Genomic DNA, 72,089 nt, shown 5'->3' on the forward strand with positions numbered 1-72,089 from the left:
ATCCCAGAAATGTTCCATACCCACAAAAAGCTTCTCTCAAAATGTTTGGCACAAATTTGCTTCCACCCATTTTAGTGAGCATTTCTCCTTTTCAAGAATATCCATCCACCTGACAGGTGTGGCATATCAATGAGCTGATTAAACAGCATGATCATTACACAGGTGCCCCTTGTGCTGGGGACAATAAAAGGCCACTCTAAAATTGTAGTTGTGTCACACAACAAAATGACATGGATATCTCAAGTTTATGGAGCGTGCATTTGGCATGCTGACTGTAGGAATGTCCACCAGGGCTGTTGCCAAAGAATTGAATGTTCATGTCTCTACCATAAGCCGCCTCCAATGTTTTAGTGAATTTGGCAATACGTCCAACCGGCCTCACAGCCACAGACCACATGCAACCACTCCAGCCCAAGACCTCTACATCCGGCTTCTTCACCTGCGGGATCGTCTAAGACCAGCCACCTGGACAGCTGATGAAACTGTGGGTTTGCACAACAGAATCATTTCTGAAAACTGTCAGAAACCCTCTCAGGGAAGTTAATCTGTGTGCTCATCGTCCTTAACAGGATCTTGACTTGACTGCAGTTTGGTGTTGTAACCAATTTTAGTTGACAAATGCTCACCTTTTATGGCCACTGGCACACTGGAGAAGTGTGCTCTTCACAGATGAATCCCGGTTTCAACTCTACCGGGCAGATGGCAGACAGAGTGTATGGCATCAATTGGGCAAGCGGTTTTCTGATGTCAACATTGTGAACAGATTGCACCATAGTGGAGGTGGGGTTATGGTATGGGCAGGTATAAGCTATGGACAACAAACACAATTGCATTTTATCGATGGCTATTTGAATGCCAAGAGATACCGTGATGAGATCCATTGCCCATTGTCGTGCCATTCATCCGCTGCCATCACCTGATATTAAAGTATGATAATGCACAGCCCCATGTCGTGAGGATCTGTACACAATTCCTGGAAGCTGAACATTTTTTTTCATGGCCTGCATACTCACCAGACATGTCACCCATTGAGCATATTTGGAATGCTCTGGATCAACGTGTACAACAGGATGTTCCAGTTCCCGCAAATATCCAGCAACTTTGCACAGCCATTGAAGAGGAGTGGGACGACGCTCCAAAAGGCCACAATCAACAGCCTGAACAACTCTATGCAAAGACTATGTGTCACGCTGAATGAGCCAAATGGTCACTCCAGATACTGACTGGTTTTCTGATCGCCCTTTTTTAAGGTAGTCATGTGTAATACATACAGTATATTAGGGCCTAATGAATTTCTCCCAATTGACTGATTTCCTTATATGAACTGAACTCAGTAAACTCTTTGAAATGATTGCGTTCATATTTTTGTTCATAACACAGTTCCTAGAGTTCCCCAGCCGTAGCCTGCCTAGGCTATATGCCTGTGATCAAAATAACAGTTAGGCATAAGGTAGTTTTTTTCAAACAAGTATTATTGGCTCTGGCAGTATTATTGTAAACACTAGACAGACACGTTTTAACTATACATGTCAGAAGAAGGAAGTGGGAGGCCCCTAAATGGCAGGTAATCCAAAGAAAGATGAGGAGTAGGCAGCCGGTACGTTAAAATAAAAACGTTTAGTTAACTATTAACAGAATATATTTACAAAGGAATAGATGTCGGAGCAGTCAGCAGAGAACATCAAGATGCACAACTGCACCGTGTTTTGACTAGTCTTCCTCAAGAAGTGGAGATCCATAGCGCCCACTAGCGGTTACCCAAGTTAGCTAGCTTTATAAAAGCCGGATTAGATCTAGCTTCAATCGTAGTATACCACTCTAGTTTGAGTGCCATAGCGCAGAATAATTGAAATTACGAACCTAGCACCAAGTTGTTATGACAGTAAACATTGGCTCAAAAACTGAAGTTGTTGCCAATAACACAGTTACTTATTAACCCTCGAGATAAACAGTATAGCCAACTCTGCTAGGCTGAGTAAAACGATCGGAGTGAGGCGTTCTCTAATTTGTGTCTGAAAGTAACTAGCAAGCTACCCAACATTAGCAAGTTTAGCTTGGGCGCTTGACTGCCATTGAGGTCAGAAAGCTCGAATCAACCCTACTCCTCCGCCAGAGCATCCAGTGTGCGCTCTGAACGCTCCGAGAGCATATGGACAAACATTGGAGTTTGCAGCCAAATGCACAAACAGATTTGAGGCCAGGCTACTTGTGGTGTTCACAGGTCCTAGAAGACTGGTTTCTTAAGTAGTAGTAGGTGTAAGCAGCAGTGGTGTAAAGTAACCAAGTAAACATACTTTTAAGTACTACTTAAGTCGTTGTGTGCTTTACCATTTATATTTTTGTTTACTTTTACTCCACAACATTCCTAAAGAAAATATATACTTTTTACTACCATACATTTTCCATCAGGTTGACATTTGTCATGAGTATTGTCCTGGAGGCAGAACTGAGAAATGTCCCCTTAGATAGGCCAGTTGCAATGTCAACAATTGGCTATATTGTAAATATTCAGGAAAACAAAAAAAATGTGCTTTTTGGTCTTAATTTAAGGTTAGGGTTAGCAGTGTGGATAAGGTTAGGTTTTCAGATTTTATGACTGTGGCTGTGACAGATAGTGACCACTCTGCAGAGCTGCCTCCACAACAAGATTCATGATGAAAAACACTAACCTGCACTTTTTCTCTGACACCCAAAAGTAATTGTTACATTTCAAATGCTCAGGCAGAACAGCAATATGGTCCAATTTATGCACCTATCAATATAATGCTTTGTCACCCCTACTGCCTCTGATCTGGTAGACTCACTGAACACAAATACTGCGTTTGTAAATGTGGAGTGTTGGAGTTTGCCCCTGGCCTGGCTGTCCTTAAAAAAGAAGTAAACAAGAACATTGTGCTATCTGGTTTTGCTTAATGCAAAGAATTTGATGTATAGCATTTTTACTCAAGTATGAAAATGGAGTACTTTTTCCACCACTGTACTTAAGTACATTTTAAACCAGATACTTTTACTCAAGTAGTATTTATGTATTTTTTCCCATTAAGGTTTCTTTACTTTTATTTAAGTAAGGCAACGGAGTACTTTTTCCACCACTGGTAAGCAGTGTGGTTATTGCTCTATGCAGCCCCTCAATAGGCAGCTGAGCTTCAATCATATTGCTTCCACCTATACAGCTCTTTGAGATCTGCGTGAAGACAAAAAGGCATTTTTCACACTGGCAGTTTCAAAGGGTTCCAAAATGGAAGTGGGCATATAACAGTACAGGTCAGGCTCTGATGTCAAAGTTAGTAATAGAATATGAACAGAACAGCCCATCTGCTTTGACTCAGGCAGCAAAAATAAAAGGCACCAATTATTTTTTCCTTTTCTCCGACCACCCCACTGGAAGTTTCTCACCTTTACCCACAATGCTCAGGGGAACAATCATCTCTTTACATGGTTGTTGATGTGTTTAACAATTGCTACCAAACCATTGTGCTGCTGTACAAACCAAGTGAAAAACATACCATAGCTAGAATTCCAATAACAATTGATAAAAAACACCAAGACACCTTATCAATAGTAACAGCCACACCATTGAAAAGATGTGCATGTTTAATCACATTGAAGAACTGCCAAATGATTCAGGAGGTTACAGATTATTATTATTTCTTTACATAAAAACTTTCAGGAGCTACCAGGAACACCACATATCATTAAGACATCAAACTCCAGAATCGCCATATCAGACCAGCCCTTCCCAAGTCTCTCATTGACTCACAAAAAAAACTGTAAAAAAAAAAAGTTAGGATTAGACCCAATCATGTCCACAATGAAAAAAAGAAAAGAAGGCTAGCACTTATTGTTCTCTCAACCACCAACGTGTTCTATGTGGCTTGGCTTCTTGTGCCCCCCTCCCCAAAGAAGTCTGTCATGTTCAAAGGAAATGTACAAGTTATCAGGAGGCTGAAGTTCACCTTTAGTTCAGAACAAAGTCTGGAGGTGGCCTGGCGATTAGACGCTATGCTCACAGTCTAATAACGTATAATGGGATCTGGGGTGTTTTAGTATCTGCAGGCAAGTGGATCCTTCTGGGTTAAGGGGCACACACAGTCATATATGTATTGGCAACATACAATCAATAGCAAGATCAAACTCTACATATGTCCTCAATGCCAGATTCTTCTTATAATAGCCCGACGTGATTTTTGTCAACCTGTAACAATTGTTCGTTCACGTCTTGATGGCAGAACTAGATACAACCTCTGAGCGAAGTGCCAATTTTCAGTCTTGTTCCTATGTACTGCTTTTCAGTCCATCTCATGTCACAAGATCCACTTAATTACCCGAAGATCTAGAATGCATTCTAAAGAGATCTCCCCATGATTAACAGAGGAGATCAAGACTGTTGAATTCTATAAAAGAGATCTCCCCTTGATTACCAGAGCACGATCAAGACTGTTGTATTTTAAAGAAATCCTTTTGTCATCTTCAAAAAGTAATCTTGAAGCGTGGATCGACTGGCTGCTCGGTTGGGAAAGGGCAGAGATACTTTTCTGCGCAAAGATTCACACATGAAATGGAGAGCATCATCATCATGGCACTTAAAAAATACCTGTAGACTCATACACACAGATCAGTAGTCAAAAGGGTCGATGCAAGGTGAAAACATAGCTACAATGAAGTACAATTAGAACATAAAATATCACCATGATGAATTTGGTTCATATCTAACTGGTAAGATGTTTAATCTTCTGACCTGTTCTTGGAAGATTCCTATGCATGACACATGGGGGAGGCAAAACACATTCAGACCAGCATGAATGTGTGACGAGTCAGACAAACACTACTCATAGTTGATAGTGAAAGAGGAACTCCAATAAATGAGGGAAGTAATGACCGCAAACAACAAAATCAAATATTTTCTTCTACCGATTTCCTCCTCCAGTGAGCGTGTCTCCAGCAAAGGCCATCCGTCATTTTGGGATTTGCCCATTGCTCAGGGATGCCAAAAGTACACTGGGTCTGAAAAAGGTGCATAAAACATCTATTGCACAAAAGTTTTGGTTGCAGAACAACCTAAAACTAGCATTTCAATTTCTCTCGTCTCTCTGTCCAGTCTACTGACCCCAATAGGGACCGCTTCAAAGCACCATAATTTTGCTTGCTTAGAATTTTTTCTTCATATTGATCTCATTATTAAATATCACTGTACTTTTTAAATAAGTCAATATCTAATGTTGGTGTGTGTGTCTGTGCAGTTTGTCTCTGTGCCATTGGGTGCTTGTATGCGTTTAGACATGTTTTATATTTCCTGCAAAATAACTGACAATCTCTTCTCCACTGGCCTTGCAGTCTGTTCCAGTGCAGGAGGAGCCAACAGGCAGTAGGAACAGTTAACTACTGTTAATGCACTTCCTAAAACAGAAAGCAAAGAAAGAGAATCTAAAAAAAAAAGGACACCAAGAAAAAAAATCAAATGAATGCGTGTCCTTTCTAACAGAGACAAATGAACAAGCAAAGTAACAGCATAGAAAAGATGAGATCTGTGAAAGCCAGTTGCAGGAATAGGGCACTTCTTGGAGTCAGTTCTCTGTTCTGCGATGATGCGCATTTGCGTTTTTAGGTTCTGCCGCTGGTCGGTCAGTAAGTCACACATGGGCCGCTTGGCATCCCCTCCCCTCCACCATTTTGTAGGCCTGCTCTAAATAGCAGATGATGGCAGCTTAGTTAGCTGGGAGTGTCAGTGTTCACTGTTAATCTGTAGAAAGTAGAGCCTGGCTAGTGGTTCCTCACAGTTCTGGGTCCATTGGTCCTTTGTCCCCTCCAAGTCTCACCCACAGAGTCACTGCACACCGCCAGAGTGCTGTCCAGCATCGGGTCACCTCTATATGCTCCTATGGGAAGTTCAAGCCTCCTTCAAACCACCACGGCGCACACACACACACACACACAGTGATCGACAGACAAGGTAAAACGGGCATGTGGTCAGCATAAACTAACCCCCTCAATTCGCAGGTGCTCATTTGTGTCCATTTGCCCACTGCCCCACACTCTAGGAACACAAGGTCTTATTTCTCACTTATGGAAGTGTACGTGTTCACTATATTTCTCTCTTTTGGAGTCACTGTGTGTGAGTGGACCAGAGTGGGGTCATGAACGGACGTCATAGCTACATTGGGTGGGGTGGGAGTTCTCCCCTCTGTGCTGTAACTAGGTTGGGGCATGGGGACTGTGTGTGTTTAGGGGTGGAGGGGCGGGTGGTACTGGGAGGAAGCAAGCCTGGGGCTGGAGGGTGGATGGTTGGGGGGCTCAACTGGCTGAGGCATGGGACATGAGGTCCTCCAGAGCCTTGTCCTGGTCGTTGTTGTGCAGCAGCAGCACCTCCTTGATGGTGTCCTTCTCAAAGCCCATCTCACAGAACCGCGTCATCAGCGATAGGAACTCCAAGGCCTGAGGAAATCATGAAAAATATGCATTGTAATTGGGAATTCTTGTTACGGACTATTTATGTACAATTTAACTGAAAAATCAAATAAACAAAGATTGTTAACAACATTTCAGAAGAATGTTGGAGGAGAGCAGTAGATGCTTGGTGTATCCAAGTTCAGGGAAAACTGGAAGTGAATCCAACCTTAGGCCAATCGACATTTGTGTTCAAACATCACAGATAAGAGTTGATAGCTGGCTATTAGCATCTTTGTTTCTGCATGTTGAGTGCATCTGTATAAACATGCACATCTCTGTGTGTGTGAGAGAGTGAGTGAGTGATTGAGTGAGTGAGACTGTAGGTGGACTCACCTTCTCTTCAGAGTTCTGGAACATATCTAAGCACTCCTCTATGGCACTAGGATCAAATCCCCGCTCACAAAGACGCGCGTGAGTAAACAGGTACTCCAGCACCTGGGTCACAGGATGACAGATATTGTTGCTCTTTAGGTGTGGTCTTCCTGTGTAAGCCCAGACTTTATCTGCTAGCTAAGGGACTGAATCGACATTTACAGAATGGTTACCTAAAGGAAAATGGGGGAGGGTCTTGTATTTTGTAATTGATGAAATTTCTGTTTTAGAATTAGTTGCTTATTAGGCTATATAGATGTGTGCCTGATGCCACCCCTCATCTCTGATTCGCCGCTGGGTGCGCAATACAAGTGCGCCTATAGGCTATTTAGTGTGGTCTCAATGAAATTATCCATAGCCTATAGGCTACGAAGTGCATGCTCAGAGAAGCACAGAAGAAAGTTATAATATTTCTAAGATACAGTGCCTTCAGAAAGTATTCACACCCCTTGACTTATTTCACATTGTGGTTTTACAGCCTAAATATCTAAATAGATTTTTCCCTCTCACCCATCTACACACACAATATCCCGTAATGACAAAGTGAAAACATATTGAGAAATGTTTGCTAAATGAGTGAAAATGAAATACAGAAATGTCATTTAAATAAGTATTCAAACCCCTTTGCTATGATGCTCCAAATTGAGCTCAGGTGCATCTAATTTCATTTGATGATCCTTGAGACGTCACTACAACTTGATAGGAATCCACCTGTGGCCAATTCAATTCTTTGGACATGATTTAGAAAAAAACACCTGTCTATTTAAGGTCCCACATTTGACAGTGCATGTCAGAGCAGAAACTATACCAAGTCCATACATATTCGAGATATAATTGTGATGAGGCATATTTGAGGAAGGGTATAAAACAATTGAGTGTTGAAAGTTTTAGTGGTCTCCATTTGGAAATGGGAAAAAATATGGAACTACCCAGACTCTGCCAAGAGCTGGCCTTCCGACCAAACTGAGAAACCGTGCAAGGAGGAGCTTGGTCAGCGAGGTGACCAAAAACTCAATGACCACTCTGACAGAACAACAGAGTTCCTTGGCTGAGATGTGAGAACCTGCCAGAAGAACGATAGTCTCCACAGCACTTCACCAATCTGGGCTTTATGGGAGTGGCCACTCCTGAGAAAAAGTCATGTGACAGCACGTCTGGAGTTTGCAAAAAGGCACATGGAAGACTCTGAGCATAAGGCAAAAGATTGTGGTCTGATGAGACCAACATTTTACTCTTTGGCCTAAATGTAAAGCGCTATGTCTGGACAAAACCAGGCACAGCTCATCACCCATCTAACACCATCCCTATTATGAAGCATGGTGGTGGCAGCATCATGCTATTGCAGGCTTTCCCATACTCTGTCCTCGGGACAACAAGGGGTACACTTTTTCTTTTTTATCCCAGGCATTTCTCTCACCCACGTACTAGAAATCTTATGACTCACTTTTGAGACATGCTACTATTTAGCAATTTCTTCAGTGTACTTGAAAGTGCATATGGGGGTTATACATTTCAAATTCTTTGGAAGACTATTCCGAAAAAACAGCAGAGTATAAAAAGTTGAATTCCCCATACCATTATTAAAATGTAAAAATAACGTCAGTTACACTCTTTTTAGTGGAATAGTTACGGTTATCCCAAACCAAGTTAAAGTAGTTATAGGTACCATACCGTGGACAATCTTAAGTACAAGACAATTTCATTTGAGAGACTCTCTCCTCCACTTTGAGCAATCTGAGGCATTCAAAGTGGGAATGGTCAAGAGTATGTGCTGAAAGTTTAAGAATAATCCTGACTAATTTGATCGGAGATGTCTGCAGTTTATTTTTAATTATCTTGGGGGCTCTATTGTACCAGAAAGAGCATGCATAGTTTTAGTGGCACTGAACAAGATCCACTGCCAATGCCACCATTACATTCTTATCCAGATATTTCGAGGTTCTTGCCAAAAACCTAATGTTATGGTTCACTTTGGAGATAACCATTTGACAGGGGAGAGCATGGCACAAGAAGTTATTTAGCACACATCCAAGATAATTAACTGCCTATTTTGCTGTGACAATGGTCACCTACTACCCCTTCTTCCCTTAAAAATCAGGGGATTCCCTCAGTTTCACCTTGGACCCATACAAGATGGGTCCACTAAGTGACAGCTTATGGTAATATAGCCATTTACTGACATTCAGAAGTTAAGCACTCAGGGCTTCCTCAACCATATTTTTGTCAGACAGTGCAGAATCATCTGCATAGGGGAAAAGGTCACATGTTCAAGCAGTTTTCAGATCATTTATATTCAACAGAACTGGATCCAGCACACTCCCTTCCGGCACACTGCAGTTCAAGATTTTTGGGTTTAGACAGGGTCCCATCCATATCCACCATCTGTTTTCTTCCTATCAGAAACATAGATCTACAATAACCATACCACAAAATTTCCCTCCAGATGTGGTCAGTCAGATACATTGCATTCAGACAGAATTCAGACCCCTTGACTTTTTCCACATTGTTACATTACAGCCTTATATTTTAGAATATGTTTTTATTCCCCTCAATCGAAACACAATACCCCATAATGACAAAGCAAAAACAGGTTTTTAGAAATTTTTGCAAATGTATTAAAAGGTCAAACTTAAATCACATTTGCATAAGCATTCAGACCTTTTACTCTGTACTTTGTTGAAGAACCTTTGGCAGCGATTACAGCCGAGTCTTCTTGGGTATGACGCTACAAGTTTTGGACACCTGTATTTGGGGAGTTTCTCCCATTCTTCTCTGCAGATCCTCTCAATCTCTGTCAGGTTGGATGGGAAAAGTCGCTGCACACCTATTTTCAGGTCTCTGCAGAGATGTTTGATCGGGTTCAAGTCCGAGTTCTGGCTGGGCCACTCAAGGACATTCAGATACTTGTCCCGAAGCCACTCCTGCGTTGTCTTGGCTGTGTGCTTAGGGTCGTTGTACTGTTGGAACCATCGCCCCAATCCGAGGTCCTGGGCCCCCTGGAGCAGGTTTTCATTAAGAATCTCTGTACGTTGCTCTGTTCATCTTTCCCTCAATCCTGACTAGTCTCCCAGTCCCCACAGCATGACGCTGCCACCATCATGCTTCACCGTAGGGATGGTGCTTGGTTTCCTCCAGACGTGACACTTGGCATTCAGGCCAAAGAGTTCAATCTTGGTTTCATCAGACCAGAGAATCTTGTTGATCATGGTCTGAGAGTCTTTACCTGCCTTTTGGCAAACTCCAAGTGGTCTGTCATATGCATTTTACTGAGGAGTGGCTTCCTTCTAGCCACTCTACCATAAAGGCCTGATTGGAGTGCTGCAGCGATGATTGTGGAGATTCTCCTTCTGGAACATTCTCCAGAGGAGCTCTGTCAAAGTGACCATCGGGTTATTGGTCACCTCCCTGACCAAGGCCCTTCTCCCCCAATTGCTCAGTTTGGCTGGGCGGCCAGCTCTTGGAAGAGACTTGGTGATTCCAAACTTCTTCCATTTAAGAATGATGGAGGCACTGTGTTCTTGGGGACCTTCAATGCAGTTGAACATTTTTTCTACCCTTCCCCAGGTCTGTGCCGCAACACAATCCTGTCTCGGAGCTCTACGGACAAATCCTTTGGGTCTGAAAGGGTCTGAATAATTATGTAAATAAGGTTTAATAAAAACAAAACATTTTCAAATATTTCTAAAAAACCTGTTTTCACTTTGTCGTTATGTGGTATTGTGTGTAGCATGAGATTATATATATTTTTTATATATATTTCAGAATAAGTTTGTAATGTAGAAAAATGTGGATAAAGTCAAGGTGTCTGAATACTTTCCGAATGCACTGTATAGTAGGCAAGTGTCGGTGGAATGAGATTTCCTGAAGCCAGATTGGAGCTCATATAGTAGGTATTGTAAGGAAATATGACTCAATCTGCTCAATCTTTTCCTTGAACTTTGATAAAATACACAGGATTGAGACCGATCATAGAAACTAAATCAGCCCAACTTACTCCCTTTTTTTATACAGAAGAATGACCCTTGCAAGTTCTAGCTCACTGGGAAAAATCCAGAGTTCAATAGACAGATTTACAAAATGTGAGTTACTCAGGGGGTAAGATAATTACTGTAGCATCCCTTAAATCTGTCAGGAATGTTGTCAAGGCTAGTTGCTTTGGAATAGTCAAGTTCTTTCCGCTTCTCACAGCTGACAGATGCTTTTTCAATTGAAGAGGTTGAATCCCCTGCAGTGAGTAAAACTGCTGGACTTGACTCTCCCCATAACCAGATTGACTAAGTAACTTGCTTAGTAATGTAATAGCTATACCCAAGACGACTCAAAGCGGTTATCACCTCCAGAGATGCTTCTTCAAAGTATTGACTCAGAGATGTGAATACTTATGTAAATTAGATTTCTGTATTTCATTTTCAATACACTTGCAAAGAAATCCCAAAACACATTTGCACTGTCATTATGGGGTAATGTGTGTGAATCATTTTAAGCCATTTGGAATTTAGGCTGTAACAACAAAATGTGGAATAAGTCAAGGAGTATGAATACTTTCTAAAAGGCACTGTACGTACATAAAAAAGGTAGGTATGTAGTGACTAGGCAACACGATAGATAATAATGGGTGTTATTGTTTGAATTATTTGCTCAAACACGTTTTTTTTGGTGCTATTTTATTACAGCCGGAAAGTATTTCGCTACACCCGCAATAACATCTGTTAAATATGTGACCAATAAAAAATGGATTTGATTCGCATCCGTTATCCTCAAGTCTAAGAAGCAGTAAATCTGTTGCATGTGCGCTATGCTTCCTGTTAAGTTTTGTTTTTGCATCTTTTACTTCCGGTCTTGAACATCAGGTCCAAACAGCTGAAAATACAATATTTTTGGTTAAGGAAACTATTTCACACTGGTTTAGACTGTACAATTATTTTCTACACTATACTTACTGTTTTTGTCACAAACCGAAATTAGGCAAACTATTAGAATTTTAGCAACCAGGAAATGGCGGAGCGATTTCTGCATAGTGCATCTTTAATCCATTTTGAATTCAGGCTGTAACAAAATGTGGAATAAATCAAGGGATAGGAATACTTTCTGAAGGCACTGTATGTGACTGAAACGTGCTTGTCCCACCTAGCCATCATAACTCCAGGTAAAAAATAATACATTTAAACAACCTCCCAAACGTAATTTTTTAAAATATATTTTCACATCACGATCCCCCAGGTACTGTAAAAAAAAAATTTAAAGTGCACATTCTCCTTCCTTCACTAAATTACCTCAACATGTTTGACCACAAATAACAATAATTGTAGTGACCCTGTGTTTATAAAACACGGATATCGACTTTGCCTTTTCAGCATACTTTTGTGGCACAGTCGCAGGGCTACGGGCCAGAAAGTTGAGGGTTCGCCAATCACCAGACAAGCTCGCTCTCCCTGCCTGTTATTAAACTACGATCAGTTTTTTTTCAACACCACAATCAAATAGATTATGTTAATCTCTACAGACAGAAAATACATCCCTCCCTACCTTGTATCCAGTATTGAAGGTTTGGCTAGAAAATTGTAACAGAGGTCCCTTTTCATTCATCAAATGGCATGACAGGTGCACAGTTTGGCTGCTAGAATTATATTTTGGACGAATGTGCACAGATAGCCTACAGCAGACCTTTGAAATAGCCTAATCAGATACAAATATTGTGACTGGTTGTGTTTATGACACATAAAAAGGTATACATTTTAAACATGAAAAATAAATATTTAGGCTATATTGAGGCGTTAGGTTCTAGGTGTGCGAGGAATAGCCACTTGGATCGCAGGACACAGAACAGGGAGTGAGTTGAGCTTTCCTGAATAATTGGGTATGCTGAGAACATATGTGGCCACATTATTATAGGTTGACTTGGGAGAATAATCAGCTGCAACACACAGCAGATCTCAGTATCAGAATTTTAAAAATTAACTGCCAGACTGGCCTGCTAATGTGCCATTCCGATATTAAAATGCAATTTAAATTTCCGTTTACAGCCAAGAGTATAATGTTGTACTCACTTGAAGACAACAACGCAAATATTCACTGCATTGTGGTGTTGTAGGCTAGTCTACATAATTTTTTGGGGGGAAATAAAAGTATCAATGGGGGAGCTTTTTGAACTGTCTGTCTCATGTTTTCACTTTATATTTGTAAGTCGCTCTGGATAAGAGCGTCTGCTAAATGACTTAAATGTAATGTAAATGTAATATTGAAAATTGGTGCAGCTTTTAATGATTTTGTATGTAGTATGATTTCTAGTTAGCCTATTGCAGACTGGACAAACGATTCACCTACACTATTGCCACTATGAATGGTGGATAGAGGGCAGGATAAACCATTAGACTGGTAGACTACATTGAACTGTGGTGTAGTTAGCGTGCAGAAAAGTCAACCCTGCAAAAGGGGGAAGGTAAACCATGAAATAAAAGCACTATCCTCCATGCCTCAAATTATAAAGAAACTCAACCCCCCCCGAGTGATGCTTGAAGATGGGTATCCAAATAAAGCTAGCAGGAAAACTACCATAAACATCCACTGCATATCACTACATCGTTAGCTAATGTTTATTCACCATGAACAAGCCCCTAACATGTCTGTTGTGTCTGATGCCATCATAGTGTTGAGGGTGGCATTAAACCAAGGTGGTGGATGGTGTCGAGACAAAAAATGCTACGTAAATTCAAATAGATTTATTCACAACCACCATCCCCATTTTGTTGCCTGGTGGACTTCTAAAGCCACATGTTGTGAACACACACAATCACATAACGCAGGCACCTGATGATTTCAGAGTCAACCATGGGGGCAATGGGCAGTGAGTGAGTGACTTCAGAATCAAATAGAACATTTCTTTATAATAGATCTCTATGGAGAAATGGGCTTAGGCTGCTGTGGCCTGGAGGAGGGAGATCGGAGGGGCGCACCTGCTCCACGTTCTGGCCTCGCCTCTGCATGGCCCGCAGGACCCCTTCGTAAGAGTAGCCCATGGACACTATGGTCTCCACACATTGCCGTTCACTGGGGGACAGGCTGAGCAGTGCCGCGCTGCACGGGAGAGGGGGAGGACCTGCATTTATCTATGGAGGGAGAGAGTTTTTGTAGAGTCATATCTGTAGAAGGGTAAAAACATATATATATACATCTTCCTCTTGTTCATAAAACCTCAAAGCCTTTGAGAAGTTTCAGAGAATTAAGCAAAACATTCAGTAATTGAAACTAAGCAAGGCATGTGTGTGCGTGTGCAAAGCTCACCTGCTTTGGTGCCCCATTTTGGGTTTGTTGGGTATGACTGGGTGGCTCCTCTCTCTTCTGCTGGGGTGCTGGCGGGCTGCCGTTGGGTAGGCTATGTGGTACAGGGGCCAGACTGTAGGAGTTAAAGGTTGAGTCCCCGGGGTCTGACAGCTTGGGGAAGGTCAGCGAGCGGATGTTGCAGGGACGGTCAGGGTCCATTGTCTGTCCCCGAGCCAGATCCCCGGCCCTGTCCATGTCCTGTAGCACCACAAGCCCGTTGGGTTTGTGGGCAAAGACCGTTTTGGCTGGAAGGCTGGTGGCGGGGAGCTGGGGTGGAGGGGTGCTGTCTCGAGATGCTGGCCTGAGTTGGGGTGCCTCAGGCGGGGATGGAGTCTGTGGCTGGGGCTGGCTCTGGAGGATGTTGCGCAGCTCCTCCCTATCGTCCAGTGTCTTGAGCTCCAGCTTGTCGAAGGGGTCCTCCTCGCGCTCAAAGTCAGCCAGGTTAAGGTACTGTGGGGTCGGGATGCTGGGAGCAGTCTGCCTGGCTGGGGCAGGCAGAGGGGTGAGAATAGCATTGTGGCGCAAGCTGGCCATCAGCGGGTTCATTGCGGGTGGGAGAGCGTCCTGCTCCTCGGCAGGGCATGGTCTCTTCCCCCCGCAGGCCGATCCCCCGTCAGGGTCCTGGGCAGGGGGCGAGTGCTCCCTGCTCTCTAGCTCCGCCCTGGCCACCTCTGCAGCCCGAGCCTCAGCCAGCTCCGCCCCCCAGCGCACGCTCCGCCTCTCCAGGGAGAAATCATACTGCAGTGCCCAGAGAAGAGGGAAGAGAGAACCGCCGGGACTAGTTAGTGAGCAGCAGCAGACATGGGATTAAAGGAATGGAGATTAATCAATCCAGTTGAATCTGGTCAAGTCATGAGCAGTGGTGTAAAGTCCTTAAGTAGTACTTTAAAGTATCTTTACTGAAGTAGTTCTTGGGGTATCTGTGCTTTACTATTTTTGTACTATTAATGTACTTTTTTTACTCCATAGATTTTCCCTGACACACTTATCAAGAGAACATCCCTGGTCATCTACTGCCTCTGATCTGGCGGACTCACCAAACACTTAGTTTGTAAATTATGTCTGAGTGTTGGAGTGTGCCCCTGGCTATCTGTCAAATTTGTGCCGTCTGGTTTGTGACAAGTGTGAAAATGTCTTCATGTTTAAACTGCCATTTGTTTATCGGTTTTCCGTTAAAACAATAGAATTCACAATGCAGCTGCACTGCTGTCAGCAATGGTTTGGGTCTCACAGTGCATCCCTTTCAGATGGTTAAGCATTGCAACAGTACTACCATTACCGTACCTCAATTCCACCTCACAAAGTTCGCATTTCTTTCTCATTTAAACTTCCCAAAAGTATTGCTGCGTGATCTCAAAAGTCAGTCAATTGATAAATAATACTCTTAGAAATGTTTCTTTAATTTACAATCTGTAGAAACTATGAGAAAAGAAAGGTTCAGAACTTTTGTGAAACACGACAGCATAATTGAAAAATATATGGCAAAAGTAAAACTGGATGGGGTTCAGAGATAGATGGGAGGGGTTGAAGGTAGCTGAAGGATGGGACTAAAAACAAACAAAACGATGACTATTGTAAAAGATACTATATACATTTTATGGACACAGTATGTACAGTTGAAGTCTGAAGTTTACATACACTTAGGTCTTAGGTTGGAGTCACTAAAACTCATTTTACAACCACTCCACAAATTTCTTGTTAACAAACTAGAGTTTTGGCAAGTCAGTTAGGACATCTACTTTGTGCATGACACAAGTCATTTTTCCAAAAATTGTTTACAGATTATTTCACTTATAATTCACTGTATCACAATTCCAGGGGGTCAGAAGTGTACATACACTAAGTTGACAGTGCCTTTAAACAGCTTGGAAAATTCCAGAAAATGATGTCATGGCTTTAGAAGCTTCTGATAGGCTAATTGACGTCATTTGAATCAATTGGAGGTGTACTTGTGGATGGATTTCAAGGCATACCTTCAGACTCGATGCCTCTTTGCTTGACATCATGGGAAAATCAAAAGAAATCAGCCAAGACCTCCACAAATCTGGTTCACCCTTGGGAGCAATTTCCAAACACCTGAAGGTACTACGTTCGTCTGTACAAACAATAGTATGCAAGTATTTACCCTATGGGACCACACAGCCATCATACCGCTCAGGATGGAGATGCGTTCTGTCTCCTAGAGATGAACGTACTTTAGTGCGAAAAGTGAAAATCAATCCCAGAACAGCAGCAAAGGACCTTGTGAAGATGCTGGAGGAAATAGGTACAAAAGTATCTATATCCACAGTAAAATGAGTCCTATATCGACATAACCTGAAAGACCGCTGAGCAAGAAAGAAGCCACTGCTCCAAGTCTGCCACACAAAATCCAGACTACGGATTGCAAACTGCACATGGGGACAAAGATTGTACTTTTTGGAGAAATGTCCTCTGGTCTGATGAAACAAAAATAGAACAGTTTGGCCATAATGACCATCATTATGTTTGGAGGAAAAGGGGGAAGCTTGCAAGCCGAAGAACACCATCCCAACTGGGAAGCACAGTTATGTTGTGGGGGTGCTTTGCTGCATGAGGGACTGGTGCACTTCACAAAATAAATGGCATCATGAGGAAGGAAAATTATGTGGTATTATTGAAGCAACATCTCAAGCCATCAGACAGGAAGTTAAAGCTTGGTCGCAAATGGGTCTTCCAAATGGACAATGACCCCAAGCATACTTCCAAAGTTGTGGCAAAATGGCTTAAGGACAAAGTCAAGGTATTGGAGTGGACATCAAAGCCCTGACCTCAATCCTATAGAACATCTGTGTGCATTACTGAAAAAGTGTGTGTGTGCAAGGAGGCCTACAAACCGGACTCAATTACACCAGCTCTGTCAGGAGGAATGGGCCAAAATTCACCCAACTTATTCTGGTAAGCTTGTGGAAGGCTACTCAAAACATTTGACCCAAGTTAAACAATTTAAAGCCAATGCTACCAAATACTAATTGAGTGCATGTAAACTTCTGACCCACTGGGAATGTGATGAAAGAAATAAAAGCTGAAATATATCATTCTGACATTTCACATTCTTAAACTAAAGTGGTGATCCTAATTGACCTAAGACAGAGAATTCTTACTAGGATAAATGTCAGGAATAGTGAAAAACAGAGTTTAAATGTATTTGGCTAAAGTGTAAATAAACTACCGACTTCAACTGTATAAGCTGGAAGTTGAAGCCTTAGTGTTATTGTCCATTAGTTTACTCTAGGGTTGGGTTAGGAGGAAAATAAGGAAAAAAATGAGGATTGGAAATGATGCAGACAACTACATTGATAGAAGCCACAATCTACATGCAATATTAAAGCTGATTCACCCTCTTGTCTTTCTCTACCATTTTTCAACTGTTAACAACAATGACATACAGTGGGGCAAAAAAGTATTTAGTCAGCCACCAATTGTGCAAGTTCTCCCACTTAAAAAGATGAGAGAGGCCTGTAATTTTCATCATAGGTACACTTCAACTTTGACAGACAAAATGAGAAAAAAAAAACAGAAAATCACATTGCAGGATTTTTAATGAATTTGCAAATTATGGTGGAAAATAAGTATTTGGTCACCTACAAACAAGCAAGATTTCTGGCTCTCAAAGACCTGTAACGTCTTCTTTAAGAGGCTCCTCTGTCATCCACTCGTTACCTGTATTAATGGCAACTGTTTGAACTTGTTGTCAGTATAAAAGACACCTGTCCACAACCTCAAACAGTCACACTCCACACTCCACTATGGCCAAGACCAAAGAGCTGTCAAAGGACACCAGAAACAAAATTGTAGACCTGCACCAGGCTGGGAAGACTGAATCTGCAATAGGGGTAAGCAGCTTGGTTTGAAGAAATCAACTGTGGGAGCAATTATTAGGAAATGGAAGACATCCAAAACTACTGATAATCTCCCTCGATCTGGGGCTCCACACAAGATCTCACCCCGTGGGGTCAAAATGATCACAAGAACGGTGAGCAAAAATCCCAGAACCACACGGGGGGGGGGAACCTAGTGAATGACCTGCAGAGAGCTGGGACCAAAGTAACAAAGCCTACCATCAGTAACACACTACGCCATCAGGGACTCAAATCCTGCAGTGCCAGACGTGTCCCCCTGCTTAAGCCAGTACATGTCCAGGCCCGTCTGAAGTTTGCTAGAGAGCATTCAGATGATCAAGAAGAAGATTGGGAAAATGTCATATGGTCAGATGAAACCAAAATATACCTTTTTGGTAAAAACTCAACTTGTTGTGTTTGGAGGACAAAGAATGCTGAATTGCATCCAAAGATCACCATACCTACTGTGAAGCATGGGGGTGGAAACATCATGCTTTGGGGCTGTTTTTCTGCAAAGGGACTAGGACGACTGATCCGTGTAAAGGAAAGAATGAATGGGGCCATGTATCGTGAGATTTTGAGTTAAAACCTCCTTCCATCAGCAAGGGCATTGAAGATGAAACGTGGCTGGGTCTTTCAGCATGACAATGATCCCAAACACACCGCCCGGGCAACGAAGGAGTGGCTTTGTAAGAAGCATTTCAAGGTCCTGGAGTGGCCTAGCCAGTCTCCAGATCTCAACCGCATAGAAAATCTTTGGAGGGCGTTCAAAGTCTGTGTTGCCCAGCAACAGCCCCAAAACGTCGCCGCTCACCTCTGCATGGAGGAATGGGCAAAAATACCAGCAACAGTGTGTGAAAACCTTGTGAAGACTTACAGAAAACATTTGACCTATGTTATATACCCTTTGTTGGCAATGACAAAGTATTGAGATAAGTATTTGGTAAATAACAAAAGTTTATTTTCCAAAATAATTTGCAAATAAATTGATTAAAAATCCTACAATGTGATTTTCTGGATTTTTTCCCCCTCATTTTGTCTGTCATAGTTGAAGTGTACCTATGATGAAAATTACAGGCTTCTCATCTTTTTAAGTGGGAGAACTTGCACAATTGGTGGCTGACTAAATACTTTTTTGCCCCACTCTAAGTGGTGGAGCATCAACTCCAAAATAACTGATTCCTCTACTCCTTGCACGTTGACTACCAATGTCGACTCCCATCTCTGAGTGTCAAGATTCCTAAGATTAAGTGTTTTTGAAAACGGAGGAGACTAATTAGTTGTGGTACTTCTGAGAACAAAAACACTTGCATCTTTCATAGCGAACTAGCAAGGGACGGAGAGAAAGGGGAGGGGCACCGAATAGGCAGGTCGGCCACCAGGCAGACAGTCAGAACTGTGCACTAGGCCGATCTGCAATGAAAGCTGCATCTCGCAATAGAATGCTGTATCTCACAATTTCTTGGCTTGCAATGTCTCGGAACTTCAGTAAAGCAGGTTAGCATCAATGAATAGGCTACAATATTTTGATGAGTGAGATGGAAGTCTTCGCTCTCACACACAGTATCTGGGCATGTGCATGGGTTTTCATCACGCTGTTCAGTGCGGTACCGAGGGCACCAAAACAGCGGAGAAGTTGAGCCTCGCGCTTCACTGCTCTTTCTTGTAACGGAAATTATCCTACTAGGTCTATGCCGTTTGTTTTCTGCATCTACATCATATGGCTGGGTCTATCTTTCAATGACCCAACTTTCCCCAGGCCTTTATAGCCTTTCGTCTAGTTAGGCTATAACACAGAAAATAATGTTTTGTGAACTACACTGTGATTGTATTTAAAATATTTGTAAAAATATTGTGTAAAAAAATATATATCGCGTCATTTTTTTTAAATATTGAGTAATTTAAGTGTTTTGGTTACGTATTTTTCTTAACTTTAAGGATCCCAGACTAATATAAAGAGGGTGTGATTCCAAGCATCCCAGTCATTGAAACCCTTGACGAAACAGCATCAAAGTCAGAAGACTTACCTGCAGATTGGCGAGCAGAGTGTCACAGTCAGGCAGGCAGATGCCAACCGGAAGCCCCACTTTGGCAGGGCAGCGGAACTTATCGTTGATTTTGAAGGGAACATCATCAAGGTAGCTAATGGGTCCTGGAAAAACAGTTTGAGAAGGCGGCCTGAATGAAAATTACACCAAAATGAGCAGACGGATGGAGAAAATGAAGAGGCAGAAAGAGACACACACTCACCATTGTTGTGGGTATCAGACTTCCTCGCAGCCATTTAGAGTCTAAAACACACACAGGGCCCATGAGTGGACGCAGTGAAACAAAAACAAGATATCAAACACCACATCTACCATTACAACTGTATCCCTGCCTGTCCATACCTGACCAGAGTTGCATCATGCTAAGGTTACAGGTTTTGGATACATAAAAAATAAGCACATCTCATCACATTTGAACATTACTAAATGACATAAATGCAGACATTTATCTAGAGCAATGCATTCAACTAAAGTTAGGCAACATCAGGTACCACCACATATCACAGTCATCTTTTTATTTTCTTTATTAAAACTGTAGATGTTTCAACCGTCATGTTGCCTACATCAGAATGACTATAAGGTGGCGTGCTTCTGGTGAGCCCACCCTCTCCCAAAAAGCTCAAAGACAGCTAAGCAAGCCCCCCTCTGTGCAGACAGTGGCATGTCCCTGTGTGCACAGGGCCAAATAAGGCTGGGCAATTTAGCTAAAATAACACATACTGTCAAATATGTGAAAAATAGTGTGATGACATATTTAATGGTATTTTGTGTTTTTTAAAGATGCAATGTGTAACTTTTTGGGAAACCCAACCAAATTCACATAGAAATGTGAGTTATAGATGGGATTCTGACTGAAAGCAAGTCTAAGAAGCTTAATCAAGCTAGACGTCTTCATTACTTTGTCATTCTCTCTTGCACCAAAAGTTTAAGTGGTGATAGTGGACAGAATGTGGTCGGATCATCACATAATCGGCATATATATTACTCTTACAGAATTTCCACGTGGACGAGGATATTGGAAATTTAAATCAAAGTCTACTGGATGATAACTTAGTTATATATTATTCTGTCCTAGTTATAAACAACGTTTTCCCGACATAACATAGGTACAGCAGATCCCCTTATTGTATGGGACACTTAAAATGTATCTTTAGAGGCCATGCAATTTAGTACTCATCTAGAAAACAAAAGCAATTTAGATCAAAGAGTCCATATTAACAAAGGAAATTGAAGGACTAACAGTACAGTTAGAAATAAAACCTGCACCATAGAGGCACAGAATAAGTTAGAGGAAAAACTAAAAGACATGGAGGAACTTATTCAAGAAAGATACAGTGTAATATATTAATCAAATAAAGTAAACTGGATGGAATATGGGGGAAAATGCACCAAATTCTCTCATTCTTAAACATATAAATGCTACCAATTTTTTTTATTGAAACCTGTTACAAATGGAGTCACGCATGAGTCACCAAATTATATTTTGAAAGAGGAAGTACTTTAAGAATATGTTTTCGTTTCAGTCTCCATCTCCACTAACCGAAGCGAATTGAATGGATTTTTTTTCTCCCAATTAATAATTTAAAATGAACATCTGTACAGAAAGACTCATGTGAAGGTCAAATTACAGAGGAGGAACTTATTGATGCAATTAAAGCCCGCATGCCCGACTAGCATCACCACACTGGATGGCTCCGACCTTGAATATGTGGACACCTATAAGTACCTAGGTGTCTGGCTAGACTGTAAACTCTCCTTCCAGACCCATATCAAACATCTCCAATCGAAAATCAAATCAAGAATCGGCTTTCTATTCCGCAACAAAGCCTCCTTCACTCACGCTGCCAAGCTTACCCTAGTAAAACTGACTATCCTACCGATCCTCGACTTCGGCGACGTCATCTACAAAATTGCTTCCAACACTCTACTCAGCAAACTGGATGCAGTTTATCACAGTGCCATCCGTTTTGTCACTAAAGCACCTTATACTACCCACCACTGCGACTTGTATGCTCTAGTCGGCTGGCTCTCGCTACATATTCGTCGCCAGACCCACTGGCTTCAGGTCATCTACAAGGCCATGCTAGGCAAAGCTCCGCCTTCTCAGCTCACTGGTCACGTTGGCAAAACCCATCCGTAGCACGCGCTCCAGCAGGTGTATCTCATTGATCATCCCTAAAGCCAACACCTCATTTGGCCGCCTTTCGTTCCAGTTCTCTGCTGCCTGTGACTGGAACGAATTGCAAAAATCGCTGAAGTTGGAGACTTTTATCTCCCTCACCAACTTCAAACATCAGCTAGCTGAGCAGCTAACCGATCGCTGCAGCTGTACATAATCTATTGGTAAATAGCACACCCATTTTCACCTACCTCATCCCCACAGTTTTTATTTATTTACTTTTCTGCTCTTTTGCACACCAATATCTCTACCTGTACATGATCATCTGATCATTTATCACTCCAGTGTTAATCTGCAATATTGTAATTATTCGCCTACCTCCTCATGCCTTTTGCACAAATTGTATATAGACTCCCCTTTTTTTCTCTGTGTTATTGACTTGTTAATTGTTTACTCCATGTGTAACTCTGTGTTGTCTGTTCACACTGCTATGCTTTATCTTGGCCAGGTCGCAGTTGCAAATGAGAACCTGTTCTCAACTAGCCTACCTGGTTAAATAAAGGTGAAAAAATAAAAAATAAATAAGGCTGGGGAAACTCCAGGGCTGGATGGCATACCAGTGGAAGTATACCAAACTTTTTTTGATATACTCAGGAGGACCATTATTATCTTGTTTTAACCATTTAAAAATATATGGTAAATGGATGGTGTTAAGAGATAGATGGGAGGGGTTGAATGGAGCTGAAGGGTGGGACTAATAAAACAAGATAACCAATGTAAAACATACGGGGTCTGTAAAATGTATATAGGTTCAGAAATGTTTAAATAGTACAGTTACAAAGAGAAATCAAACTGGATGGAGTCAGAAATAGAGGAAGGACTAAAAACAAACAATATCACTATTGTAAAATAGATTATGTCTGTAAAATGTGTATAATATGAAGGTAGAAGCCTAAGTGTTATTGTTTATTAGTTGACTCCAATTGGGGGAGGGGTGGTAGGGTTTGTGGGGAATAATAACGGTATATATATATTTTTTAATTTAAAAGTGTGTACAGTTGAAGTCGGAAGTTTACTTACACATATGCTGGAGTCATTAAAACTCGTTTTCAACCACTCCACAACTTTCTTGTCAACAAATTACTGTTTTGGCAAGTCGGTTAGAACATTTCTTTGTGCATGACAAGTAATTTGTCCAACAATAGTTTACAGATTATTTCACTGTATCACAATTCCAGTGGGTCAGAGGTTTACATACACTGAATTGACTGTGCCTTTAAACAGCTTGGAAAATTCCAGAAAATTATGTAATGGCTTTAGAACCTTCGGATAGGCTAATTGACATCATTTGAGTCAATTGGAGGTGTAACGATGGATGTATTTCAAGGCCTAACTTCAAACTCGATGCCTCTTTGCTTGACATCATGGGAAAATCTAAAGAAATCAGCCAAGACCTCAGGAAAAAAATTGTAGACCTCCACAAGTCTGGTTCATCCTTGGGATACATTTCCAAACGCCTGAAGGTACCAAGTTCAACTGTACAAACAATAGTATGCAAGTATTAACACCATGGCACCACGCAGATGTCATAACGCTCAGGAAGGAGACGCATTCTGTCTCCTAGAGATGAACATACTTCGGTGCGAAAACTGCAAATCAATCCCAGAACAGCAAAGGACCTTGTGATGATGCTGGAGGAAACAGGTACAAAAGTATCTTTTGCCACAGTAAAACGAGTCCTATGTTGACATAATCTGACACCATCCCAACCAGAAAGCACAGGTGTGTCAGCATCATGTTGTGGGGGTGCTTTGCTGCAGGAGGGACTGGTACACTTCACAAAATAGATGGCATCATGAGGTAGGAATATTATGTGGATATATTGAAGCAACATCTCAAGACATCTGTCAGGAAGTTAAAGCTTGGTCGCAAATGGGTCTTCCAAATGGACAATGACCCCAAGCATGCTTCCAAATTTGTGGCAAAATGGCTTAAGGACAAAGTCAAGGTATTGGAGTGGCCATCAAAGCCCTGACCTCAATCCTATAGAACATTTGTGCGCAGAACTGAAAAAGTGTGTGCGAGCAAGGGGGCCTACAAACCTGACTGTGATGAAAGAAAAATGTGATGGGAATGGGAATGTGATGTAAGAAAAGCAGAAATATATAATTCTCTACTATTATTCTGACATTTCACATTCTTAAAATAAAGTGGTGATCCTAACTGACCTAAAAACAGGTCATTTTTACTAGGATTAAATGTCAGGAATTGTGAAAAACTGAGTTTAAATGTATTTGGCTAAGGTGTATGTAAAAATTCCGTCTTCAAATGTATGTATACACACACACAACCGTTCAAAAGATTGGGGTCACTTCGAAATGTCAATGATTTTGAAAGAAAAGCACATTTCTTGTCCATCAAAATAGCATCAAGTTGATCAGAAATACAGTGTAGACTAGAGGTCGACCGATTAATCGGAATGGCCGATTAATTATGGCCGATTTCAAGTTTTCATAACAAACGAAAATCGGTATTTTTGGGCGCCGATTTGCCATTTTTCTTCTATTTTTTTTTACACCTTTATTTAACTAGGCAAGTCAGTTAAGAACACATTCTTATTTTCAATGACGGCCTAGGAACCGGTGGGTTAACTACCTCGTTCAGGGGCAGAAAGACAGATTTTCACATTGTCAGCTCGGGGGATCCAATCTTGCAACCTTACAATTAACAAGTCCAACGCAATAACGACCTGCCTCCCTCTCGTTGCACTCCACAAGGAGACTGCCTGTTACGCAAATGCAATAAGCCAAGGTAAGTTGCTAGCTAGCATTAAACTTATCTTATAAAAAACAATCAATCATAATCACTAGTTAACTACAGATGGTTGATGATATTACTCGATATTATCTAGCGTGTCCTGTGTTGCATATAATCTGACTGAGCATACAAGTATCTAAGTATCTGACTGAGCAGTGGTAGGCAGAAGCAGGCGCGTAAACATTCATTCAAACAGCACTTTCGTGCGTTTTGCCAGCAGCTCTTCGTTGTGCGTCAAGCATTGCGCTGTTTATGACTTCAAGCCTATCAACTCCCGAGTTGAGGCTGGTGTGACCGAAGTGAAATGGCTGGCTAGTTAGCGCGCACTAATAGTGTTTCAAACTTCACTCGCTCTGAGCCTTGGGGTGGTTGTTTCCCTTGCTCTGCATGGGTAAGGCTTTGATGTAGTGGCTGTTGTCATTGTGTTGCTGGTTTGGAGCCCATGGAGGAGCGAGGGAAGGGACGGAAGCTATACTGTTACACTGGCAATACTAAAGTGCCTATAAGAACATCCAATAGTCAAAGGTCAAATGGTATAGAAGGGAAATAGTCCTATAATAACTACAACCTAAAACTTCTTACCTGGGAATATTGAAGACTCATGTTAAAAGGAATCACCAGCTTTCATATTTTCTCATGTTCTGAGCAAGGAACTGAAACGTTAGATGCCTCACAAGTCCTCAACTGGCAGCTTCATTAAATAGTAGCCGCAAAACTCCAGTCTCAACATCAACAGCGAAGAGGCGACGACACACCGATACCATAGAGGTTAATATCAAACCATCTGTAAATACCAATAAAGTTGTTATATTACAAGGCAAGTTGGTTTAGCCACATAAAAAGACAGGAACCGTCCCGCTAACCATGATTGGCTGATGTGCTGGACGTATTGGTCTGCCGTGTAACATCTTCTGTCTATAAAATGAGCTGCTTGTTGTGAGTAGATAATTATTTCTAAAGATATAACTTAAGCCATGGAGAACGGCAAAAGTATTGCTATGGCTCTCAATAACATTCCTGCCCTGAATTTATCGGGCGCTATCGAACAAAGGTCAGTGGGAAAAGGTTGTGATGGACTACTTTCTGGAGGACAAGCTTCCCATGCTGGCTCTCTCAGACTCTGAAAATGAATCAGACCATGTGAACCAGGGTGACTTGACACAACGGGCCAAGCAAGCTGTACAAACAAAACCGGAAATGACACAGTCTAATTCAATAAAAGATGTTGCAGTCTGCCATGAAGTGTTCATCCATGTATACAGGTAAGAGTCTAGCTACAGTTTCAGACATTATGCGTTTCTAATTTTGTCAGGTTGTTTTCATTGCAAGTTAAAGCTTACTGTTAGCTAGCTAGCTGATGTTAGGCGTCTGGCTCGCTAGCTAACATTACGTGCATGATCTGTGGAGTAGTATCTCGAAGCCATTCGCATTGCTAGTTATAGCCTAATGTTAGCTAGCTAACATTGGACCCATTTGGTTAACTTTAGCTAGCTATGACAAAATGGTTTGTATTGCTAGTACTCTATAAATTGGGATGATGGTTCATTGTTTAGCTAGCGAACTACACATCTAAATAAAAAGACTCCACTTGATGATAACATGACCCCTCAAATTAGCCAGGTGTGTCTGACGGTGATTACGGCCATCTATTGTATCTGGAATCTGTCTTTCAGCATCAATAGAACACATCTGACTATCCACCAGTCATACAAGGAGAATGGTCTAATGCCTCCCATCAAAAACCCAGCCCGTCTAGTGTTCAACCTTCCCAAGTTCTCTCACGTCACCCCGCTCCTCCGCTCTCTCCACTGGCTTCCAGTTGAAGCTCGCATCCGCTACAAGACCATGGTGCTTGCCTACGGAGCTGTGAGGGGAACGGCACCTCAGTACCTCCAGGCTCTGATCAGGCCCTACACCCAAATAAGGGCACTGCGTTCATCCACCTCTGGCCTGCTCGCCTCCCTACCACTGAGGAAGTACAGTTCCCGCTCAGCCCAGTCAAAACTGTTCGCTGCTCTGGCTCCCCAATGGTGGAACAAACTCCCTCACGACGCCAGGACAGCGGAGTCAATCACCACCTTCCGGAGACACCTGAAACCCCACCTCTTTAAGGAATACCTAGGATAGGATAAAGTAATCCTTCTCACCCCCCTCCCCCTTAAAATATGTAGATGCACTATTGTAAAGTGGCTGTTCCACTGGATGTCATAAGGTGAATGCACCAATTTGTAAGTCGCTCTGGATAAGAGCGTCTGCTAAATGACTTAAATGTAAATGTAAATGTAAAAAAGAGAGCTGGCCCAACCAAGCACTTGTTCAGAGTGAGCAGTCCATCTAGCTGAAGATGGTTGCTGACTGCAAGACCACCTGTCAAGACCTACAGTTGTCTCTGGGTGGGCCCTACTGAACCAGCAAGGAAAGAAATCAGGATGCATTTACAGCTTTGATTTTGCTCAACAAGTAAGCAATATTTCCTCCTTTATACGGATTAATGCACACAAAATATAAACGTTCTCTCACTGTCAACTGCATTTATTTTCAGCAAACTTAACGTGTAAATATTTGTATGAACATAAGATTCAACTGAGATGATCTGAAAAGGTTCCATAGACATGTGACTAACAAATGGAATAATGTGACCCTGAACAAAAGGATCAAATGTAACAATCAGTATCTGATGTGGCCACCAGCTGCAATAAGTACTGCAGTGCATCTCCTCATGGACTGCACCAGATTTGCCAGTTCTTGCTGCGAGATGTTACGCCACTCTTCCTGCAAGTTCCCGGACATTTCTAAGGGGAATGACCCTAGCCCTCACCCTCCGATCCAACAGGTCCCAGACGTGCTCAATGGGATTGAGATCCGGGATCTTCGCTGGCCATGGCAACACTGACAGTCCTTCTGTAGCTCAGTTGGTAGAGCATGGCGCTTGTAACGCCAGGGTAGTGGGTTCGATCCCCGGGACCACCCATACGTAGAATGTATGCACACATGACTGTAAGTCGCTTTGGATAAAAGCGTCTGCTAAATGGCATATATTATTTATTATTATATTATTCCTGTCTTGCAGGAAATCACACACAGAACGAGCAGTATGGCTGGTAGCATTGTCATGCTGGAGGGGCATGTCAGGATGAGCCTGCAGAAAGGGTACCACATGAGGGAGGAAGATGTCTTCCCTGTAACAAACTCCTTTGAGATTGCCTGCAATGACAAGCTCAGTCCGATGATTCTGTGACACACTGCCCCAAACCATGACGGAACCTCCCCTTCCAAAATCGCTCCCGCTCCAGAGTACAGGCCTCGGTGTAACACTCCTTCCTTCGACGATAAACGTGAATTCGACCATCACCACCGGTGAGACAAAACTGCGACTCATCGGTAAAGAGGACTTTTTGCCAGTCCTGTCTGGTCCAGCGACGGTGGGTTTGTGCCCATAGCTGACGTTGTTGCCGGTGAGGACCTTCTTTACAACAGGCCTACAAGCCCTCAGTCCAGCCTCTCTCAGCCTATTGCGGACAGTCTGAGCACTGATTGAGGTATTGTGCGTTCCTGGTGTAACTCGGGCAGTTGTTGCTGCCATCCTGTACCTGTCCCGCAGGTGTGATGTTCGGATGTACCGATCCTGTGCAGGTGTTGTTACACGCGGTCTGCCACTGGGAGGATGATCGTGACCATGCACAAGCTCCAACAGTCTGGACCTTCACTTCCTGCTCACAGGCTACACCAAGTATGCATCCCCCCCCAACTGGTGCATCAGCCTCATCAAGCAGCACTTCAGAAATGTCCAGGTTAACACTGAGATTGCTGGGGTTGTGAAGGACAGCACTGTGGCAGGGGTCAAAATCCCACAGCTGATTGGACTGGAGGATGGTATGGTGCTGGTGGAAAGCTATGGCTGGCAACAACACCTCACTTCGTACTTCAGGACGCTGCCACAGATCAAGCAGTACCAGCACTTCAGGTGAATATCATTTTCATTGCGTGAGGTTATTCTTCTTATCTAAACTTGGGAGGTGAATTGATGTTTGTAAAGTTATGATTTTACAGCTTCAATGCACTGGATGGAGCATGGTGTTGTCTCCAAGGAGCGTTTGGACTCAGTCGGGACCAGGTTTCAGCTGCTGCGCAACGCTGACATCCTTCCTCCCATAGATGGTCTGCATGTACAAGCAACACCTGGACTGGACACAGCTCGACAAACTTATATTTTTGAGAAGATCATGGAATTTTGTGATGAAGAGGCGATGGACATCTCAGGCCCTGCACCAAAGTCAAGGGCAGGACAGAAACAGGATCTCAGAATATAGATCCCTTGTTCAGACAGACCAGTTCATCACTGGGGGCGAGTTCCCAGTCATCATCACTTTATGCAGTGCCTCTATTCCCATGGCTCTCTCCTAACACACATGGTATGCTACAATTTCTTTTGTCCTGCTGCTCAGCCACTTCTCCCTTGATATAACTACCTCATCTACCATATCACTGATTTCATTATTTATTATTGTTCTTGTACACACGGTATATTATGTTATTTCTCTACTGGCATTGACACTATTTTTGATTTTGCTACTATGCAAGGAACCAGTTTGCTGTACCGTTTACACCTTCTGTAGAGACCCATCCACTTAGCAAGATACGTCTGGGGGTTATAGCATATCTTTCACAAGACCCATCAATTTAGACAAGTGCGTGATCTAATATTTATTTTTAAAAAATTATCTGGACACTTTGTTTACCTGAAATTGTTCCCTATTGCAGGCTACTACTTTTACCACTTAGTCTTAAATCTTTACTACACTACTCACTGTTTAGTACATGACGTCACAATCCTTAAAGAGATGGGTGGGGCTGGCTTAAGAGGCTGTGAAGAATGCTGAATGGGTGTAGACAAAGAAGAGCTCTACAGTAGGTGTACCAAAACATTTAAGAGCCAAAGTGGGGGTTACAAGTTTATCAACTTTTGAAGCAGAATAACTTTCCCATTGTTCCTCAAATGCAGTGTATGATATACCATTTTGTAGCTCTGCGTCTCTGCTTTTATCCAATGTAGAAAACACAATTTCAAATTTTGCTACATAAGACCGAACCAAGGCGGTCGGTCACATATAGTAGGCCGCACTATGAATACATTGTTGTTTGACATGACAAATTAATAAACCAGATTGTCCTACCCTTCCACAATAATACCTAAAAAGGTGTTGGTCAGCATTTCCGAGGGGACCCTATAGAATGTTAAATACCCCTTCATCGTGTTGCTAGCTAACATAGCCATGCTTCGTCTATTCCGCTTTGATTTAGAATATAACTGTACTGCACCAACAACATGCTGATCGAGGCCTACACCAGCACTCAAAATCAGGCTGATATCAGATAAAACCTATCTGACCTATTACATTTTAGCTAACTAGCTAGCTAGCCATCCAACTAACTAACAAAAATCATTAGAGGCTAACATGATTTATTGTTAGTCACAACTTGCAAAGACTATCTGTATGCAGAGAGTACGATACAAACTAAGTGTCATTATAGAACTCTTTGAAAGCAGCATCGTCGTCACCAACATCTTGTTGCGTTTGACCATGCAGACTAAGTGAACGGCATGTGAAATGCTCGAGCAGCACCAACAACTGCTCTCCTTTAGTAAAATGGGTCAGGGCTTGTTGTGAAAAGCGGCATGCAGACAATTATGTATACAGTGCATTCGGAAAGTATGCAGACACCTAGACTTTTTCCACATTTTATTACATTACACCCTTATTCTAAAATTGATTAAATAAAAAGGTCCTCAAATCTACACACAAAACCGCATAATGACAAAGCCAAAACAGGTTTTTAGAAATTTTAGCAAATGTATTAAAAAATAAAACAGATGATAAACAGACACGATTTGGAAAGGCACACACCTGTCTGTATAAAAAGGTCCCACAGTTGAGTCCATGTCAGAGCAAAAACCAAGGATTGTGTCAACGCACAGATCTGGGGAAGGGTTCCAAAACATTTCTGCAGCATTGAAGGTCCCCAAGAACAAAGTGGCATCCATCATTCTTAAACCGAAGAAGTTTGGAACCACCAAGACTGTTCCTAGAGCTGGCCGCCCGGGCAAGTTGAGCAAATCGGCATGACAGCCCGCTTGGAGTTATCCAAAAAGGCACCTAAAGGACTCAGACCATGAGAAATAAGATTCTTTGGTCTGATGAAACCAAGGATGAAACCAAGATTGAACTCTTTGATCTGGAGGAAACCTAGCACCATCCCTATGGTAAAGCATTGTGGCAGCATAATGCTGTGGGGAGGTTTTTCAGCGGCAGGGACTGGGAGACTAGTCAGGATCGAGGTTAAGATGAAGGGAGCAAAGTACAGAGAGATCCTTGATGAAACCCTGCTCCAGAGCGCTCAGGACCACAGACTGAGGCAAAGGTTCACCTTCCAACAGGACAACAACCCTAAGCACACAGCCAAGACAATGCAGGAGTGGCTTTGGGACATGTCTCTGAATGTCCTTGAGTGGCCCAGCCAGAGCCCCGACTTGAACCCGAACGAAATTGTAGCATCATACCCATGAAGACTCGAGGCTGTAATCACTGCCAAAGGTTCTTCAACAAAGTACTGAGTAAGGGGTCTGAATACTTATGTAAATGTGATCCATTGAAAGAAAAAAAAACATGCAAACATTTCTAAAACCTGTTTTTGCTTGTCATTATGGGGTATTGTGTGTAGATGGGGGAGGGACAAATTAATCTGTTTTAGAATAAGGCTGTACAGTGGTTAGCCCTTTAAATTCTTCGATATAGGGGGCGCTCTTTTAATTTTTTTGATTTAAAAAAACATTCCCGTTTTAAACAAGATATTTTGTCACGAAAAGATGCTCGACTATGCATATAATTGACAGCTTTGGAAAGAAAACACTGACGTTTCCAAAACTGCAAAGATATTATCTGTGAATGCCACAGAACTGATGCTACAGGCGAAACCCAGATGAAATTTCAAACAGGAAATCCCCCAGATTTTGAAGGCGCTGTGTTCCAATGTCTCCTTATATGGCTGTGAATGCGCCAGGAATGAGCCTACACTTTCTGTCGTTTCCCCAAGGTGTCTGCAGCATTGTGACGTATTTGTAGGCATATCATTGGAAGATTGCCCATAAGAGACCACATTTACCAGGTGCCCGCTTGGTGTCCTCCATCGAAATTATTGCGTAATCTCCAGCTGCGTGTATTTTTCCATTTGCTTCAGAGGAGAAAACCAACTGCTACGAATGATTTATCATCGAATAGATATGTGAAAATCACCTTGAGGATTTATTCTAAACAACGTTTGGCATGTTTCTGTCGATATTATGGAGTTAATTTGGAAAAACGTTTGGCATTGTAATGACTGAATATTCAGGGTTTTTTCTTAGCCAAACGTGATGAACAAAACGGAGCGATTTCTCCTACAAAAATAATATTTGGGGAAAAACTGAACATTTGCTATCTAACTGAGAGTCTCATTGAAAACATCCGAAGTTCTTCAAAGGTAAATTATTTTATTTGAATGCTTTTCTTGTTTTTGTGAAAATGTTGCCTGCTGAATGCTAGGCTTAATGCTGTGCTAGCTATCAATACTCTTACACAAATGCTTGTATATCGAAAAATACGACGTGACTCGCCGCCATCAATTACATAGAAAATTGGAGAATTCTAAATTAAAACCAAAAGCCACCTCATGGGTCTCCCGGTTTTGGCCGGCACGGGTATAGAACCTGCACCTGTTTGTACTGTGGGAGCCCCCATCCACAAAGTATCAAAAATACAGAGTGTTGTTGTTAAAGGTATATTGTCCTTCTAATAGGCCATAATGGGCTATTATAATACTGTACATGGTGTCCAGGTCAGGATACCCAAAACATTAAAGAATGTTGGTACTTATTTTTGAATGAGCGAGTCACAGCTTTATGTAGGTGCCGGCTATATGACTGTGCCATCAACTTGATTATATATGATGTTATTTTGTTTTTAAAAATATGGAAGTGAACGATTGTAATCTGAATAAAAGGCCAAAGGCCAATACATTTATTTCTGTTTTAAGAGGGAGATAAAAGCTGGGCCAATTGTGCGCCACCCTATGGGACTCCCAATCACAGTACGATGTGATACATAATACTTGTTGTATTATTTGTTTTGGTCTTTTCTGGTGGATTAAATTGAAATTGCAACCAATCACAGCCGGTTGTGATAGAAATACATTTGACGATAAGTTGGCTAAGTTAGAATTCTCCCCCTACCCTCCTTCTAGGCAAGTCTACCGTCCAGCTACCTGCTAATAGACAAAATGGCGTACAACATGAACATGTGTTTGAAAGAGTATTTTCCAGTAAGCAACTATTTGTTCATCATTAGACAACTTTGTTCTAATATTTCTGTATTAAGTGATCTTTATTCCCATAGTAATTCATTATGGATCCATAACAAAATAAATACCTGCATTTTGAAAGAGTCTTTATAATTATTTTATTAACGAAAGCATAAAGATGCCATTATTAGTTACATTGTTTTAGTTTGAATGTGCAGATTGGAACTAAGAACAGCGTGAACGTTTCCCAAGTCAGCTGCATTATTTGTGCAATGTCCCTTAGTGTTGCTCTGTGCTACATTGGTGGGGGTCTACAGTCATCTCATGGGTCTCCCAGTCGAGGCCAGCGCAGGTATTGAACCAGCATCTGTAGCAACACAGCTTGCACTGCAATGCAGTGTCTTACACCATTGCGTCACACGCTGTACAACGTGACCGGTCGGGAGTGGCCTACAGTACTACAGCAAGAGCAAAATAATCCCAACAAAATAAAAGAATAAAAACCTTAGTGTAATAGCCCTTTCAGTAAGTAATACTTAAGTCGTGCACAATTATCAGTTTCTATTTAGGTTTATGTCACCCACTCATTGTCAGTTAGTGACACAGTAGGACCCAAAAAGCATAATCAGTGCTCTAACTCACCCATGCGCTGGTCTGGAGGAATGAAGTGGTGACGCAGCGTACCGTACTAAATGCAGGGTACAGTACTAAGCCTGCAGCATAATCGCGGAAGTTTTAGTGGAGCAACCACTGCATATACGTAGCTCACTTGGTAGAGCATGGCGCTTGTAACGCCAGGGTAGTGGGTTCGATCCCCGGGACCACCCATACGTAGAATGTATGCACACATGACTGTAAGTCGCTTTGGATAAAAGCGTCTGCTAAATGGCATATATTATTATTATTATATACAGTTGAAGTCGAAGTTTACATACATATAGGTTGGAGTCATTAAAACGCGCTTTAGAACCACCACAAATTTATTGTTAACAAACTAGTTTTGGCAAGTCGGTTAGGACATCTACTTTGTGCATGACAAGTCATTTTTCCATTGATTGTTTACAGACAGATCATTTCACTTATTATTCACTGTATTGCAATTCCAGTTGGTCAGAAGTTCACATACGCTAAGTTCACTGTGCCTTTAAACAGCTTGGAAAATACCTGAAAATTATGTCATAGCTTTAGAAGCTTCTGATAGGCTAATTGACATATTTTCAGTCAATTGAGGATGTATTTCAAGACCTACCTTCAAACAGTGCCTCTTTGCTTGACATCATGGGAAAATCAAAAGAAATCAGCCAAGACCTCGGGGAAAAAAAAACTGTAGACCTCCATAAGTCTGGTTCATCATTGGGATCAATTTCCAAACACCTGAAGGTACCACGTTCATCTGTACAAACAATAGTACAAGTATAAACACCATGGGACCATGCAGCCGTCATTCCCGCTCGGGAAAGAGACACGTTCTGTCTACCAGAGATGATTGCAAATCAATCCTAGAACAACAGCAAAGGACCTTGTGAAGATGCTGGAGGAAACAGGTACAAAAGTATCTAAATCCACAGTAAAACGAGTCCTATATCGACATAACCTGAAAGGCCGCTCAGCAAGGAAGAAGCCACTGCTCCAAAACCGCCATAAAAAAGCCAGACTATGGTTTGCAACTGCACACGGGGACAAGATCACACTTTTGGAGAAATGTCCTCTGATCTGATGAAAAAAAAAAAAAAAAAATCGAACTGTTTGTCCGTAATGACCATCATTATATTTGGAGGAAAAGGGGAGGCTTGCAAGCCGAAGAACACCATCCCAACCGTGAAGCACGGGGGTGGCAGCATCATGTTGTGGGGGTGCTTTGCTGCACGAGGGATTGGTGCACTTCACAAACTAGATGGCATCATGAGGCAGGAACATTATGTGGATATATTGAAACAACATCTCTAGACATCAGTCAGGAAGTTAAAGCTTGGTCGCAAATGGGTCTTCCAAATGGACAATGACCCCAAGCATACTTCCAAAGTTGAGGGTTAGTTGAGGGCAACCAAGTCAAACTATTGGAGTGGCCTTCACAAAGCCCTGACCTCAATCCTGTAGAACATTTGTGGGCAGAAGTGAAAAAGCATGTGCGAGCAAGGACGCCTACAAACCTGACTCAGTTACACCAGCTCTGTCAGGAGGAATGAGCCAAAACTCACCCAACTTATTGTGGGAAGCTTGTGGAAGGCTACCCAAAATGTTTGACCCAAACAAGATGTTTTCTGAAGGAAATTGGAACTTTCACAAAGATGCAACTGAGCGGGAAACATCTCAATGAGAAATGCACATTTCAAGCCCAAATCTACATTTTTAAAAAGTAGGAGTAGTGAGCATTGAGGCTTTGTTTCATCTGACAGAACTCCCCTTAGGACATTAGTGCTCCTTTGACATCCTGGGGAATAGCCTAGTATTTCAGTCGCCAAGAAAATTGGTTGAAATCAGTGAAGTAATGGGCTTTCCTTTTATATCTGCATGACCAGAGCATAACAAGGACAGTGCGCTACTGAAGAACCATATCTGCCATAGTAATTGCACATTCCTCTTTCGGTTCCTGAGGTTCTTTTTCTGTGAAAATGTGTTTTGATTTGCATTTGAAGTCACAAACCGGTAAATTGGTTATTCTGCCGCACGCCACGCCACAATGCTTGGCATTATAAATAGAGGCGTGTGTGTTAAGTGTTCAGATTTGATTGGAGTTTGCGTTGGGTGCTGCTTCGGCTGTATCCTAAGTAGGCTATAGCATTACAGATGTCAACGTGCAACTGATACTGGGATATAAAACAGAAGCAACTGCTCCAATGAATGCTTCTGCCACATACCGAGGTAAAATAAGGTTTTATATCAGACGTTCAATAGAAATTTGCCGTTAGCCTATTTAAACGTTGAAAATGTGAATTCCTCTGATTACTATGAAGGATTTTTCACATGCAAATGCTTTTGTTAGGGACCGGGCAGATTGTTCTTTTTGACTGGGATGAAAGTGCAATCACAATGCGGGCCCTTGAGTGTCTCAGTGATGAGGTTAATTCCACCAATTCATTTTTTAATTAAAAAATATATATATGTACCTTTTAACTGCAAGATCTTTTTGAATGATTGTTACATCACACTCAAATGTTTTTGAAAAAGCCTGGCCCACTTTTACAACCAAGTTTTGACTTGATAGAAATAATAAAATCATAACAATATGGCTAAGATAGTAAATCATTGAACGTTAATGGATTGAATGGACCTGTTAAATGAAAACGAGACCATATGTACTTGAAAAGGCTAAAGACTGGATGTTGCGTTTATACAAGAAACAGGGGCAGAACAATAAAGTTAGAGGGAATGGGTTGACCAGGTACTTACCTCTTCATTATAAAACAAAGACACAGGGAGTAGCTGTGTTGATTAATAAGAATTTACCCTTCTGTGTAACGAAAACAATTATTGAGCCACTGGGACGTTAAGTAGTGGTCCATGGAAGAATGCATTCTGAATCTTGGACCTTGCTTAATGTATATGCACCGAATTATGATGATCATCATTTTTATTCTAGATATATTCCTCAAGGTAGTGGAATTTCAGGGAACACTTAGTTTGGGGCGACTTAGATTTTTGTCTGGATCTGATTCTGGATAGCTCTTCAACTAAAGCAACCTTATTGAGACTAAGTCAGCCAAATGTATTACCATTTATGAAAGACTTCCATTTGAAAAGGCACATAGAGACAGCTCCACCCCCAAGATAGGGATGACTCATTCTACTCCTGCCCGCATAACCCAGGTGTATTATTTTCTCCTATCAACACAGGTAACCCATAGCGTTGTGGAAACTTAGTATTTATCCAGAACTATCTCAGATCAAACAAAGTGTGAGAGGAGCATGGATTGCAGATGGAGTTCAAGGGACCCAAGTCTTTTGAAGTAGGCAGAATTTTGTCAAATTATCAAACACCAAATAAAGTTTGTCCATCTTCTCCCTCTAGTTTTGTAATCTGGGATACATTAAAGGCCTTTCTTAGGGGTCAAATTATTTCCTATACAAAAAGGTAAAAAATAAAATGCACTTCTGAATTAGAGAATGAAATCCTTTTACTACAGAAATAACACCAAAAAATCTGACTCTGAAGAAACATACCGGTCATGGTGAATAAAGTATATAATACCTGAAGTACTTACAAAACTGAAAAGGCTATTTTTAGAACTAGGCAAATGTATTATGAATTGGGGAAAAAAACAAAGTCTTGGCCTGGCATAGGTCTGGGTGATATGGCCAAAATATATTTTGGTATTGCATGTGGATTTATATTATGCATGTGGATTTATATTAAGATCAAAGTAGAAACATTGTTGTCATCAACATTGTTGTATGTGCTGCATGTACCATGCAGACTGAACGAAAGTGTCTCGTGGTCAAGCAACAACAAATGCGCTCCTTGAGTGACAGGGGGTGGGACTAGGTCTGTGTGGAAAGCGGCATGGAGAGAGAGAGAGCGGAGAGGGATGACCCAAGCAGCGGAGTAAACTATAAAAATGGACGTTATACACAGCGTATCACATTTAACAAATCAAACATTAAAATAGCGTTATAGAAGGTAAAGTAAAAACCAAAGCGGTCCATGCATAAATACCGGTATATAGTAAAATATGGTATACCGCCCAGCCCTAGCCTGGCAGAAAAAAGCTGAGGAGAATTTGAGAACCATCAACACAGAACGTTTCACAACCCGGAAGAGATGATTCGTTCATTTAAACAATACTAATCTAAATTATACACTTCTGATAGAACGGAACCAGCAATGATAGCCACATTTCTGCCTACTATTGAACTACCTCACACAGGAAGAGAAAGCAATTTCCTCTCTACAATCTGGCAAATCACCAGGAGACGATCCTTTTCCACTGTCATAACAATTAGAATACAAAAAATAAAGATCCTCCGACAATGCTCTTCCTTTAGGCCGATCTCACTCCTCAATGTGGACTATAAATCCATTTCTAAGGCGATGGCTAGTAGATTAGGACAATGTTTGCCAAACCTGATTAACACCGATCAAACGGGCTTCATACAGAAAAGATCCTCCACCAATAATTTGCGTGGGTTATTCAACGTGATTCACATGGCCGTGGAAGGAGCGATCATAGTATAGCAGTATCGCTAGATGTTGAAAGGGCGTTTGATAGGCTGGAGTGGCCATACCTGTTCAATGTCCTTGCTGAATTGAACTTTGGTCCTTCATTTTTCAACTAGGTGAACACTTTATACCCTAAACCGCAAGCCAAGATCACCACTAATGGCATGATGTCAGCCATATTCCCACTCTTTAAAGGTAGACAGGGCTGTTCACTTTCTCCATTCCTTTTCGTGCTAGCCATAGAACCCCTGGCGGAGGCCATAGTGGACCCTGGCATAAAGGGCTTTCAGGTGGGCCAGATAACGCACAAGATCTCATTGTTCGCAGACAACAGTATTTTGTTCCTCTCGGACCCAACCCCTCAAGACTTCAGATACTTTTGGGTACATAAAGCTCTATATTGGGTTACAAAGTTAACATGGACAAAAGTGAAATGCTTCCACTGACTAGCTTTGACAACAGCATCTGCGAACGAACAAGTCCCTTCAGATGTTCGCTACAGGGGTTCAAATATATAGGAATCATAGTTGATAAAGACTTCATTTACAAGCTTAAATACTCTGTCTTGGTTCAGAAGGTGGTGGATAACTTGAATAGGTGGATAGATCTGTCTCTTACATTGTTTGCGAGAATTAGCTGTACTAAGATTAACGTTCTGAGTAAGATTATGTACCTATTTCAATCTTTACCCATATCTCTACCTAATAGTTTCTTTATGTCCCTTAACAAGACCATAAGACAATGTGTGTGGAACAGTAAAACTCCAAGGGCGAGTCTGGACAAATTAACATGGGATTATGGTCTCCAGCTACCAAATTTTAAGATGTATTACTGGGCAGCACATATTAGATTCATTTCATTCTCAACTGAAACTGAACCAGCCCCTTTATGGACTCAGATGGAAATGTACGCTCTTAATGATGTCAGGAGTAATACTATATTAACAAAAACGAGCAATCCATGTACCACCCAATTTAGTAAGATCTTGGTATGAAATTCATAAACACACCTGTGACAAAACAGACTCCTGGATTGAACAACTACTCCATGATATCCATGACTCATAGATTTATATCCAGAGTGTACTCATTGTTAATGCAACAATGCCCAAAACCAGATGTATATAAGTCAAGACAACGAGGGGAATCCAATTTGAATACTACAATTGATGAGGGGCTATGGGTCAGACCTATGCCAAGATAGTGTGTCAGCGACCATCAAATCTAGATAGACTTATATACATTACAACTTCCTCCACCAACTCTGAAACCTCAGATGTTACATAGATATAAAGTGTGAAACAAATCAAAATATATGTTATATTCTTCAAAGAAGCCACCCTTTGCCTTGACAGCTTTGCACACTTCAACCAGCAACATGATTCCATGTGTTATTTCATAGTTTTGATGTATTCACTATTATTCTACAATGTAGAAAATAGTAAAAAATAAAAGGAATGAGTCAACTTGACAGGTACTGTATATATTAGTATATTATTAGTATTCGTATAATTAACCACATCACTGAGAGGGCATGTGTAGTGATTGCATTTTCACCCCAGTCAAAAAAGCCTAACCAAGAAATCTGCTGGTCCCTAACAAAAACATTTTATTGTGAAAGATCCTTTGTAGTGATCAGAAAGTAATGGAAATTGTTGTCAACTTTTACATAGGCTACCGGCAAATGTCTGTTATAAAACCTACTTTACCTCGGTCTGCCACATACCTTCCTAATAGTTTGAGCTTCCATCCCCTTACATTTACATTTACATTTAAGTCATTTAGCAGACGCTCTTATCACCAAATTGTGGACTTAAAATGTACTTTTTGCAGCAGGAGGCTACTATGAACGAAAATAGGCCCCTAGAGATGACAGTAATGTGTTACACTCAGCAAAATAGCTGTAGCCTATATCTTGAGGTTTAAGGGCCTGTGGCTATTGGCTACTGAGAAGTTTTTCAATATTGACAAGGCGATGGATTGGATGGGTTGAGTAAAAACATGGCACGCACATAAACAGAAATCAACACACAAAGTTTAGTAAGTGAGAGGAGCAAGACTAATTGAATGACCCACACCACTGTTCAGCAAGCCCAGACCCATCGCCTTTATTATACGGTTACATAAGGCGGCCCCCAGGTACAGTTTGTCATGAGGACTCATTGGCGTACCATAGAGTGAGATCTAGCTCTTTCAGCCAGAATGTTCTATCTATAAACAGTCAATGCAATGTCCACCACAGCAACATAGCGTAGTGTAGTTTACTCAAACCCTAAACAACAAAAACACCTGAAAATTTGAAGTACATAGCTAACTGTGTTAGCTCATCGGGGAAACATTTAACGAGTCATAACGTTACTTGCATGACTCGCCACCTGCATCAGAGGTTAGCAAGAGTATCTACAACTTTAAGGTGACAGTTAATTCATTATAGACATCTGCAGTGTAAAGTTAGCAAGCTAGTAGAAAATGTAGATATGATGTAGGCTACAGTGCAGTAAGGGCTAACCTGCTAGCCACTTTGACAGCTAGCTTGCTAGCTCCGCCTGGCCTGGTTAGCTACTGGTAGCGTTATCTAGTTTTGAATAAGTGATTCAACGTAATGCGACCAAGGCAAGAGGGACCTGGCGGGTATGTTTGGAGAAAAAAAAATTGACGAGTAGATTAACATAGAGGACGACATATAGTTAGTTAGCAAATCGGGATGTTAACAGTTTCATGACCAGTTAACATTAGCTAGCAAACGAGTAACGACGTTAAATGGATGATATTAAATAACCAAGCTAACGCGCAGGCTTCAACGTTACTTAGCCAAAAGAATGGCACATAGCTAACAAAGTACATAACTAGGTCACGAATACAATCAGACATACAGAACATCAAATATCCACATCTTAGCTAAATAGTTAGCTACTTAACTAGCTGGCCTGCTGCTGACTCGTTCACTCCCCCTGCCACCGCCCCTGAAAGAAAACTGACATAACATCTTCCACGAGTCCTCTTACCAGTATCTGCTCCGTCTTGCGTCTCCAAAAACGTATTTACACCCCCCGGCAAAAAACACTGTTTTTAAACTTTCTCTAGATAGAAGTACGTTTTTATTGGAATCGAAATCTCTTTCCTGCCTCATCGTTGGACGCCATCTTGATTTGTCAGCCTTCCTATGGTTCCTGTTTGATGTCACATTTTCACATCATGACGACACAGCCGAAGATAAATATTACTGCGTTCAAACCTACTTGGAACTCGGAAATCCGAGTTTTCAAAACAACTGGGAACTCCGACTGGGAAAAATCGATGTGAACGGTCATCCAACTCGGGAACTTGGGCCTAATTCAAGGGCTTCGATTTTCCGACCTGAAGATCACTTACATCATGATCTAACCTCGTATTTTCTGAGTTCCCAGTTGTTCTGAACGCGGCATATGGTGCTTTCGGGACAACTGGGAGCTCGGGGATAATCATTTTGGTCAAATCATGAAGTCGGTGATAATCCGGATGGAAAGTCGGAGCTCTTGAAAGATGCCAAAGTTTCCGCCTTGAAATTCCTAGTTGATTGACTGTTCACAACGTTTTTTTCCCCAGTCGGAACTTTTTTTTTTCCGAGTTTCCAGTGGTCTTGAATGTTGTGTTGCTTCCATGCTGTGTTGTCATGTGTTGTTGCCATGCTATGTTGTTGTCTAAGATCTCTCTTTATGTACTGTTGTGTTGTTTCTCTTGCCATGATATGTGTTTTGTCCTATATTTTTATTTAATTAATTTGTATTTTTAATCCCAGCACCGGTCCCCACATGAGGCCTTTTGCCTTTTGGTAGGCCGTCATTGTAAATAAGAATTTTTTCTTAACTGACTTGCATGGTTAAAAAAAGGTTAAATAAAATAACTAAAATAACAACAAGAAAAAACCCACTGGACTCGGAAGTAGGAGATTTGCCCTGCAATATTGAAGATTAAATTATAAGTAATTTTATTCTTTGAATGTATTTGTAATAAGATATTTTAGATCAACTGATGCTAGGGTTCAGCTTGATGGTAAAAATGTTTGACTTTTGTTTGATGATAAGGATGTAGATCAGAACAAAGTATATACAGTATATATACAAAAGTACCGCTTCAAATGACTGCATTTGGCTATTTGTATAAAATCAAGCACACAGCCATGCAATCTCTATAGACAAACATTGGCAGTACAATGGCCTTACTGAAGAGCTGAGTGACTTTCAACGTGATACTGTCATAGGATGACACCTTTCCAACAACTCAGTTCGTCAAATTTCTGCCCTGCTCGAGCTGCCATTGTGAAGTGGAAATGTCTAGGAGCAACACAGGCTCAGCCGTGAAGTGGCAGGCCACACAAGCTCACAGAATGGGACCCCAGAGTGCTGACACTTGCAACACTCACTACCAAGTTCCAAACGGCCTCTGAAAGCAACGTCAGCACAAGAACTGTTCGTCAGGAGCTTCATGAAATGGGTTTCAATGGCCGAGCAGCCGCACTCCAGCATAAGATCACCATGTGCAATGTCAAGCATCGGCTGGAGTGGTCTAAAGCTCGCCGCCATTGGACTCTGGAGCAGTGGAAACATGTTCTCTGGAGTGATGAATCACGCTCCACCATCTGGCAGTCAAGAACTTGACTGGCCTGCACAGAGCCCTTACCTCAACCCCATCGAACACCTTTGGTATGAATTGGAACACTGACTGCAAGACAAGTCTAAACGCCCAACATCCGTGCCCGACCTCGCTAATGCGCTTGTGGCTGAATGGAAGCAAGTCCCAGCTGCAACGTTCCAATATCTAGTTAAAAGCCTTCCCAGTAGAGTGGAGGCTGTTATAGCAGCAAAGGGGGGAACAACTCTATATTAATGCCCATGATTTAGAAAGGAGATGTTCGACGAGCATATGTCCATATACTTTTGGTCATGTAGTGTATAATGAATCTCTTCATTATGTAAGATAAATATTAAATACATAAATGCAAGTAGGCAAAATATATAATATATATATAATATATAATGCTGCAAAGTCTGAAAAACAGTAAAGCAAAGCAAACCCTTTATCTTTGTTTAAATGTGTATACCCCTGTGTATGCATTTTGTCTCTGTTATTTGGTATACTGTTTTGTAAGATGTGTTTCTATATTGTGTTATATAATATTTGTTGTTGATAAAAATGTCAAATTAAATGTAAAAAAGGATGGCATGCAATTTTATTCATAGTATTCTCTCTGATAAAAATGATGAAACATTCAATTGAATTGCACATAATAGTTGGGCATGTTTATTTTCTCAAATATAATAGTGGGAAATGATACACTTTTGTATTACACAAACATGACAGAAATTGGACAAAGAATGTCATTCTCTCAGAAAATACAAAATGTTATTTAAAAAAATCATAAAACAATTCAACCACATTTTTTCACATCCCAGTGCAATGTATAGTATTTTTTGGGTCCATCATCCCAAACATTTTCTTTATAAGATTTGTGTCACCCTAACCTGGATTCATTACTTATTTAAGCCCATGAAATATATTCTGAGCTGGGGTCAGGAGAATGTGAAGGCTAGTCAGTCAAGTGTTTCCGTGGACCACTATAGGCCTGTAAAGTACAGCTAGTTTTCCCTTGATGGTGCCAACGTCGTTTTCCCTTGATGGTGCCATTGCCAACGTCGTTGAGTTTATTGATCATTTTCATAAAACAGTGACTAGATTATAAAACCAACCTTGGGGATCCAATGTGGGTAGGAGATTGCGCAAAAGCATATCACCATGAGATAATTCAGCATTATGCATGATGATCTTTTCAGAACAAAATAGCACATGCGACAAAGCATATATCTTCATCTGATCCCGACTACAAATTTCTTTGAAGCCACAGTCCTTGACTTTGTGTTTCAGCCCAACAGCAGCCCCACCACTTGGCTTGTTATAAAGTTAAAGGATGGGGCTGAGGAAATATAACTACTCTCAAATCCAAACCCAGGTCCCTGCGACTGTTAGTCCAATAGCTTAACCGTCCAGGTTAGGTGTTGTACTAACATGTCCCTTTAATTCACTCTCACAAGTCCCTTGTGGCCATATCTTGGGGACATACTTTACCAGGGTGAAAATCCCACTTCTAACACCAATATAGTGAATTCGTGGGTTCCCAAGTTCTCTCATGTCACCCCGCTCCTCCATTCTCTCCACTGGCTTCCAGTTGAAGCTCGCATCCGCTACAAGACCATGGTGCTTGCCTACGGAGCTGTGAGGGGAACGGCACCTCAGTACCTCCAGGCTCTGATCAGGCCCTACACCCAAACAAGGGCACTGCGTTCATCCACCTCTGGCCTGCTCGCCTCCCTACCACTGAGGAAGTACAGCTCCCGCTCAGCCCAGTCAAAACTGTTCGCTGCTCTGGCCCCCCAATGGTGGAACAAACTCCCTCACGAAGCCAGGATAGCGGAGTCAATCACCACCTTCCGGAGACACCTGAAACCCCACCTCTTTAAGGAATACCTAGGATAGGATAAGTAATCCCTCTCACCCCCCCCCCTTTAAGATTTAGATGCACTATTGTAAAGTGACTGTTCCACTGGATGTCATAAGGTGAATGCACCAATTTGTAAGTCGCTCTGGATAAGAGCGTCTGCTAAATGACTTAAATGTAAATGTAAATGTCAATCCAAGTCTCTTAACGAGATTGCTGGGTGTTGATGTAAGCCCGCTACAACATTATCAGCTAATTGAAATTACCTGTCATGTTTTGTCATTGATTGTCATGTCTTGTCCCTGTGCTTCCCCTTCTATTCGTTTCCCCCTGCTGGTCTTATTAGGTTCTTTCCCTCTTTATATCCCGCTCCCTCTCTCCCTCTCTCTCTCTCTCTCTCTATCGTTCCGTTCCTGCTCCCAGCTGTTCCTCATTCCCCTAACTACCTCATTTACTCTTTCACACCTGTTCCCTATTTTGCCCTCTGATTAAGTCCCTATTTCTCTCTCTGTTTTCGCTTCTGTCCTTGTCGGATCATTGTTTGCTGTTCTATGTCCTCGTTCCGTCCTGTCATGTTTTTGCCTTCTTCAGATGCTGCGTGTGAGCAGGTGTCTAGATCAGCTACGGCCTGCGCCTTCCCGAAGCTACCTGCAGTCTGTGGTCGCATCTCCAGTTGTTCCCCTCTACTGACTAGAGGGTTTCAGTATTCCTGTTTTGACTTGGAATAAACTCTGTTTCTGTAAAGTCGCTTTTGGGTCCTCATTCACCTGCATAACAGAATGATCCGACCAAGTATGGACCCAGCGACTACGGATTCTCGCAACTCAGCCGTCAAGATCCAGGGAGCGATGCTCGGCAGACACGAGCAGGAATTGTCTGCTGCTCGTCATGCCGTTGAGACCCTGGCCGCTCAGGTCTCCGACCTCTCAGGACAGTTTCAGAGTCTCCGTCTCGAGCCACCTGCTACTTCCTGGTCTTCCGAGTCTCCGGAACCTAGGGTTAATAACCCACCATGTTACTCTGGGCAGCCCACTGAGTGCCGCTCCTTTCTCACCCAGTGTGATATTGTGTTCTCTCTCCAGCCCAACACATACTCAAGAGAGAGAGCTCGGATCGCCTACGTCATATCACTCCTTACGGGACGGGCTCGGGAGTGGGGCACAGCTATCTGGGAGGCAAGGGCTGAGTGTACTAACGAGTATCAGAACTTTAAAGAGGAGATGATACGGGTTTTTGATCGTTCAGTTTTTGGGAGGGAGGCTTCCAGGGCCCTGGCTTCCCTATGTCAAGGTGATCGATCCATAACGGATTACTCTATAGAGTTTCGCACTCTTGCTGCCTCCAGTGACTGGAACGAGCCGGCGTTGCTCGCTCGTTTTCTGGAGGGACTCCACGCTGAGGTTAAGGATGAGATTCTCTCCCGGGAGGTTCCTTCCAACGTGGATTCTTTGATTGCACTCGCCATCCGCATAGAACGACGGGTAGATCTTCGTCACCGAGCTCGTGGAAGAGAGCTCGCGTTAACGGTGTTCCCCCTCTCCGCATCTCAACCATCTCCTCCCACTGGCTCAGAGATTGAGCCCATGCAGCTGGGAGGTATTCGCATCTCGACTAAGGAGAGGGAACGGAGAATCACCAACCGCCTTTGCTTCTATTGCGGTTCTGCTGGACATTTTGTCATTTCATGTCCAGTAAAAGGCCAGAGCTCATCAGTAAGCGGAGGGCTACTGGTGAGCGCTACTACTCAGGTCTCTCCATCAAGATCCTGTACTACCTTGTCGGTCCATCTACGCTGGACCGGTTCGGCAGCTTCCTGCAGTGCCTTGATAGACTCTGGGGCTGAGGGTTGTTTTATGGACGAAGCATGGGCTCGGAAACATGACATTCCTCTCAGACAGTTAGGGGAGCCCACGCCCATGTTCGCCTTAGATGGTAGTCTTCTCCCCAGTATCATATGTGAGACACTACCTTTAACCCTCACAGTATCTGGTAACCACAGTGAGACCATTTCCTTTTTTATTTTTCGTTCACCTTTTACACCTGTTGTTTTGGGTCATCCCTGGCTAGTATGTCATAATCCTTCTATTAATTGGTCTAGTAATTCTATCCTATCCTGGAACGTTTCTTGTCATGTGAAGTGTTTAATGTCTGCTATCCCTCCTGTTTCTTCTGTTCCCTCTTCTCAGGAGGAACCTGGTGATTTGACAGGAGTGCCGGAGGAATATCATGATCTGCGCACGGTCTTCAGTCGGTCCAGAGCCAACTCCCTTCCTCCTCACCGGTCGTATGATTGTTGTATTGATCTCCTTCCGGGGATCACTCCCCCTCGGGGTAGACTTTACTCTCTGTCGGCTCCCGAACGTAAGGCTCTCGAAGATTATCTGTCTGTTTCTCTCGACGCCGGTACCGTTGTGCCTTCTTCCTCTCCCGCCGGAGCGGGGTTTTTTTTGTTAAGAAGAAGGACGGTACTCTGCGCCCCTGCGTGGATTATCGAGGGCTGAATGACATAACGGTTAAGAATCGTTATCCGCTTCCCCTTATGTCGTCAGCCTTCGAGATTCTGCAGGGAGCCAGGTTCTTTACTAAGTTGGACCTTCGTAACGCTTACCATCTCGTGCGCATCAGAGAGGGGGACGAGTGGAAAACGGCGTTTAACACTCCGTTAGGGCATTTTGAATACCGGGTTCTGCCGTTCGGTCTCGCTAATGCTCCAGCTGTCTTTCAGGCATTAGTTAATGATGTACTGAGAGACATGCTGAACATCTTTGTTTTCGTTTACCTTGACGATATCCTGATTTTTTTCACCGTCACTCGAGATTCATGTTCAGCACGTTCGACGTGTACTCCAGCGCCTTTTAGAGAATTGTCTCTATGTGAAGGCTGAGAAGTGCGCCTTTCATGTCTCCTCTGTCACATTTCTTGGTTCTGTTATTTCCGCTGAAGGCATTCAGATGGATCCCGCTAAGGTCCAGGCTGTCAGCGATTGGCCCGTCCCTAAGTCACGTGTCGAGTTGCAGCGCTTTCTCGGTTTCGCAAATTTCTATCAGCGTTTCATTCGTAATTTCGGTCAAGTGGCAGCCCCTCTCACAGCCCTTACTTCTGTCAAGTCGTGCTTTAAGTGGTCCGGTTCCGCCCAGGGAGCTTTTGATCTCCTCAAGAAGCGTTATACATCAGCTCCTATCCTTGTTACTCCTGACGTCACTAAACAATTCATTGTCGAGGTTGACGCTTCAGAGGTGGGCGTGGGAGCCATTCTGTCCCAGCGTTTCCATTCTGACGATAAGGTCCATCCTTGCGTATATTTTTCTCATCGCCTGTCGCCATCGGAACGCAACTATGATGTGGGTAACCGCGAACTGCTCGCCATCCGCTTAGCCCTAGGCGAATGGCGACAGTGGTTGGAGGGGGCGACCGTTCCTTTTGTCGTTTGGACTGACCATAAGAACCTTGAGTACATCCGTTCTGCCAAACGACTCAATGCACGTCAAGCTCGTTGGGCGTTGTTTTTCGTTCGTTTCGAGTTCGTGATTTCTTATCGCCCGGGAAATAAGAACACCAAGCCTGATGCCTTATCCCGTCTCTTCAGTTCTTCTGTAGCTTCTACCGACCCCGAGGGGATTCTCCCTGAGGGGCGTGTTGTCGGGTTGACTGTCTGGGGAATTGAGAGACAGGTAAAGCAAGCACTCACTCACACTGCGTCGCCGCGCGCTTGTCCTAGTAACCTTCTTTTCGTTCCTGTCTCTACTCGTCTGGCTGTTCTTCAGTGGGCTCACTCTGCCAAGTTAGCTGGCCACCCCGGCGTTCGGGGTACGCTTGCTTCTATTCGCCAGCGGTTTTGGTGGCCTACTCAGGAGCGTGACACGCGCCGTTTCGTGGCTGCTTGTTCGGACTGCGCGCAGACTAAGTCAGGTAACTCCCCTCCTGCCGGTCGTCTCAGACCGCTTCCCATTCCTTCTCGACCATGGTCTCACATCGCCTTAGACTTTATTACCGGTCTGCCTTCGTCTGCGGGGAAGACTGTGATTCTTACTGTTGTCGATAGGTTCTCTAAGGCGGCTCATTTTATTCCCCTCGCTAAGCTTCCTTCCGCTAAGGAGACGGCACAAATCATCATTGAGAATGTGTTCATAATTCATGGCCTCCCGTTAGACGCCGTTTCGGACAGAGGTCCGCAATTCACGTCACAGTTTTGGAGGGAGTTCTGTCGTTTGATTGGTGCTTCCGTCAGTCTCTCTTCCGGTTTTCATCCCCAGTCTAACGGTCAAGCAGAACGGGCCAATCAGACGTTTGGTCGCATATTACGCAGCCTTTCTTTTAGAAACCCTGCGTCTTGGGCAGAACAGCTCCCCTGGGCAGAATACGCTCACAACTCGCTTCCTTCGTCTGCTACCGGGCTATCTCCTTTTCAGAGTAGTCTTGGGTACCAGCCTCCTCTGTTCTCGTCCCAGCTCGCCGAGTCCAGCGTTCCCTCCGCTCAGGCTTTTGTCCAACGTTGTGAGCGCACCTGGAGGAGGGTCAGGTCTGCACTTTGCCGTTACAGGGCGCAGACTGTGAGAGCCGCTAATAAACGTAGGATTAAGAGTCCTAGGTATTCTCGCGGTCAGAGAGTGTGGCTTTCCACTCGTAACCTTCCCCTTACGACAGCTTCTCGCAAGTTGACTCCGCGGTTCATTGGTCCGTTCCGTGTTTCTCAGGTCGTCAATCCTGTCGCAGTGCGACTGCTTCTTCCGCGACATCTTCGTCGCGTCCACCCAATCTTCCATGTCTCCTGCGTCAAGCCTTTTCTTCGCGCCCCCGTTCGTCTTCCCTCCCCCCCGTCCTTGTCGAGGGCGCACCTATTTACAGGGTACGGAAGATCATGGACATGCGTTCTCGGGGACGTGGCCACCAGTACTTAGTGGATTGGGAGGGTTACGGTCCTGAGGAGAGGAGTTGGGTTCCATCTCGGGACGTGCTGGACCGTTCGTTGATTGATGATTTCCTCCGTTGCCGCCAGGGTTCCTCCTCGAGTGCGCCAGGAGGCGCTCGGTGAGTGGGGGGGTACTGTCATGTTTTGTCATTGATTGTCATGTCTTGTCCCTGTGCTTCCCCTTCTATTCCTTTCCCCCTGCTGGTCTTATTAGGTTCTTTCCCTCTTTATATCCCCCTCCCTCTCTTCCTCTCTCTCTCTCTCTCTCTCTCTCTCTCTCTCTCTCTCTCTCTCTCTCTCTCTCTCTCTCTCTCTCTCTCTCTCTCTCTCTCTCTCTCTCTATCGTTCCTGCTCCCAGCTGTTCCTCATTCTCCTAACTACCTCATTTACTCTTTCACACCTGTTCCCTATTTTGCCCTCTGATTAAGTCCCTATTTCTCTCTCTGTTTTCGCTTCTGTCCTTGTCGGATCATTGTTTGCTGTTCTATGTCCTCGTTCCGTCCTGTCATGTTTTTGCCTTCTTCAGATGCTGCGTGTGAGCAGGTGTCTAGATCAGCTACGGCCTGCGCCTTCCCGAAGCTACCTGCAGTCTGTGGTCGCATCTCCAGTTGTTCCCCTCTACTGACTAGAGGGTTTCAGTATTCCTGTTTTGACTTGGAATAAACTCTGTTTCTGTAAAGTCGCTTTTGGGTCCTCATTCACCTGCATAACATTACCATTGAAGAACAGGAAATATCCCAGATTGTGTCTTTAATAGTACTATCAGCCAAACTGGACTTCCTTTCCTTCCAATGCTTTGATCAAGGATGGGGAGATGCAGAATAAAAATAATAATAGTGAAGACATCAAAACTATGAAATAACCCATAACACACCAAAAAGTCAAACAAATCCAAATATATTTTGGATTATTCCATATGTGTTATTTCATAGATTGGATGTCTTCACTATTATTCTACAATGTAGAAAATAGTAAAACCCTGGAATGAGTAGGTGTGTCCAAACTTTTGACTGGTACTGTATATATATATTTCTTCAGATTTTTCAGGGGGTGCTGCAGCACCCTCAGCACCCCTACTACCTGCGGCTATGTGGTTGGTATAGTTTACAAACTTGGGAACCAAGCTCCAGTGAAGCCTTGTTATCGCCTGGACATGTTGAAATATCTACACGCCTAGAAAAGTCTCCAATAGCTTCAAAGTACTGTAACACTTCAAACAAAGTGCGATCTGTTAAACTCTATCAATCACGTTTACAAGTCTCTTTAAAAAAACATGTTTCTTTTTAAATTAAAGTGTTAAAATAAGGAATATTTAGAAGTAGGGTACTTACTGGGATGTAGTTCCAGTCAGGGTTTTGTCTGCATGGCTTCCCAGAGGAATAACTCTTACTTATACTGTCGAGAGAGAGACACACCTCCACACCTCACCTCCTTCAACGCAATAAACTAAATAGACAGCTGTGTTTCGTGTGTTTGTGTGTGTGTGTGTGTGTCTGTGTCTGTCTGTGTCTGTGTGTGTGAGAGAATAAAATAATCTGCCAATATTTCTTGATATTCTTTCATTTGACAAAAAAAATCAAATTAAATAGTGCATATTGTCCATTGGGTTTTATAAAATGTATTATAGTTGATTCTTTATATGTACAGTATTTGCGATATACAGTACCAGTCAAAGTTGGGACACACCTAATCATTCAAGGGTTTATCGTTGTTTTGATTCTTTTCTACATTGTAGAATAATAGTGAAGACATCAACACTATGAAATAACACATATGGAATCATGTAATAACCAAAAAAGTGCTAAACAAATAAAAATATATTTTATAATTTAGATTCTTCAAAGTAGCCACCCTTTGCCTTGATGACAGCTTTGCACATTCTTGGTATTCTCTCAGACAGCGGTCCAACTCATCCCAAACCAGCTCAATTGGGTTGAGGTGTGGAGAGTGTGGAGGCCAGGTCATCTGATGCAGCACTCCATAACTCCTTCTTGGTCAAATAGCCCTTACACAGCCTGGAGGTGTCACGCCCTGACTGTAGATTGCTTTGTATGTTTCTATTTTTAGTTTGGTCAGGTGTGATATGGGTGGGTATTCTATGTTTTGTTCTATGTTTGTATTTCTAGGTGTTTGGCCTGGTATGGTTCCCAATCAGAGGCAGCGGTCTATCATTGTCTCTGATTGAGGACCATACTTAGGCAGCCTGTTTTCCCACTATGGGGGTGGGTAGTTGTTTTCTGTTGTGTGTCTGCACCAGCCAGAACTGTTTCGGTTGTTCTCATTGTTATTGTAGTTATTTCTGTGTTCATTAAATAAATATGGACACATACCACGCTGCACCTTGGTCCTCTCCTTCCAACAGCCGTTACAGGAGGTGTGCAAACAGTATACAAAGCTGTCATCAAGGGAAACTGTGGCGACTTTGATGAATCTCAAATATAAAATATATGTTTTATTTGTTTAACACTTTTGGTTACTACATGATTCCATATGTGTTAGTTCATATTTTTGATCTCTTCACTATTATTCTACAATGTAGAAAATAGTAAAAATCAAGAAAAACTCTGGAATGAGTGGGTGTGTCCAAACCTTTGACTGGTACTGTATATACTGCAATTCAGCTTTTAGATGAAATATTCTCTTCTCAGGTAGGCTATTAATAATTTATGAAGCAATATGAGAAATACAAGCAATAAGCATGAGGATTAAAGATAGACACAAAAAAATATCCGAGACACACGAAAGCAGCGCAAGTTATGTTGAATTCACCAATGGAAGCCATCAGGCTGTAATTTCATAAAGTAGATGACTTAACTGTTGTTTCATTTATACCTGTGTCATGTTTTGTCATTTATTATCATGTCTTGTCCCTGTGCTTCCCATTCTGTTCGTTTCCCCCTGCTGGTCTTATTAGGTTCGTTCCCTCTTTCTATCCCTCTCTCTCCCCCTCCCTCTCTCACTCTCTCGCTCTCTCTTCTCTCTATCGTTCCGTTCCTGCTCCCAGCTGTTCCTATTCCCCTAATCAATCATTTAGTCTTCCCACACCTGTTCCCGATCCTTTCCCTGATTAGAGTCCCTATTTCTCTCCTTGTTATTCGTTTCTGCCCTGTCGGTTCCTTGTCTAGAATTCACCGTGCTGTGTTTGTGTATCGCCCTGTCGTGTCGTGTTTTCCTCAGATGCTGCGTGGTGAGCAGGTGTCTGAGTCTGTCTGGTTCAAGTGCCTTCCCGAGGCAACCTGCTGTTCACCTGCTGTTCAAGATCGAGTCTCCAGTTGTCCTCGTCATTTCGAGTGAAAGTTGTGTTTTTTTGATTATATTTACTTTACTGGATTAAAGACTCTGTTTTCGCCAAGTCGCTTTTGGGTCCTCTTTCACCTGCATGACAGAAGGAACCGACCAAGGAATGGACCCAGCGACTTCAGACGCTCGTTACACTGCCGTCGAGATCCAAGGAGCCATGCTCGGCAGACACGAGCAGGAATTGTCTGCTGCTCGCCATGCCGTGGAGAACCTGGCCGCTCAGGTTTCCGACCTCTCTGGACAGTTCCAGAGTCTACATCTCGTGCCACCTGTTACTTCCTGGCCTGCCGAGCCTCCAGAACCTAGGGTTAATAACCCACCTTGCTACTCCGGGCAGCCCACTGAGTGCCGCTCCTTTCTCACGCAGTGTGAGATTGTGTTCTCTCTCCAACCCAACACATACTCTAGAGAGAGAGCTCGGGTTGCTTACGTCATTTCACTCCTTACTGGCCGGGCTCGAGAATGGGGCACAGCTATCTGGGAGGCAAGGGCTGATTGCTCTAACAAGTTCCAGAACTTTAAAGAGGAGATGATTCGGGTTTTTGACCGTTCAGTTTTTGGTAGGGAGGCTTCTAGGGCCCTGGCTTCCTTATGCCAAGGTGAACGGTCCATAACGGATTATTCTATTGAGTTTCGCACTCTTGCTGCCTCTAGTGAGTGGAACGAGCCGGCGCTGCTCGCTCGTTTTCTGGAGGGACTCCACGCAGTGGTTAAGGATGAGATTCTCTCCCGGGAGGTTCCTTCAGATGTGGACTCTTTGATTGCTCTCGCCATCCGCATAGAACGACGGGTAGATCTTCGTCACCGGGCTCGTGGAAGAGAGCTCGCATCAACGGTGTTTCCCTGCTCCGCATCGCAACCATCTCCCTCCTCTGGCTTTGAGACTGAGCCCATGCAGCTGGGAGGGATTCGCATCTCGACTAAGGAGAGGGAACGGAGGATCACCAACCGCCTGTGCCTCTATTGCGGAGTTGCTGGACATTTTGTTAATTCATGTCCAGTAAAAGCCAGAGCTCATCTGTAAGCGGAGGGCTACAGGTGAGCGCAACTACTCAAGTCTCTCCATCAAAATCCTGTACTACTTTGTCGGTCCATCTACGCTGGACCGGTTCGGGTGCTACATGTAGTGCCTTGATAGACTCTGGGGCTGAGGGTTGTTTCATGGACGAAGCATGGGTTCGGAAACATGACATTCCTTTCAGAGAGTTAGAGAAGCCTACGCCCATGTTCGCCTTAGATGGTAGTCATCTTCCCAGTATCAGATTTGAGACACTACCTTTAACCCTCACAGTATCTGGTAACCACAGTGAGACTATTTCTTTTTTGATTTTCCGTTCACCGTTTACACCTGTTGTTTTGGGTCATCCCTGGCTAGTATGTCATAATCCTTCTATTAATTGGTCTAGTAATTCTATCCTATCCTGGAACGTTTCTTGTCATGTGAAGTGTTTAATGTCTGCCATCCCTCCCGTTTCTTCTGTCCCTACTTCTCAGGAGGAACCTGGCGATTTGACAGGAGTGCCGGAGGAATATCATGATCTGCGCACGGTCTTCAGTCGGTCCCGAGCCAACTCCCTTCCTCCTCACCGGTCGTATGATTGTAGTATTGATCTCCTTCCGGGGACCACTCCTCCTCGGGGTAGACTATACTCTCTGTCGGCTCCCGAACGTAAGGCTCTCGAGGATTATTTGTCTGTGTCTCTTGACGCCGGTACCATAGTGCCTTCTTCCTCTCCGGCCGGGGCGGGGTTCTTTTTGTTAAGAAGAAGGACGGTACTCTGCGCCCCTGCGTGGATTATCGAGGGCTGAATGACATAACGGTTAAGAATCGTTATCCGCTTCCCCTTATGTCATCAGCCTTCGAGATTCTGCAGGGAGCCAGGTGCTTTACTAAGTTGGACCTTCGTAACGCTTACCATCTCGTGCGCATCAGAGAGGGGGACGAGTGGAAAACGGCGTTTAACACTCCGTTAGGGCATTTTGAGTACCGGGTTCTGCCGTTCGGTCTCGCCAATGCGCCAGCTGTTTTTCAGGCATTAGTTAATGATGTTCTGAGAGACATGCTGAACATCTTTGTTTTTGTCTATCTTGACGATATCCTGATTTTTTCTCCGTCACTCGAGATTCATGTTCAGCACGTTCGACGTGTTCTACAGCGCCTTTTAGAGAATTGTCTCTACGTAAAGGCTGAGAAGTGCTCTTTTCATGTCTCCTCCGTTACTTTTCTCGGTTCCGTTATTTCCGCTGAAGGCATTCAGATGGATTCCGCTAAGGTCCAAGCTGTCAGTGATTGGCCCGTTCCAAGGTCACGTGTCGAGTTGCAGCGCTTTTTAGGTTTCGCTAATTTCTATCGGCGTTTCATTCGTAATTTCGGTCAAGTTGCTGCCCCTCTCACAGCTCTTACTTCTGTCAAGACGTGTTTTAAGTGGTCCGGTTCCGCCCAGGGAGCTTTTGATCTTCTAAAAGAACGTTTTACGTCCGCTCCTATCCTCGTTACTCCTGACGTCACTAGACAATTCATTGTCGAGGTTGACGCTTCAGAGGTAGGCGTGGGAGCCATTCTATCCCAGCGCTTCCAGTCTGACGATAAGGTTCATCCTTGCGCTTATTTTTCTCATCGCCTGTCGCCATCTGAGCGCAACTATGATGTGGGTAACCGTGAACTGCTCGCCATCCGCTTAGCCCTAGGCGAATGGCGACAGTGGTTGGAGGGGGCGACCGTTCCTTTTGTCGTTTGGACAGACCATAAGAACCTTGAGTACATCCGTTCTGCCAAACGACTTAATGCCCGTCAAGCTCGTTGGGCGTTGTTTTTCGCTCGTTTCGAGTTTGTGATTTCTTACCGTCCGGGTAGCAAGAACACCAAGCCTGATGCCTTATCCCGTCTGTTTAGTTCTTCTGTGGCTTCTACTGATCCCGAGGGGATTCTTCCTTATGGGCGTGTTGTCGGGTTAACAGTCTGGGGAATTGAAAGACAGGTTAAGCAAGCACTCACGCACACTGCGTCGCCGCGCGCTTGTCCTAGTAACCTCCTTTTCGTTCCTGTTTCCACTCGTCTGGCTGTTCTTCAGTGGGCTCACTCTGCCAAGTTAGCTGGTCATCCCGGTGTTCGAGGCACTCTTGCGTCTATTCGCCAGCGCTTTTGGTGGCCGACTCAGGAGCGTGACACGCGCCGTTTCGTGGCTGCTTGTTCGGACTGCGCGCAGACTAAGTCGGGTAACTCTCCTCCTGCCGGTCGTCTCAGACCGCTCCCCATTCCTTCTCGACCATGGTCTCACATCGCCCTAGACTTCATTACCGGTCTGCCTTTGTCTGCGGGGAAGACTGTGATTCTTACGGTTGTCGATAGGTTCTCTAAGGCGGCACATTTCATTCCCCTCGCTAAACTTCCTTCCGCTAAGGAGACGGCACAAATCATTATCGAGAATGTATTCAGAATTCATGGCCTCCCGTTAGACGCCGTTTCAGACAGAGGCCCGCAATTCACGTCACAGTTTTGGAGGGAGTTCTGTCGTTTGATTGGTGCGTCCGTCAGTCTCTCTTCCGGGTTTCATCCCCAGTCTAACGGTCAAGCAGAGAGGGCCAATCAGACGATTGGTCGCATACTACGCAGCCTTTCTTTCAGAAACCCTGCGTCTTGGGCAGAACAGCTCCCCTGGGCAGAATACGCTCACAATTCGCTTCCTTCGTCTGCTACCGGGTTATCTCCGTTTCAGAGTAGTCTGGGTTACCAGCCTCCTCTGTTCTCATCCCAGCTTGCCGAGTCCAGCGTCCCCTCCGCTCAAGCGTTTGTCCAACGTTGTGAGCGCACCTGGAGGAGGGTGAGGTCTGCACTTTGCCGTTACAGGGCACAGACTGTGAGAGCCGCCAATAAACGCAGGATTAAGAGTCCAAGGTATTGTTGCGGCCAGAGAGTGTGGCTTTCCACTCGCAACCTTCCTCTTACGACAGCTTCTCGTAAGTTGACTCCGCGGTTCATTGGTCCGTTCCGTGTCTCCCAGGTCGTCAATCCTGTCGCTGTGCGACTGCTTCTTCCGCGACATCTTCGTCGCGTCCATCCTGTCTTCCATGTCTCCTGTGTCAAGCCCTTTCTTCGCACTCCCGTTCGTCTTCCCTCCCCCCCTCCCGTCCTTGTCGAGAGCGCACCTATTTACAAGGTACATAAGATCATGGACATGCGTTCTCGGGGACGGGGTCACCAATACTTAGTGGATTGGGAGGGTTACGGTCCTGAGGAGAGGAGTTGGGTTCCGTCTCGGGACGTGCTGGACCGTTCACTCATTGATGATTTCCTCCGTTGCCGCCAGGATTCCTCCTCGAGTGCGCCAGGAGGCGCTCGGTGAGTGGGGGGGTACTGTCATGTTTTGTCATTTATTATCATGTCTTGTCCCTGTGCTTCCCATTCTGTTCGTTTCCCCCTGCTGGTCTTATTAGGTTCGTTCCCTCTTTCTATCCCTCTCTCTCCCCCTCCCTCTCTCACTCTCTCGCTCTCTCTTCTCTCTATCGTTCCGTTCCTGCTCCCAGCTGTTCCTATTCCCCTAATCAATCATTTAGTCTTCCCACACCTGTTCCCGATCCTTTCCCTGATTAGAGTCCCTATTTCTCTCCTTGTTATTCGTTTCTGCCCTGTCGGTTCCTTGTCTAGAATTCACCGTGCTGTGTTTGTGTATCGCCCTGTCGTGTCGTGTTTTCCTCAGATGCTGCGTGGTGAGCAGGTGTCTGAGTCTGTCTGGTTCAAGTGCCTTCCCGAGGCAACCTGCTGTTCACCTGCTGTTCAAGATCGAGTCTCCAGTTGTCCTCGTCATTTCGAGTGAAAGTTGTGTTTTTTTGATTGTATTTACTTTACTGGATTAAAGACTCTGTTTTCGCCAAGTCGCTTTTGGGTCCTCTTTCACCTGCATGACAACCTGTGTGTTTGTCCTATTGTACTTTATAAACATGTGTGAATCCTTTATCTTATAACTATTTGACAACCAAGATGACATTTTCTGTAGGCTACAGCAATAACCCGTTGGAACCGAATCTTGGCAAGGAAATGTTTTAGCCTACAACACGTTTAAACTTTCAGTCTTGTAGAAGATTCCTCATGTGAAGGTGTGTGTCTGGGATGAGGTGTGTGGAAATACACTGTGGTTTGACGTACAGCCCGTTGGCAGTGCTTGCTGTGACTTGTAGTGCAGTGCATGGCAGGCGGTATGGAAGCGGGCCTAAATTAATTGACAACTCAAATCATTGCCCTGGCCAGATTGAAATGTGTCATAGGCCGGATTCGGCCGGTGGGGCTTGTGTTTGATAGTGTTCTAGAGTGACTCTAACTTATTTTGTTATTGCTTTAATGGTATGAATTGTAAATTGGTTTGTCCTTGTCTCCCTCGGCAGAAGGGTTTCCTCACGCATTAATTGCCCTAGGTCTGTGATTTCCGGAGACTAGGGTATAGAGACTAATTATCATTGAGGGTTTTATACCCATCATCTGGGTGCCGATTCACCATATTTTGTTGTCACTATTGAAAATCCATTGTCTATCAACTCTATCTGTAAATTATACGCGAGGAAACACTATAGGCTTTAATTACATGAAATTATGTTATTGTCGATACATTAAAAACATGCCAAAGTGCACATCATTCTGAGAAGACCGCGCACGTTGGACGTGAGTCTAGCTACGCAAGTACGTCGTGGAGACACGCGCAATGATAGCCGGAAGCATCGATAGGGTGAGACTATAATTCCATGAAATTCACTGTATTTCGTAAGTGCAAAGCTTTCACTGTCTTTCTTTTTCACGAAAGTTAGCTCGATAAAATACTACAGACCTCTCGACGTGGCGGTGGAGAAAATGCTGTGGGGAAGGCAGTTCCTTTTTTCGACTTAGTTACTCGGTGGGGTTTGAGCTGACGTGGGGAGAAGTTCGAGATGCCAGAAAAGAGCAGATAAACAAACAGCCAGCGGATTAATCAACTGAGCGACTGTCCGAACGGGGGCTAAGCAGGGGACACGGGGGAAATATCAACGAGACCAATTCGTCGCTAGAGTTTTGGACCCAAGAATGTCTCCAATAATTTTCTAACGTTGTTGTTTATCCCCATGCCAAGTGCCAGCAGTGGCACAAAGAAGAAAAATACCACGCGAGGAGAGAAATTTTTTCCCCAATGTGTTCCTGTCCAGCTTGTCAAGATAGAACACTTCTGTCAATATGAAACTTGACATGATTTGACTGTATGCTTCACCAGTTACAAACTAAATAGCTTGCTATATCCCATTGAAAACAGTACAAGATAGTACAAACACTGCGTGGATATAGGTAATTAATGTTTAATTAGCTTGAATCCATTTGAGTTGTCAAAGGCCTAATCGTTGCAGTCAGCCCCAGGCTTTGCTACACGATACAGAACATGTCCTACTTTGAATTCGACATGAATTCGCTATTTGCCAGCCTTGTCACTGCTTTCTCTGTACTCAAACTGCATGCAAATCTTCCTTAATAGCCTAATTAAACTATTGTTTAATATTGCTCCTGAGGTTGTATAGGAGCCAACCGTATAAATGTATGGCCTGTGTATTTTTTTTTTGTAGCCAGTAAGTCAACAAAGTCGAGTTATTAGTTGATTTGGTTGTCATTATACGTCAAACAGTAAACTTAGAAGGAGGAAATAAATGAATTCTGAAATGTCCCCTGGTGTCAGAAGTGGGATAGCCATGGCCCACCATTCGACGCCCAGTTCCCAGAAGGCCCTGATGATGGAGCTGAAGTCCCTGCAGGAGCAGCCAGTGGAGGGCTTCCGCATCGGCCTGGTGGAGGAGTCGGACCTTTACAACTGGGAGGTGGCCATCTTTGGCCCCCCCAACACACTGTACGAGGGAGGCTATTTTAAGGTGAGGTTACTGTGTAGGGGTGTAGCAGGTTTATCTGTGGTGAACCAACTGCGGAGGGAGGGGGGTGGGTGATGGGTGGGATGTACAACAAGCTGCTTTGTTGCCTAAGGGTGTAGCAGGTTTGTGTAGGTCTTCAGGTGTTTCTCCCTCCGATCTCGCTCGCTTTGTCTGTTTCTCGCTTCCTTTCTTTCCCACTCACCACCTCCCTACCCAGCCTCCTTCCCCCTTGCAGTTTGATCGTTATGCTCCAGACTCCTATTTTTAGCTGTGGACGGATATAAATGGCACCTAAGCATAGAGCGAGCGAGGAAGAGAAGGGCATGATGAGACTCTTCTCCTTTCCCCTGAGTGACTTATTCAGTGTGTCTAGTACACCACATTAGCATAAAAGTCTGGTGAGTGGGAGCCCACATCCAGGCCATGGCATGTACTCTTCCAAGTGGGCAAAACTGGTTGCAATGACATCAGTGCAATGATTATTATAACATATTTTGTGAGTGATGTCATTGTCAGGTTGTATACTGGTTGTAAAGTGAAGTTTTGTAAATGTTTTTCTAGAAACCACAAAATATCTTTATCTGGTTATCGGACCAAATAACTACTAGGGCTGTGATGATACCAGTGTCGCAATATTTTTTTTCAAAAATGAAAGCCGAAGCTTGGAAAATAAATAGTTACTCATGTGATTCTGGATGACAACATGTTTGTTTCCAACATTAGGGTTGTTTTGCTAAAGAAGTTAAATCCGCTTCGTGATTTGTTTCCTTGCCGCGATACTAACGAGTATTGTGATACTGGTATCGTCCCGGTTCTAATAACTACCAGTATTATCAGATAGCCTAACAACTCAAATGTGATGTATTTCTGAGGAACAAAGATGCCATGTGACTAATCTAGTTGCATGACGTCTTCTCAACCAGAAAACCGGTTTACAATTAGAGAACGACCAATCTTGATTTATTTTATTATTATTTTTGTGTGTCTACTGATTTTTGGGCCTCAAGGAGGCTGATATTTTAGACTGATATTCAATATAATAAAAATGTTAATAATTTGGTGACAATTTGCCAGAAACAGCCATGTATGCATTAATGAATCAATTTGAAAATCAAACAATACATTTAACTTTGGTAACAACAACAATCTAACTACATACCAGCATGGTAATAATTTAATATTTTATAATGGTAAATCTCTTGATTAACTATGTAAATTAAGATTGCATAGTCCTACTCACAATATAGGTTAATACATATTTAATAGGAGCGTGTGCATGCATTGAGTTACTGAGCTTGTTTTGGCTCACCAGTGGTGTCTATGGTGCTACAGATGACAAACAACATTTGCGTAGAAGCACCACTCCAGCATGTCGTGCCTGCATGTAAGGACATCATATAGGCACTGCTGTTAATTTGAGAATATAACATAAAATATATTCAATGGAAATTGGTCCAACATAACGTCATGATTTGTGATCACAGATAGTATTTTTGTTAATTTTCTGTTATCGGGGAAACATGTTTTTATTTCAGCTGTCAGGACACATCTCTAAACAACTCAGCTGCCAGGACAAAATTAGAAACGACTCAGTTGGCTAGTTCAACTATCTGTCATGAAACCGGCAGGTTGTAACTTGAACCTATTGCTACGATTGGCTAGAGCGAGGCTGTAACCACGCTCTCTTTCACATCCCCTCACAGCTCTCTCCATTGCTCATATCACTTGTTACTGTTTATTGCTACTATGAGAACTAGCTCAATGGCGATGACATTTGCTTCCAAGCCATAAATATGGATAATATCTAACAATTAGAGCGAGGGTTGGAAAACAGATGAAACGACGATGCACGTTCTGTCTAAATTACTCTAATCTGCCCATAGTTTGAGAAGTGAGAATGCACACATGCTTGCTGATCTAAAACTTATTGGTCTATAAACATGCAGAAATTCTTAGGTAGCTAAACCTATTGTCAACCGTTATTTTGGTATTTTAAAACACTACTTTCCCTGTTACGACAATCATCTAATCCAACTATTAACTGTCAATTTACGGATATGATTGCGGCTGGTCAGATCAACGCACCAGGAAATGGCTAATGTTACACTGCAAGTCAGATGGCTCGTTGCCAAAAAGGTTGCATGTTCAAAATGATAACCAGCTAACATTAGCTAACTATGTTGGGTATTAGCTCCTATCTGATCTTGGCACCATGTTTATCTATTCAGCTTGCTAGTATAGTAGCTAATATAGCTATCTAACACCACAGATGAAAGGTGTTAGTTAGCAAAATAACATGAAGTCTATTGTTTGCATGTGTTAAAAGTGCTCTGTTTAGTTAAAAAAATATAGGGGCCATATAAATCAAATTTTATTGGTCACATACATGTGTTAAGCATATGTTATTGCGGGTGTAGCAAAATGCTTGTGCTTCTAACTCCGCCAGTGCAGTAATATCTAACAAGTAATATCTAACAGTTTCACAACGTATACACCAAAAAACACGTAAATCTAAGTACAAAATGGATTAAGTATATGTATGTGCATATATATATATTAGTTAAGTTTGCATACACATAGGTTGGAGTCATTAACTCATTTTCAACCACTCCACAATTTTCTTGTTAACAAACTATAGTTTTGGGAAGTCTGTTAGGACATCTACTTTGTGCATGACACAAATAATTTTTCCAACAATTGTTTACAGACAAATTATTTCACTTATAATTCACTATCACAATTAAAGGTATTGGAATGGCCATCACAAAGCCCTGACCTCAATCCTATAGAAAATTTGTGGGCAGAACTGAAAAAGCATGTGCGAGTAAGGAGGCCTACTAACCTGACTAAGTTACACCAGCTCTGTCCGGAGGAATGGGCCAAAATTCACCCAGCTTATTGTGGGAAGCTTGTAGAAGCGTTGGACTAGTAACCGAAAGGTTGCAAGTTCGAATCCCCGAGCTGACAAGGTACAAATCTGTTGTTCTGCCTCTGAACAGGCAGTTAACCCACTGTTCCTAGGCCGTCATTGAAAATAAGAATTTGTTCTTAACTGACTTGCCTAGTAAAATAAAGGTTAAAAAAAAGGCTACCCAAAAACTTTTGACCCAAGTTAAACAATTTAAAGGCAATGCTACCACATACTAATTGAGTGTATGTAAATTTCTGACCCACTGGGAATGTGATGAAAGAAATAAAAGCTGAAAGAAATCATTCTCTCAACTATTCTGACATTTCACATTTTTAAAATAAAGTGGTGATCCTAACTGACCTAAAACATGGAATTTTTACTCTGATTCAATGTCAGGAATTGTGAAAAACTGAGTTTAAATGTGTTTTGCTAAAGTGTATGTAAACCTCCGACTTCAACTGTATGCGCACACACACAGAGCGGCATTGGACTATAAAGTGGCATTTGTATAGAGTACAGTATATACATATGAGATGGCTGATGAAATACTTAAACAGGTAAAGTGACTAAGATACTGTAGAATAGTGTATAGTTTACACTCGAGATGAGTAATGCAAGATACGGAGACATTATTAAAGTGGCCAGTGATTCCTAATCTGTCTATAGGCAGCTGCCCCTGACATGCTAGTGATGGCTGTTTAGCAGTCTGATGGCCTTGAGATTGAAAACTAGCTTCTGTCTCTCGGTCTTAGCTTTGATGCACTTGTACTGACCTCGCCTTCTGGATGATAGCGGGGTGAACGGGCAGTGGCTCGGGTGGTTGATCTTTTGGCCTTCCTGTGACATCGGGTGTCCAGGAGGGGGATGTTTGGCCCCAGTAATGCATTGGGCAGACCGCACCACCCTCTGGAGAGCTTTGCTGTTGTGAGCGGTGCAGTTGCCATACCAGGCGGTGATACAGCCCGGCAGAATGCTCTCAATTGTGCATCTATAAAAGTTTGTGGTGGTTTTAAGCCTAATTTCGTTAGCCTCCTGAGGTTGAAGAGGCGCTATTGCGCCTTCTTCACTACACTCTGTGTGGGTGGACCATTTCAGTTTGTCAGTGATGTGAACGCCAAGGAAGTTTTCCACCTTTTCCACTGCGGTCCCATCGACGTGGATAGGGGGGTGCTCCCTCTGCTGTTTCCTGAAGTCCACGATCATCTCCTTTTAGTTTTGTTGACTTTGAGTGAGAGGTTATTTTCCTGGCACCACACTCCGAGACCTCCCCTTCTCTCATTGTTGTTGATAATCATGCTTACTACTGTTGTGTCGTCTGCAAACGTGATTGAGTTGGAGGCGTGCTTTGCCACTCAGTCATGGGTGAACAGGGAGTACAGGAGGGGGCTGAGCATGCACCCTTGCGGGGCCCCATTCCATTCTTGAGGATCAGCGAAGATGTGGTTTCCTACCTTCACCCACTGAGGGTGACCCGTCAGGAAGTTCAGGACCCAGTTGCACAGGTCGGGGTTCAGACTCAGGGCCTCGAGCTTGATGATGAGTTTGGAGGGTACTATGGTGTTGAATGCAGAGCTATAGTCAATGAACAGCATTCTTACATAGGTATGCTTCTTGTCCAAATGGGACAGGGCAGTGTGGTGGTGATTGTATCGTCTGTGGATCTATTGGGGTGGAAAGAAAGTTGAAGAGGGTCTAGGGTGGCAGCTAAGGTTGAGGTGATATGATCCTTGACTAGTCTCAAAGCACTTCATGTTGACATGGGTGAGTGCTATGGGGCGATTGTCATTTAGTTCAGTTTGCTTTCTTATGTACAGGGACAATGGTGGCCATCTTGAAGCATGTGGGGACAGCAGACTGGGATAGGGAGAGATTGAATAGCTCTGTGAACACACAAGCCAGCTGGTCTGCGCATGCTCTGAGGACACTGCTAGGGATTACCATCTGGGCTGGCAGCCTTGCAAGGTTTAACACTCTTAAATGTCTTACTCACGTCGGGCATGGAGAAGAGCCCACAGGTCCTTGATAGCGGTCCGCAAACCTACCACATACGTCTTGTCTGAGCTGCTGAACTGTGACTGAGCTTTATCCCTATACTGACGTTTAGCCGGCTTGATTGCTTTGAGGAGGGAATAACTACACTGTTTGTATTCTTCCATATTCCTAGTCTTCTTGCCTTGGTTAATTGCGGTGGTCCGCACTTTCAGTTTGGCGTGAATGCTCCCATCTATCCACGGTTTCTGGTTGGGGTAGGTTTTAATAGTCACAGTGGGTACAACATCTCCAATGCACTTCCTGATAAACTCATTCAACGTATCTGTATACACTACCATTCAAAAGTTTGGGGTCACTTAGAAATGTCCTTTTTGTTTTTTAAAGAAGCAAATTCTCAATTTTTAAAATAACATCATATTGATCAGAAATACAGTAGACATTGTTAATGTTGTAAGTGACTATTACAGATGGAAACGGCAGATTTTTAAAACTTTTTATTTTTATTGTATGCCTATGTAGCTATCAGAGGCCCATTATCAGCAACCATCAATCAATCCTGTGTTCCAATGGCATGCTGTGTTAGCTAATCCAAGTTTTTGTATACAGCATTGTACGAGATCTTCAGTTTCTTGCCAATTTCTTGCATGGAAAAACCTTCATTTCTCAGAACAAGAATAGACTGATGAGTTTCAGAAGACAGGCCTTTGTTTCTGGCTATTTTGAGCCTGTAATCGAACCCACAAATGCTGATGCTCCAGATACTCACTAGTCTAAAGGTGAGTTTTATTGCTTCTTTAATTAGAACAGTTTTCAGCTGTGCTAACAGAATTGCTAAAGGGTTTTCTAATGATCAATTGACCTTTATAAAATGATAAACTTGGATTAGCTAACACAACGTGCCATTGGAACCCAGGAGTGATGGTTGTTGATAGTGGTCTTATGTAGTTATCAATAAAAAAAGCTACAACAAAAATCTTTTAATAACTTTTCCAGGGACCTGATCCAAAAGGGAAGCAGTGAAGTGTATCAAGTAAAACTCACAACGAGCTTATCATGTCTGCACAGGGCATGTTTTGAAACGGCGATAATACTATCTGATGTGAAGCAGAGCAGTGCCTCTCCCCAAAGGGCTAGCGCTGCTGGACACAATGTTCTCACAAACCTCCATGCTTGCTCATACATACGGACACCCACTTGGCCCCCAATAGCTCATACACACTAACATGACAAACTAGGGGATCATTCTCATGCTCTCTGAATTGTATCCAACTAATTTTAAGGGTTATTTGGCTTTAATAAATGGAATTAAATATGTCTGAAGCTGATGGTCATTTCTGTTGTCTCTATCAGTCTCACATCAAGTTCCCCATCGACTACCCCTACTCCCCTCCGACCTTCCGTTTTCTCACCAAGATGTGGCATCCCAACATCTACGAGGTAAGTGTATTCCCAAAGTATATGAATCTTAACATATTTCAAGAGTTTTCTCCATCCAGAATTGGACTTTTTTGTGCTCCAACAGAATGGCGACGTGTGCATCTCCATCCTCCACCCTCCCGTTGATGACCCCCAGAGCGGGGAGCTCCCCTCAGAGAGGTGGAACCCCACCCAGAACATCAGGTACCTCAACCCGCTACAAACCTTGTTCTTTAATTATGGCATGCAATTGAAAACATTTAAGTGTTTCGCTACGGAAAACAAAAATAAGCTTTTAATAAGAATTTTATTTGCTGCCTAATGAGTACACTTTGGCTCAACCACAAAGCTCAAACACTTTGTTACTCAAGATGCACTTGATATAGCTTGATGAAATGGTGGAATCAAGCGAGTAGTTCCAAAAGGGCAAACATTACACACCTGTATTTCTAATGATTTCCCATTTGTATTTGACCTAGGTCAGGTCTATCGCACTTCACATGTTTACCTATTTTGAGCACAAAAAAATGTAAATGAAAAGACAATCAACTTTTAGACTATACGTTGAAACAAATGACAGAGGACTACACATGCAGAAAAAGCCATTGACATCACAACCTTACAGATCTTTGGGGGAGACCAAAAGACAATATGGAGTGTCATCATAATGGCTCAATTGGGGGTGTCAAATGTTTAAAGGGCAGTGCTCGGGAGTAGACAGTCCCTAACAGTCAAAGTGCCAAAATGATAATGCATGCCAGTCGGTGAGACACTTTCTCAACCCCCGGGGCAGGTTGAAAGTGCTGAGTGTGTGTTTAACCAAACATCCAGAGAGGAAGTAGCATCTAATGGAGCCACATGGGTGAAATGGTGAGGTAACATTGCTGTCACAGAGGAAGTCAGTTCAAATAACTCAATCATTCAAGGAAATCAAGTAAAGCCACATTACTTAGAAACTAAGGTAAAGGATCCATTGTAAATGAAATATTCAGGTAATGTTTTAGAGGACATAAAGTCAAATTAGTAACGTGTGTGTACAGGACCATCTTGTTGAGTGTGATCTCTCTGCTGAACGAGCCCAACACATTTTCACCGGCCAACGTGGATGCCTCCGTTATGTTCCGCAAGTGGAGGGACAGCAAGGGCAAGGACAAAGAATACGCTGAAATTATCAGGTAGGAAGGACACACATGCACACTAACCCAAACATTTGATTGACCTTTTTCACAACAAAGTTGACACACACAGTCACAGTGAGTGAACCCTTTGCGATGTTTCTCTCCCCAACCCCGCCCCCAACAGGAAGCAGGTGGTGTCCACTGTGGCAGAGGCGGAACGCGACGGTGTCAAGGTTCCCACTACGCTGGCTGAGTACTGCGTTCAGACTCGGGTTCCCTCCCAAGACAGCAGCTCAGACCTGCTCTACGATGACCTCTATGACGATGATATGGAGGAGGAAGAGGAGGATGAAGACGAGGAGAGCGACATGGAGTCGGGAGGAGAGGCAGGGGGGACCAGTGGAGGAGAAGGAGGGGTCACTACTGGCTGCTATGACGACGACCAGGAGGATTCTGGAAACGAGGACTCATGATGATGAACGCCCCAAATTGACGCCCCACTCCCTACCACATCCGATCCTAGCTCCCTCCTGATCCTGTTAAGCCTGGATCATCACCTAAAACAAATACTTGTACATCTGGTACATTGATAGTAAATTAATAACTGGAGAAATTAGTAGATTCCAAATACAGGCGTGGTCGACCGCAAAATAAAACAAAAATATCTCCAAATATAATTTGTCTAGTTGAGAGCAGTCGGAATTTGTCCTTTTGATATTTGACTTGACCGCATGGTTTTGGTTTCCTTATTCGATGGTCACATAGTCAAAGCATGCCTCCCTCGTCTGATGGATTGATAGAAAGCAGACAGTTGATGATGAACACAAACAAACAGCCGAGCCCACAGGAGTTTGTTTTGTTGCGAGATGTGCAGATATCTGCTTTTTGGAGAGGATCAAGTGTAATGTCTGTTCATACCAGTTTAATATCCAATTGGAATTTATGAACAAGGAGTCGGAAAAGGGGCTTGCTACATGTAACGACCCAGTATTGCAGTGCATCTGGGAACGGAGCACACAGAAAAAGATGCAGCTGAATGGAATGTGTGCTACTGCGGTTGCTATTGTTTCTGTTCAACTGTCTGCGTTTTATCATGTCACTAGACGCGTTTGCTTTAAGTATGTTCCGGGCTTAAGTATTTAATTTTCTAACCAAATTCTCAGAACCCAGACACCTCTTGGCCCATTCACACCCTGGTAGTCTTTCATATTCAAGTGTAAGCTGGTTGGCTTTCTGTCTGGATGGCTGAAATTTGGTATTTTTGTTAGCCTGGCAGGCTGTGTTGCTCAGTCAATGTGCCCCTCTTTCTGTCTCGGGCTTGTCTCACCCTCGTTGTCAGCCAGCCAGCCTCAGTCGTTATGTCTGTTTGACAAACACCCAAATCTACAGACAAACTGCCCTGACTGACCCCACTTTCACCCCACACCTTCTTTCACCTCTGACCTCTCCAGAGCTGGGGTGTGTTCATTAGGAACCAAACGGCAGAAAACAGACAAACGGGGAAGGACTACCACTTGTTTTTGTTTTCCGTTGCAAAACAGTTTGCTACGGTGTTCCCTAATGAGTACAACCCTGTATATGGCACTAGGAGGAAGTGCTGTCTCGGACATGGAACCAAAGGAGTTCATTCTCCTCTCCCGCCCTCCCTCCCTCTCTATCCATCCTTTCCCTGCCTCCAAACCTCAGGGCCTCCATAGACTCTCACTGGGAGAAAACCAGGGATGTAGTGGAGGACAAACGCACCTTAACACCGTCTACGCAACCATATGTTATGAAAAGTGTTCCTGCGCCTATTACGCTAAATTAGCGTTGTTAGCGTCCGCATCATTCATTCATTCAGCGTTTACCCACCTTATTTCTTTAATACTACATCCCTGGAGAGCGCTCACACTCAAACTGCTCCTCAGCTTGAGCTTGGTATTGTTTTAAAGGGTGTGTTTTTTTGCAGGGGGGGGGTGTTTTCAGAGGGAAATCCAGATCTCCAACACCATCGGTCCCCATGTCTCCTACCTTTTTTCCCTTCCAACCTCTTTGTGAGTTAGTCAGAGTAGTTTGGTGGGAGGAGCTATAGGAGGATGGGCTCATTGTTCTTGCTGCAATGGGATAAATGGACCAGATTCAAACATGTGGCTTCCATATATTTGATGTGTTTGGAGAAGCTATAGAGCCCGTCCTCTATAGCTTCTCCCACAAGCCTCCTCTGGATTCAGTGTGTTTTTTTGTGTGTTTTTTCTCATCGCCACCCATTTCTGTGTGTTGCCCTCTTCCATTGGCCATGCTTTACAAAACTACACCAGAAAAGGCTTCTCATCATACATGCTTGATATGCTTTCTTGGAATTAGCGCAAACTCCTGGAATTCTAGTTAGCAAGCCAGTTAGGTGGTCAAAATGGAAAGTGAAGTTAAATGAGTGGGATTCTGTATTTTAATCAACTATTTACACATGCCAAGAGGCATTAGCCATTGTTTGTTAGTTAGCACATATAGCTAAAAGAGCACATTTAGTTGTCCTCAACATTTATCAGCTATGACTTGAGCACATGCCACATTGGTGATTCAGAGCTACATGGGCACTATTGCATTTTGTGTGTGAAAAAGGATGTTTCTTGAAACTCTGCTGCAAATACTTTGGCTAAGGAACAGCATAGGCCCTATGTAGTAATGTTGAAGTTGTGTAAGTGGGGCAAAGTCAGTCAGGCCAACCCATCAACTGTGCTCATTAGGCCTGCAGTTTTCATATGGGTGCGTGTGTGTTTTATCATTACCTGTTTAAAGGAACACAGGACCCGTTACACCTTTCACTCACGTGGAGGTGCTGGCCTGGATTGTATGCCAAGGAGATTACGTTTCATCACCGCTTCCAGTGACACTACAATCAATCAGTTATAGATGGGTGTGGAGTATTCCTTTTCTGTTTGTAATAGGGAGAGACTTGACTATTCAGTCTGAGGAAGACTAACAGAATCAAAATGAGAACTTTCCTCCTACCTTGCTCTGTTGAACTGGGGCTGGCGTCAAGTCAAAAATGAGTTGACCGATGGATCACATGGATTGTTCTTCTCCTCAGCCACTGGCTGTTCAGGGATGTGATGTCAATGACCTGGGTGAGCCATGTCTCAATACTCTAAAATGACTTCCTCTCTTCAACCCCCTTTTATTCATGATCACTGATCGGTGAAAGGAGTGGATGCATTTCCACCATATTGCTTTTTCCCCCCCAACCTGCCATGTTCTTTCAGATCTGTGGTAATAAAGAGGGCAAGGAGAAGAGGGAAGGAAGCCATTGAAGAGTCCTGAGATGCAGCCGGGGGTACTGTCTCATGCTCGCTGACATTTTGCCTTGTGTGTATTAACTAGTAGGAGACTGTTGGAACAATGTTTACCTGGTTGAAATGACACTTGACTAGAAGGACCACATGCTAAGCTGTCAGACTCAGTGTTGCAAAGGTGGAGAGCAGTGGACAATTTTTTCTCATGTATTGTGTGGGTAAGTGTGTGTGTGGTGATTTTTATTTTATTCTTTTTTAAAGGAGATTTTCCCTCTGAGGCTGAAAATGGTCTCATTTGGACAAAAATCAACTGTCACAGCCAGTGATGTGGACAATGCAGTCCTCCTTTTTAATTTCATTTTCTCTACCTTTTGTGTTGAGGATGCAAATGTCACCTATAACATGTATATTATAAAATGTTGAATGGACAGGATTGTCTGAAATGTCTTCAAATGTTCATTTATTATCTGTTGTGAATGATGACATTTGTTTCCTAGAAAGCATCAGCTGCTGTACTTTGACATGGAAAAACTGGGAATGACAAATTGTTTTTCAAAGCAGGTAGTAACTGTTGTAAAGACACTGGGCCCTGTTTGAGTAGTTTTCAAATGAGTCCTTGAACCATTACTGAATCATCATGATTGTGTAGGTGAAAACCGGGGTTACACTACATACTAAAACACTGATCTGACATGAGATTGTATCCTCATCTTGAAAGTATCCAAACACTGACCCAGTTTCTCACTGAATTTACCACAACTGTGCAACACAATTCTCCTGCCCTTTTTTAATAAAATTCCTAATTAAAATGGTATGAACCATTGGGCTATGCAATTATGGAAATTAAGCTTGAAGAGGGAAAGTGTAGGACAATTAAATAAGTTTAAACTCCCAACTTTTTGTCCAACTTTCAAAGGACACACAGTTTAACTGAAAATTAATTTAAGGTGAAATCAACCATGTCCTTTTGCAGTGTCGAGAACTGGCTCACTGCTCTTGGCTCTTCTCAAATACGTTTACCACAGGAGTGCACATGTCCCCAATGGATGTAAAGACCTGCTCATTTTAATTTAAATATGAATCAAGATTAATTATTGTCAAAAGTACGTACCTTCATCTGATTTCGCAAGCATGAAATGAGCCACCGGCTGAATGATCCCCTGGCTGGCCTGAGACTTAACTGGTGCACCTCCTGTGAAATACATTTTTTTTGTCTCCACCTTGTGTTGATATTTGTTGCAGGAGCACATCTTGCTGACAGTGGAGTTGGGATTTATACACTACTGTGTGATAGTTAATTGGATAAGATAACTACTGCTGACATTGAGATCATAAACCTAAATCACCATTTTACT

General features: G+C 43.1%; 2 protein-coding genes across 3 annotated transcripts; one reads left to right on the forward strand and one right to left on the reverse strand.

Annotated features, from left to right (window-relative positions):
* Nucleotides 1-3,557: 3,557 nt before the first annotated feature.
* LOC124002979 (ubiquitin-associated protein 1-like) lies at nt 3,558-41,651 on the reverse strand. The gene is made up of 7 exons (XM_046310851.1): nt 41,480-41,651; nt 20,250-20,290; nt 20,027-20,151; nt 14,101-14,877; nt 13,773-13,925; nt 6,781-6,882; nt 3,558-6,432 (listed from the first exon to the last, which is right to left on the reverse strand). Exons 2-7 carry the CDS (start codon nt 20,281-20,283, stop codon nt 6,292-6,294), a joined length of 1,332 nt encoding a protein of 443 aa, XP_046166807.1. The 5' UTR covers nt 20,284-20,290; nt 41,480-41,651; the 3' UTR covers nt 3,558-6,291.
* A 17,151-nt stretch (nt 41,652-58,802) lies between these two features.
* Nucleotides 58,803-71,546, forward strand: LOC124002677 (ubiquitin-conjugating enzyme E2 R2-like). Of its 2 annotated transcripts, none has more exons than XM_046310296.1 (6): nt 58,803-58,872; nt 59,842-60,031; nt 66,282-66,368; nt 66,454-66,551; nt 67,388-67,522; nt 67,650-71,546. In XM_046310296.1, the coding sequence occupies exons 2-6, from the start codon at nt 59,855-59,857 to the stop codon at nt 67,936-67,938; spliced, it is 786 nt and encodes a 261-aa protein (XP_046166252.1). In that variant the 5' UTR covers nt 58,803-58,872; nt 59,842-59,854; the 3' UTR covers nt 67,939-71,546. The 2 variants fall into 2 exon arrangements, with proteins under 2 accessions (XP_046166252.1, XP_046166251.1); XM_046310295.1 differs by having other exon boundaries at nt 58,826-59,459.
* The last annotated feature ends 543 nt before the right edge of the window (nt 71,547-72,089 follow it).

Source organism: Oncorhynchus gorbuscha, linkage group LG18 (genome assembly GCF_021184085.1).
Source record: "Oncorhynchus gorbuscha isolate QuinsamMale2020 ecotype Even-year linkage group LG18, OgorEven_v1.0, whole genome shotgun sequence".
Classification (NCBI taxonomy): domain Eukaryota; kingdom Metazoa; phylum Chordata; class Actinopteri; order Salmoniformes; family Salmonidae; genus Oncorhynchus; species Oncorhynchus gorbuscha.

Bases quoted from the DNA above. Each gene is read 5' to 3' on its own strand.
- LOC124002979 (XM_046310851.1), bottom strand. From the start codon at position 20,283: ATGGCTGCGAGGAAGTCTGATACCCACAACAATG. The intron at 14,878-20,026 runs GTAAGTCTTCTG...TGGGCACTGCAG, and splicing joins CTCTGCTCGCCAATCTGCAG to TATGATTTCTCCCTGGAGAG. The intron at 13,926-14,100 runs GTGAGCTTTGCA...CTCCCTCCATAG, and splicing joins AAAATGGGGCACCAAAGCAG to ATAAATGCAGGTCCTCCCCC.
- LOC124002677 (XM_046310296.1), top strand. From the start codon at position 59,855: ATGGCCCACCATTCGACGCCCAGTTCCCAGAAGGCCCTGATGATGGAG. The intron at 60,032-66,281 runs GTGAGGTTACTG...TGTCTCTATCAG, and splicing joins ACGAGGGAGGCTATTTTAAG to TCTCACATCAAGTTCCCCAT. The intron at 67,523-67,649 runs GTAGGAAGGACA...CGCCCCCAACAG, and splicing joins GAATACGCTGAAATTATCAG to GAAGCAGGTGGTGTCCACTG.